Source organism: Pezoporus flaviventris, unplaced genomic scaffold (genome assembly GCF_033815535.1).
Source record: "Pezoporus flaviventris isolate CSIRO_AGI_PZ_B2104156 unplaced genomic scaffold, CSIRO_AGI_Pfla_v1 ptg000002l, whole genome shotgun sequence".
NCBI lineage: Eukaryota > Metazoa > Chordata > Aves > Psittaciformes > Psittacidae > Pezoporus > Pezoporus flaviventris.
This window is the reverse complement of record NW_026892550.1, coordinates 3,656,212-3,728,300: the sequence shown is the minus strand read 5'-3', so window position 1 is coordinate 3,728,300 and position 72,089 is coordinate 3,656,212. Positions and strand designations below refer to the sequence as shown.

General features: G+C 36.3%; 3 protein-coding genes and 1 long non-coding RNA gene across 7 annotated transcripts; 3 read left to right on the top strand and 1 right to left on the bottom strand.

The window, feature by feature from the left end:
• Window positions 1–11,769: 11,769 nt before the first annotated feature.
• LOC133276107 (uncharacterized) lies at window positions 11,770–43,818 on the bottom strand. 4 transcript variants are annotated; one of them, XR_009745789.1, is made up of 3 exons: window positions 43,710–43,818; window positions 28,295–28,491; window positions 11,770–12,439 (listed from the first exon to the last, which is right to left on the bottom strand). It is a non-coding gene; the product is annotated as an uncharacterized LOC133276107 (long non-coding RNA). The 4 variants fall into 4 exon arrangements; XR_009745791.1 differs by lacking the exon at window positions 11,770–12,439 and adding an exon at window positions 15,293–15,506; XR_009745790.1 differs by lacking the exon at window positions 11,770–12,439 and adding an exon at window positions 22,496–22,631.
• SPON2 (spondin 2) lies at window positions 22,254–29,345 on the top strand. Its single transcript, XM_061466609.1, has 6 exons — window positions 22,254–22,818; window positions 23,614–23,839; window positions 24,200–24,423; window positions 24,708–24,899; window positions 25,949–26,123; window positions 28,317–29,345. Exons 1-6 carry the CDS (start codon window positions 22,651–22,653, stop codon window positions 28,493–28,495), a joined length of 1,164 nt encoding a protein of 387 aa, XP_061322593.1. The 5' UTR covers window positions 22,254–22,650; the 3' UTR covers window positions 28,496–29,345.
• Window positions 34,034–40,824, top strand: LOC133275022 (transmembrane emp24 domain-containing protein 11-like). The gene is made up of 5 exons (XM_061464724.1): window positions 34,034–34,277; window positions 35,094–35,194; window positions 35,981–36,106; window positions 37,887–38,033; window positions 40,595–40,824. Exons 1-5 carry the CDS (start codon window positions 34,148–34,150, stop codon window positions 40,742–40,744), a joined length of 654 nt encoding a protein of 217 aa, XP_061320708.1. The 5' UTR covers window positions 34,034–34,147; the 3' UTR covers window positions 40,745–40,824.
• On the top strand, window positions 43,775–62,543 carry RNF212 (ring finger protein 212). Its single transcript, XM_061466621.1, has 12 exons — window positions 43,775–44,115; window positions 45,835–45,896; window positions 49,912–49,986; window positions 52,721–52,777; window positions 54,731–54,789; window positions 55,903–55,967; window positions 56,060–56,129; window positions 56,925–56,970; window positions 58,142–58,205; window positions 59,963–60,035; window positions 60,796–60,992; window positions 62,399–62,543. Exons 1-12 carry the CDS (start codon window positions 44,004–44,006, stop codon window positions 62,413–62,415), a joined length of 897 nt encoding a protein of 298 aa, XP_061322605.1. The 5' UTR covers window positions 43,775–44,003; the 3' UTR covers window positions 62,416–62,543.
• The last annotated feature ends 9,546 nt before the right edge of the window (window positions 62,544–72,089 follow it).

The window sequence follows — 72,089 nt, the reverse complement described above, 5'->3', positions numbered from 1 at the left end:
TGTTTAAGTTTCAGCTGGTTACCTTCAGCTACCATTGTAGTCAAGAGGGGAGACTCAGGACTGTGACAGAGGCTTGCTTTCATATGACCAACTTAGAATAAACTGAAGAAAATCTGTTTCTATAAAAAAATCAGGGTAGAAGGGATGCTTTAGGAGACCAGCTGGGGGTTATGATCTAATTCTAAAAAGATTGCGCTAAGATACATGACTACAGTTTTGGCTGTTTTGCCTTTTATACACTTTCAAGAATTAGTTCTTGTCATTATCTTATTAAAATAGTTTATGCATACATAAGAAGTGACTTGAAATTTTATTCATAACCATTGTAAACTGCTTTTTTTTTTTCTTTCAGTACATCAAGTTCTGATGTTTGGGCTTTCTTTGTGTTTATTTGTGCATTTCTACTTGAAGTTGATACTACACAGAAAATTTTGCAAATGGTTTCTCTTACTGTAACACCAGATGTCATCAGCCATGCCTTACACTTCGGTAATTGGTTGGATATTTGACAAAAAGATAAAATATATCTGCTGATATTTATAAAATATATTTTATAAATTAGATTAAAGCTATGGGAACACTTATTCATGGTTTTGGAACAGGCTTGAGAAGATACATATTTGGCAAGCTTCAGGGTAATATGAGAAGAGGAAATCATATACTGTTATCTTGTTCTTTCCCTTTCCTAGTTCTGTGTTATCCAGGAGATGAGGTTCTTGTTACCAACTGAAACTACTATTATGTGAAATTTAGTTACTGTTTTGTTTTAAAACCAAGCTGTAGTTATGTAAGATGGATTTTTATTTCTTTTTTTCTTTTTCCATTTCATGCTAATAATATTTGTGTGTGAGGTTCTAAACTGAGCAAAGCTTTAATTTATGCACTCATTTTGGAAAACAGAGTACTTTGTTTACATCAAATAAAACACTTGCATGTAAGACTGGAAAATTAGATATTGCACAGCGGGTCTTCATCACTAATCTAACTTTAAAATATCTCAATCAGAAATTGTCTTTGGATATGTGGATATTTCTCAGCCATTATACAGCCATGGAAAAAATACTTAACTGGTACTGGGAGCAAAGCAGAGTTAGGGCTCTTCTGTCCTAGACTTCTGTTTCCTCCTTGCTCCAGGCACCTACGCCGAAGAAAATTGTTAATGCTTGATACATCAAAGTTGCATGACACATCACATTTATATGTCACATTAAAATAATTCTCAAACCACTAGCTAGAGAACCATAGCTGTTTTAGTCACAGCAAATTTTGCATTGCTTGTTTATCTTTCAACAAGCAAGATGGAGAATGCTAAACTAGCCAGGTGCTTGTGATCACAGCACTCATTTAGGAGGTGGGATGTGTGGACTGCTTTTCCTCAGGGTTGTGGGAGGTTGGTTTATAAGCTCAACATAAGGTTGCAATATGTGCTTGTAGCTGAGAAAGCCATGTCTTGGATTGCATGAGAAAGAGTATGACCAGGAGGTTGAGGGAGGTGATTCTTCCTCTACTCTGTTCTCATGAGATCCCACCTGGAGTACTGCGTTCACCTCTGGAGCCCCCAGCATAAGAAGAATATGGACCTCTTGGAGGGAGTACAAGGGAGGCCATGAAGCTGGAGTACCTCTCCTATGAAGACAGGCCAAGAGAGTGTGGCTTCAGCCTGGAGAAGCAAAGGCTCTGGTAGACCTTAGAGCAGCTTCTAGTACCTAAGGGGGCTACAAGAAAGCTGGAGATGGACTTTCTAACAAGGACTTGTAGTGATAGGGTAATGGCTTTGAACTGAAAGAGGGTCAATTTAGATTAGATATTAGGAAGAAATTTTGCACTACAAGAGTGGGGAGACACTGGAATAGGACTCCCAGAGTAACTGTGGCTGCCCTATTCCTGGAAACATTGAAGACCAGGTTAGATGGGGTTTTAAGCAGCCTGGTTAGTGAAAGATGTCTCTGCTTTGGCAGGGGGTTGGAACTAGATGATCTCTAAAGTTCCTTCCCTTTCAACCCAAACACTTCTACAATTCTATGATGTGAACTTGTTGATCCAGCACCATCCCTAAATAATTATTCTAACATTTTGTCACAATTAAATACTTATAGGATTTCCATGATACTGCAGGTTTTACGTATGTTTAATCATTGTCAGTGTTTTCTTATTGATGCTAATCCAGAACTAAACATGAACATATGAGAAGTTACATGCATACATACAGATATATATTTAAATGAATGTGTGTGCATGTGTGTACAGTTATGTGTTAAAAGTTTCATAATAGATTTAGTATTATTTTCTGCATCATTTTGTTTGTAGCTATGCAATTACTCACAATTTTTCGAACAACCATTAAGCATTAATCAAAAGTTTTTGGTGCTCCCATTACAACAGATGGATCTTCTTGGAATAAAAATAACTTAGACATGTGGAAGGTATGTGAATGCCCCAAAGATTTATTTCACTGAATTTTGGTTTTACTATATAAGCAGTGAATTTTCTCAGAAAGAAACTTACACTTTCTATATTCTATGTTCCTTTAAAGTCCCCAAAATTACCCTTAGCTTTAATTAACCCAAGTGTGGTTATTGCCTCCTTGTCTCTCATTCCTTTTCCCCTAAGATATATAATGAACCTAAAATTAATTCTAATACAAAGAACATTAACAGCCTTATTGAGCTTTTGTATTAAAAAGAAAAAAATAATCATTAAAATAGATTTTTAACACCAAGAACAATGCAATAATGAATTCTAAAATGTATTATTTGCTCATTTAAAATACTTCTAAGGAATTACTCATAAAAATGTCTTTATTGTTGCTATGTGAAGCATTGATAAGCAGTTCAAAATCAGTGCTAAGAAATCCGTGAATAAAATTATATAAAGATGGTCCTTTTGTTTGTAGATGTGAATCTCCTTAATGTCTAGAAACGCTGGAAAGTCTGAAAGGACCATAAATCTTAATTCAGGTTTTTCTTGGTGTTCCCATTTTTTCTTCAAAAAATCTTGTATTGAAATGCTCATCTGTGTTCCCTTCTCCTAGTGAATCATCTGAGACTGTAAACTTTTCCTAAAGGTCCAATACCTTTCCATCTACCCCATAAATTACAACTCTCTTGTAACGAGCTAGTGTTATAATGGAGACTCACTGGCAATGCAGTGTATTTTAATAGACAAATTACTCTAAATTAAGCTCTAACCATCTGTTCCATTCTCATTTATGACCCTAAAATGAATATATTTTAAAATGATATCATTTAAAAATAATGTAAATGATTGAAGTCTGCAGTAAGGCTTCTGCATATTTGTTCATTCAGTGTAGCAAACTTATGGTAATAGTGATGTTTCTTCCTTGCTCCAGGCATGTATGAAAGAGAAAGTGGTTAATGCTTGATACAATAAATTTGCAGTTATTATGACGCATTAAGTATGTCAAAAAAGATATTTTACTCCTAGAGAGTTACACTAAATGTAAATCTCTGTATTGGAGCATCCTGATGGGATACCTGGAGGCAAAGCTTTAGCTAATTCTACAGCTTGTAGGGGGTTAAGGATATCAGAGACATTAAATGCTGACAACTGTAGTTTTAATATGCTGGGGAAATGGAGCTGTTCCATATCACTTTCTGTATTTGTTAACAGTTATGCCACCACCAGGGATCTCACCAGGATTTATAGAGAAAGAACATGCTGATAGCTATTTAGAGGCAAAACAGTAATATTAATTTTTTTTCCTCCTGCAGACTCATACAGTAGTAAATTGTGCTACAGATTGATGGAGAAAAGAACAGAAAAGACATAGTATTTATAAAGGATGTGGCTAAAAGTCCACGTAAATCCCTTTTCCTTCCATTGCTTCTCTGCTCTTTACGTTCCCTCCATGTTTAAAAATATTGCATTAAGTACTTACATTGATCTCATAAATGAGGTAACCTTATTAATGTTGATTTTTGACTTCAAAATTAGCATCAGCAGTCTAAGAATATTTATCTCTGACTCGATATGACTGTGTCATTTGACTGGGAGGCCACCTGTAGAAGGGGCTCAGACAAGTATTAATGACCACACAGAATCACCTCTCCTGCAAGATTGGGCAGGTTTCTGATCTCACTAAAACATAAAACAAGATCATCTGAAGCCAAGAACTAAATCTGACCTGCAGATTTTCATCACATTCAGCTAACAGCATCAATCTCACCAGTTTGCAATTTAAAATGTAGCAATTTTGCTTGGGCTAAATAATCAGGCTGCCTCTAAAGACAGTGAAGAGTGTAATGGGATTGTTTCTTCTTTGTGTTTTTAAATAGGATGAATTTCCTTTTGGAAGTGTCACTGTATATGGAGACAGCCCATTTGACTGAGGCCAGATGCTATGCTGTTAGATATCTAAAGTTCGACAAGAAGAACGCCAAAGTTAGCATTTACTCATAGCATTCCATTTAACGTCTCCTTTTCAATCATTTATAGAATGACATGAGTGACTATAAAGGGAACATCTGCTGATGGCTTTAAGAGGTATTAAGTTTGGAATGACTAATTTAGTCATATAATTAACAGAAATACGGTTTGTTTGGCAGAATAGGAAAAACACACTATAGAGAAACTGATGATAATTGTGAAGGCCAGTAATAGAAATCAAAATGTATCACTTTAGTACATTGCTTGTCTGAGTCTGTCATTCTAAAGTAAGTGCCTCTTAAAACCAGATGCTCCCTCTGCAATATTTGATGTGTGTTTATAATGAACGGACAAAGGAGATATTACATCTTTTGCTATCGCTAAGCACCAAGGTCAAATTTAGTAAGTAAGCAATGGGTTCAGAGTTTAAATTATATACAAAATAATTCTGTTTAATTCCTGAAAAAATGTGTCTGCCTTTTGGGGATTTTCTAGACGATGGCATTTTAAAATTTTTCATCTTTTTTTTATTTGTTAGGAAATATAAATTTTAAAGCATGCTTGCTTTTTTAACCTTGTAAATATTCAGAGCATAATTCAGACCTCTGTTTTGGCTGAGGGTGTCCTGGAAGGATAATAATAGGATGCATGTGGCTGGTTTTCACACTGTAGCATAATGAAACTAACAAAGATGTTCCTTCTCTAGAATATTAATCACTGGAGTTAGAAGATACATTAATACAGGACAAGAATTTATTTATTCTATCTAAATAAAACTTATTGACGTTTCATTATTCAAACTATTAAAATTTTTGTTTCCAGTGTTTAAGGAATTTATTATTTTCCAGTTGCTTTTTTATTGTTTAATACACTATTGAATTCCATTCTATTCAAATTTATAAACTACCATTGTAACACTGAGCACTTTCCAGTACACAGTTAAGAGCTGTGGTTATCTCTGTTTATCTGTGGCTCATTCTTTTCCATTTTCCACCCCAGTGTTTGTAGTGCTTTATTTTGTCATGCCTTTAAGAGTTAGTTTATTGCATGTTTTAATTAGGAAAATATGTCAAGAAGTTTATCTTGTATTTAGAAAAAGAAAGGCAGAAAACCCTCCCTCCCCTCAATTTTCACAACTCCCCTATAGATTTTTTTTCTCCTTCGTTATTTTCGCTTCACAAATCAACTTTTTGTTCAGTCTCGCAGAACTCCCACTTTTGGCGGATTTCTGACTGTCTGATACTGTTCCACTCATCCCAGGAGGAATGAATTCATGAGCAGAGCAAAGGTGAGGAGTTGAGAGTTCATGATTCCAAGTTTTCTTATATTATTCCATAATCTATACTGTGGATATTACTGCTATCTAGATGGACTTTTTTTTTGTATACATGTGTATATATCCTAAAGAATTACATGGCAGAATTCTTCCTTTGTGGGAGCTGAACTTCTGCTTACATAGTTCTTTATCACAGAGGCTTTCCTGGTGAAAAGAAGACTGATCAGAAAAGCTCATTGAAAATGGAGAAAATGGAAATTGGATATTTTCAGAATTACTGAAAAGTCATTATTTTCTTTTCTAGAATTTGGTTCACTAACTATATAATCATATATATATATATATATATATAAAATTTGGCTTAACTGTATAACTGAATGTGTATTTTTTCTTTAGTGAAAATTTTTTACTAAAAACCAAGTCTTATTTTCTTCCTGTCTAAATTTTCCATTCATATTTAGGAGGTGATAAGTTTGGGGCCATAGTGCCTATTAGTGTTCTTTTCTATGCCCTCTGAGAGCTCAAGCTAAGAAAAGAAGCCAAAGCTGCAGCTGCAGCAGCAATCATGCACTTTTTTTAATGAGAAACATCTTGCTGTTTTCCCCTTGCCCACAATAAAATTTTGCATAAGATGAAAATACCACGTCATGTTGCAATTAGGCCACAATCTTGTAACATTTAATTTTGTGGAGATAAAATTAAATACAGGTATAGCAGATTTTCCCTAGATTTTGGTTTTTGCACATATTACTGCACATGTATGTAGTACTATGCATTCAGAAGAAAAAAATATCATCTTTCTTTTCTGTTAGTTCGGGTTTTGTTCTTCAGTTTTATGTTAATATTTTTAATTGATAGCAATTATATGCACAGACATCATCGTGATATGCATTTCATGTCATACTTTTATAAAAACAAAGCTTAGATTCAGTGTAGTGGCATGTCAGCTTCATGCATTTCAGTTTTATTAATTCTAACATTTGTCCATTGAAGGGGTAATGATTTATTGTGTGTGGAAATTCCACAATACCCTTTTTTGCTTTGACAGCTGTATTTATTTCAGTGAGTTAATTAATGGGAATCACAGTTCTTAATATTATTTTCTGATATGTTGACAAAATCCAAAGAAACAGCTGAGAACCATGCACTTTCGTTTCAAGAGGAAATATGGTTTCTTTCCTTTCTTTCCCTCCTGTTCAGGTATAAAATACAGGGATTGTCCATTGGAAAGAAGAATCAACCCATGCAAATCTTTCAATTTCACTTTAAAAATCCATCTTTGCAGTAGTTCCTTTTTAGGATTTGTCTGTAATATTACAAAATTAAAAAGAAAACTAAAACACTGGAAGGAAAAATAATTCTATTATTTTCTTAGTTATCCGAACTACTTCTCACAATAAGTTAAGCAATGCGATTAAAGCAGTTAATTTTCTTACATAAATTCCTTTATACAGCAATCTATGGTCTGAGGTATAGGAATATTTAATCTAGCAGCTAAAGGCATAACAAGATATTATTGTGGCTGAAAGCAGAAGTCAGAAGCATTTAAACTGGTAATTAAATGCAACTTTCAAAACCAGGATGAATATGACCTTATTTTTGAGCATTTCCCTATGTTGAGGACAGCTCATAACTGACATTTCTTTTCATGGAAAGTGACAATTTCATTGTCATTTGGAATCTTGAAATCAAAATTAGATGTCTTTGAGGGTAATGTTCTGTAGCCCAGTCAAAAGTTAAGCCTGATAATGTTTATTTATGGCAAAAGGAAAAAATAATAGTTTCCCAATATGAAATAACAGGAAATTCTTTAGTTCTTGTTATTTAGAAGTTGGATAATATGATTGTAGTGGTTTCTTTTCATCTTAACAGTCTGTCGATCTACACTATGAGTATAAGCAGGAGATAGAACATTTTGAAATGAAAGATGACATTAGTGAGGCAGTCTGATTTAGCAATTAGCGCATGGATTCACAAGTCAGAAATTCTACATTCTATTCCCATATCTGACATTGATTAGCAAGTCACATTAGGACTTATTATCAAAAGTCAGATATGCAGCTGATCATCTAATTAAGATCATCATGGTATTAGCATAACTGCATTTGCAAATCATGCATGCAGAGCTTTAGCCTTTGTTTAACCTTGATCTGTGATATGAAAGCAATCTATGTTACAGATTGATTCAACCCTCTTATTCCATGATTTGAAAAGCGCACAATTTTTAATGTTTATCCTCATCAGATGCTGTCAAACTATTATTATTTATCTTAATTTTAAGAAAGTGGAACTGCAATGCAGAAATATAAGTATCTGATTTCCAAAGATACTTGGGTATTTAAAGATGCAGATAACCATTTAATGAAATTTTCATAAGTCAAAAAGAAGATCTCATCCTTCAGTGTTATATACATTTTAATAACATTCTAAATCACTTTTGAATTTGTTTCTGCATCTTATGAGGGTCTATGAGGTCAAATGCCAGTCGAAAACTGGGTCCACAGTAGCAAGTAGCACAAAACAATGTAAGCAGATTAATAAAATAAACAGTCTTTACTAAAGATCTGTCTTCCACACATTTCAGGAGGCTTTAATGCTGGCCTAGTCATGCTGTGGACTGAATGATCGTCAAAGCTCACCCTCTACTCACTTTCATTCCCAAATCCAGTTTTTCTCAGGATCCAAGACCAGTCCATAATATGTATGAAAGCATTACGAAATGGGACTGATGAGGCAATTTGCTTCAAAAGGTGACACCTGCACTGAAATGTTGATGTAGGCTCATTTAGTGATTCTTTGAAAAAAACCCTAGCTAAAAAGTGTATAAGTAATTACATTTCTCTCTGTAGAGGTTGAGAGTATTGATAGTCTTGCTTGAAAAGTTAGTATTAGTAAGCAGATTTGGTCATCTGAAAAGTATGGTTAAATTGTTTTGAAGTAGCCCACCGAAAAGCTGGACAGAAACAGTTAAAACTAACTTGAGATGGGGTATATTTCATTCAAGTGGAAGGTGAGCCAACTCACCAAAACAAAATACTTAGTACCTGTCCAACTTTGAAAATATTGCTGTATTCTGGGATTATTTTAATAAACATTCTGACTCTTGGACATATTTATGAGAGAAAGCAATAATTTTCCATCCACTGGAAATAATTTTCCATCCACTGCACTGCTTTCACATTTTCATGAATTTTCCATGTGGTAAAAAATTGAAAGAAATGTCTCATTTCTGTGTTATTAAGTACATGAGTAAAATGAAAAACATTTATGAAATTAAATACACTTTCATGTGATAAGGTGAAAGAGAGATTAAAATTTTGAAGAACAAATATAATTGAGAGTTTCAGCCAGGTAAATCTTTTAAAGTTCTGGAATTGCTAAATCTTCTAACTGCTGTGTCATTCCTTTGAATGAGTTTATTTTGTCACTCTTACATTTTCCAGAGAAATATTATGGACATATGAGAGGTTCTCTGGGAACTGATATTTTTAACCTAAATAATTTATTTTTTTCCAAAAGATCTTTCACCTTTATACATATGAAAATAAAATCCCGAAGTGAAAGAGCCCATGTGGTAGCTACAGAGGTACAAGATTTTCTAAGCTGTCTAGATTTCTTCCCTTTTTCTTGTGCTTTGGTAATGCTGACCCTTAAGTAATAAATACACATGAGCATTACTCAAGAGAGGTCAGCAGAAGAATGCTGGAAAAGAAAAAGAAGGTTCATTGTTGCCCTAATAGCCTTTTCATGGCCTTAAATATTACATCAGAGTTAAAAATACAGGGTACAAACAACAGATACTGAAAACACCCAGCTGAATTGAGTAGGGTCAGAGTTTAGTAACACAACATGAAAAATCTCTACAGACCAAAAAATTACTTCTTTGTATCTTTATGTATTTATGTATGCGTTTATTTTCTAAGACCTCAGGTATAAGGTGACTACAGTAAGTTTCTAGTATTTTCTTGGCATGTTCCCCAGTAAAAATTCCTAATCCACATCCTTTCTCAATCTTAGTGTCTGAGGGAAAGTTAAAGCCTTGATGATTTGTACCAAATACTATGGATTGCTCAAGAGAGTCTTCTGTCATTCTAGAAAATTAAGCTTCTTCTAGAGATTTTCCTGATGTTACTGCCAAAAGGACTTGTGATATCCTAAAATGTCCCTTCAGAGTCTGCTAGTCTGATGGATAAATTAAAGCAGGTAGACTTATGAAAGTATATTACTCCTCTTTTCTTCCCAGTGTTGTATATGTAGAGCAGTTCCTCTGTCTTTTTAGTGTAATTACTACTGTGCTTATATCATCCATTTACACTACTAGTACAGCTTGTCAGGTAATTTATAAGGTCCAAATCTAACGCTCCACATTGCCCTGTCTAAGAAAATATATTTGATTAATACATATAGTTTTATTTTTTTAATTGGTGAGAGTACTCATTATAAAATTAACAAAAGTAAACAATATTTCCCAGAAATTATTGTCACAGTGTCTCTTCCCCTCCAGTTTTAAATCTGTGAAAGCTTCCAGATTTGGGAGCAAGATTCAGTTTTTTAAGATCATGGTCTTCCAATTTGTTAGCCAAATTGCCTCTTCTGCTATGCAGAAAAGAGGATCTCTAAACATGCTGAGATGGAAGGCTATTTATAAACAACAAGGCTTCCTAGTCTGCTTATCTACATACCTGTAATCATGGATGCAATTTTAAAATTAGAATTTGTAACATATATTTTTTGTTCTATAAAGATACCTTTAATAATAATATATAATAATGCAATATATTTTGCAATAACTAATAATACATTAAATTTTATTTATTCTCATTTAATTTTGATTTATTATTTTATTCATTATAATATTTTAATAATAATATGTTTAATAATGGGGGGTTTGCACATATAATTTTTGTGTTCTACCACAGACTTCTTTCTTAGTTTATTTAAAGAAACGCTGTGTCCCTTTTCTGAATACAAACACGTGGGTATAAAAGGTGGGACGCAGTCTGTGTTCTCGAGTCTGGTCTCTGAAACATCTATCTTGGATTCTCCTTGTGAAATGAGAATACTGGGAAGTGAAATGAAGATGTCTACAGGTCTTAAAAACATCTATATTGTTATTACTACTTTTCTATGCAGCTTATGAATAGCTGTTATAATGCAAAAGTTAGAGTTGGGAATCTGTTTCATTAAAGGCTGGTACAACCTGACATATATCCTAAACGCTATCAGTGGTTTCATAATGTAAGTACCATACTGGGGTTTAGTGAAAAATGGCATATGCAAAGTCTCTATAGAAAAATACATTGATCCTTGACGTTTTGGGCATAAACTACTTGGTGCCTGCCAAGATATTTGCTACCACGGGTAAAAAACAATGGAGTGGAATGGATTTACAAGGTAGCTTCAGAAAGAATTTGCAATATATCTAAAGGAAACAGCAAGGAAAGAGATTTTCTATGAGAGAATGCCATGAATACTAGATGAATCTAATTTGTCTGTTGAGCTTACAGACATACACACATAGTGTATGTCTGCAGTGGTAATGTCTTTCATGTTTAAGCAAAATTGAAGCCACTAAATGGCAGAAACCAGGGCTTGGAATTCCTCAGTTTTGTGTAGTTTATTCTAACTGATGGAGTTTATGAAATCTGACTGTCAATTAATGCTGTTGAAGAGAAAAGCTTACAGAAAAGGTCAGGTACAGTTATGGGAAAGCCATTGTGTTACCAAAAGGGTTCACTGCCTATTTCTTGTTTATTTTCTTCCCTAGCATCCAACAGTGGCACATCCCAGAAACTATTCCCTGTTCAGGTGAGGACTTCAACTCATAGTAATGTCTTGTGCCTGCAGAAGCCTACATTCAGTAATAATGAACTCTTTCCCTGAGTTTTGCTGAAGTGGAAGCTTTCTAATGTTAATCTTTGGTTTTTGTCTGCACAGATAGGAATCAATCTTGTATTTTATTATTTTAGGAGGCAGTCAGAGGCCATGCCAGCAGGTATCAGTGTTAGACTCTGGACAGATAATTATTTGACAACATCTTTGAGAAGCGACTAGCAAGGTCAGACAAAGAGGTAGACACATTTTAATTATTTGGTAAGATCTATCCATCTGCTCTTTCCTCTATTGCATAATACAAGTAAATTCATATCATCTGCATTCTGGACTGTGCGGGTGTAATTCAGCCTCTGAAAGAGAAGCAGTAAGCCTGAACCATTCTGGCTCATACAACTGCATCTTCTCTTCCCAGAAACCGGAGCCTCAGGAGAGTTGATGCATCTAGGTCTTACCTGACATAGGAAAATGAACAGGGTGCACATATGAGCCTGAAAACTGGGAAAGCCTTTGCAGTTTAGATGGAGGCACTACAGAGTGCCTCCAATTCCTGCTGCTTTTTGCCCTCATGCCAGCTGAAAAAACTGAGTTTTTGTTCATGGTTTGGTCTCTATTTTATTGTGGTTGGGGTTTTTTTTCTTCTCATTTGGTTTGAAAGGGTCTGACAGAATAGGCTGCCTCTGATTTTCCTGGCTGCAACAGTCTGTGTCAGGTGGAGAGAGGGGAGGAAAAGGAGGAGATTACAAGTCTAAATGCAGACTGAAAGACTCCTGACAAAGCACATGGCTTGCTTGCTGCAAAGGAGCAGATCTACAGCCAAGCCTCAGAGGTCAAGAAGAGGATACATTCCTAGAGACCCAGAGGGAGACTATGTGAAGGTTGCTGCAACCCAGGAAGGCAGTGCAAATTGCTGGACTCCAGAGCATCTGGAAGGAGAGGCTTATTCTGAAAGGAAATAGAAAACAGGGGGAAGATTTGTTTTAAAACATGTTATTTGTCTGCATTATCCGGAAGATCTGCATTTGCTCTACTTTAAGAGGTTGTCTGTGCTCAAAGAAAACAAATATTAGAATTACTTTAGTGTTTTGCGTTATGCTCATTCTACAGATAAGATTAGTTAGTACTACCCCAAGGCTAAGACCTCCTCAGAGTCACATCAAAAACTCATAAAGGCAAATGTTTATATATGTGCTTTCTGGGATGGAGGGCCCCTCTTCCTTACTTGGAAATGACTACAGAAATGTTAGTCAGTTATCCTTACTGCAATTTGTTTGGCCAGTCCTGCTGGTAGAAGGAGACAAGTAGCTACTACAATGGACTGGAAACCATATCAAAATAAGCTTGCTGTTTAGACTCTTGAAGTTGGTGGCAAAAAGTAGTCTCTAGTTAGTACAAGACATTTAACAGCATACTCTCTGCTCATTTTTTGCTTGCTTTTCTATGTCTAGATGCTAAAATAAAGCAGTTCAGTTTTCAAAGAAAGCACTTATCATAAAATACACACTACAAACAAATATTTCTATCCCTTTTAAGAACTTACATATTTATAAAATCTCCAGTTCAACATTACAAATTCATAGACATGTGGGCCCCCATACAGTCAGCCAAGTTCTCTGCTGTCCTATACCCTCAAGCAATCCTAGTGCAATCCAGGAAAACAAATGCCTAAGCTATAGGACCAGACTATCAACAAAAGACATTGGTCGCTCTGTAAATGCATTATGCAATTTTCTTTTTTTTAACCCTCTTCCTTTCCTGTTCTGGGACAATTGGCAGTGTTACTGAACATGAACTGAAATTCAAATGTCCCATGCTTTGTAGAAGCATTGTAATCTAAATCCTATCTGCATCATATTCATTGAGCAAATCTGCCCATATTTTGCTTTGTTAATATCACCTACATTACACTAGCTAGCTGAAATATTAATGGATTGGTGTAAGAGACTAGTGGTTGGCAATAAGTATAATTTTTCATTGTGTGAATTGCCATATTTAATGGTACTTTGTGGAGGTATCCAGCAAAGAAAGTATGTAAGTAATTTGATACTGTGAAATGGTGGCATCCCTGTGATAGGGGCTTGAGGTTTGTGGTATAACATGTGCAGATTTACCTTCCGGAATTACTGTGCAGTTCACAGTAGATTTTACAAACTGTTGCTTTCAGAAATATGTTATTATTGTGAGGAAGAGGGCAGGGCAAGCACCATTGTCATTGTTGTCAGTATTTGTAAAGGCAACTTCTCATGCTAAGAATGAGGAAAGTTCTACTTACCTGCAGATGCAATGACATGACTGTATTTATATCAGTTTTTGTAACACTGGGTTAATTATTAAAGGACAAATATTGGTATTGTTGCTGGGGATAATCCAAAGTTTGGCAGATTGATGCTTCTGAGAATTCTTTCACTGTCAAGTAGTAAGCTGCTTACACAATCTAATTTGCCAGAAGTTACTTAGCCAAGAGAAGTGTCAAAATCACTATTAAGATAAAGACATCTGCTTCTGCATCAGAACAGCAGGGAAAGCAAATGCTGATGAAGTTTTAAAAACAGTGAGCATGAAAAGTAGGGGATGCAACAGAAATGTGTTAAAGCAGAGTATTGGTGCTATCAAGGGCTTGTTAAAAGAAGTCCCAGAGAAAGACTTCAGGGCTTCCAGAAAAGGCAGAGAATCCATGCGTGAAAAAAGGCAAAAGCCGTTTCTTTATATCATACTACACTGTGCTACATAAATGTGTGTATATATATATATACATATAGCACTTGATAAAATAGAGTACTATTGGCAAATTTGACGGCAATACTGCATCAGGTGTTGCAAGGCCAGCAGACTGAGGGAAGTTCTTACACCCTATACTCACCACTTGTGAGGCCACACTGAATACTGTATTCTGAGATTCCCAACTCAAGAGGGATATTGAAATACTTTAGAGCATCCAGTGGAGGGCTATCAAGACAAGCTAGACTAAAGTACACTGTATGAGGAGAGGCTGAGGGATCTGAGTTCACTCTGTCTAGTGAAGAGGAAGTCCAGGGAAATATAATAGAGGCTTGCAATCACTTGAAGCACTGGAATGAGTTCCCCAAGGAGGTTGTGAATGCTCCATCTCTGTCAGTGTTCAAGGCCAGGTTGGATGGAGTCTTGGGTGACTCGGTTTAGTGCAAGGTGTCCCTGCCCATGGCAGGAGGGTTGGAACTGAATGATCTTAAGGTCCTTTCCAACCCTAATTATCCTATGGTTCCTCTCAAAGACAGCATAGCCGAAATTTTGCTCACTAATGGCAGATGAAATATTAAGGGACAATAGCCACAGATTGCAGTTCAAATTGCTGAGGAGGAAAGACTTTTCCACAAGGAGTGTGGTGCAGCACTGGAACTGGTTACCCATGGAGGTGGTGGAAATCTCCACCCTTGGTGCTTTTTGTGACTCAGCCAGACAAAGGCAGAGCTGGCCTGACCTAGTTAGGTGACAGGCGTGCTTTGAAGGAGAGGTTGAACAAGACATCTCCAGAACTCCCTTCTAACTGGTGTTTCTATGATTTGATAAAATAAATAGAATAAAGATTGTTTACAAAATATTTAGGAATAGATCTAATCATCACAGAATATTTGGCCCATTATATAGATGAGTAAATCGATACTTTTAAATTTCTGGTTTTGTTTGTTCTGGCGTTTTCTGTTATAGCAACTCTAGAGACAATTAGAAATGTGACATATTGTAGTTATAGGGCTATTACTGCTCATATGGCAAGCTAAATGTGGGTCTGGGAAAGAGAAGAATGTAAATGATCACAGAAGTCTTTCCCAGGTTCTGTGCTTATTTACTCTGAGTTTTAGTGGAAACTTTTTCATCTAATAATGTATTTTGTTCCTGATGACAAAATGTTGTCCAAACATCAGCTAGAACAGTTTCTCAGAACCCGTAAGTGATAATATATTCAGTAAGCTGCATTGAAACTTTGAAGAACAGGTTAGAACAAGAAGTGAAGAACAATATCTCTTCTTAATTGAATCTGCAAACAGAATTCAAGGGGGTTAATTAAAATGTGGTCTGGGCAATGGCTTTTCTATTGACAAAAGAAATTAAAATATAGGCTTTACATCTTTATAAAGAATAGGTCAGAATCTGATTGCATTCACATTGACATAACTGTGGAGTGTTTCTGTTGATGCTAAATCATATTTATATCGGAGCTTCAGAATTAAAAATCCATTCAAGCATTTCTAGCAATACAGTGCCTCCTAGCATGATACTTGACATTGATTTAGTTTTAGAAGTAAAAGGAGTAAACGAGCAGTACAGCTTCCTGAAATTAAAACTGATACCAATTTATCCTTAATTTGCAGTTAACGCAGAACTTAATGGAGAAAACTTAAATTTGTCATCTCTTTGAGTTCACTTTTTCACTGTAATAATTGATAAATAAAATTCATACTCAGGCACTTATTAATAATGCAGGGATTTGAAACAACAGTAACAATTACAAGAAACTGTATAAACCATTATTTAAACAGCAGCTTTCTTCAGTTTCAAACAGCTAATTTTTTTCTTTATATAATGTCACTTTTAGCAATACTGGCAAGAACACTCATTTAGAAGAAATTTGTTCTTACAGTTCACATTCCCCTGAGTTTTGCTGAGAAGCAGAGGGTGAATTTAACATTTTTTTCAATTGTTACTTCTGGAGAAGAGCAACTGTTTTGTTGTAGACAAGAGATACCAGCCTGTAGTCGAAAAACAATAATGTCTTATATTTAATAGTCTTGTTTCCTCTGCTCTATATTACTTTTAAGACCTTTTGTGCTCTTGGGTATGTATGTCATGAAAGCTACTGATTCTTTTTCTGCTGTAAGGGTTGGTAATTTTGTCTAAAGTTTCTTCCTGTGCATTGGGGCATGTTTACAGCCAAGTTACAAAACAATTACTTCCATATGCAGCACAATGTCTCTATGATAACTTCCCAGTTCCAAATGTTTTAGATCATAGAATCATAGAATGGTTTGGGTTGGAAAGGGCCTTAACATTCCAACCCCTCTGCCATGGGCAGGGACTTCTCACACTAGACCATGTCACCCAAAGCTCTGTCCAACTTTGGGCATTAAGTGAGAAAGGCTATTTGATTCCTTCAGCATAATGATAGGAATATTCTTTACTAAGAATATCCATTTTCTAAGGGTTTACTTCACAACTGTTATAAAAGACTGTAAAAAAAGTCTGGTAGTATTACTTGTTCTGAGGAGGGTCACAGAAGACTTGAAGAAGTTTCCCATAATAAACTTTGTAGGCATGCATTTATTTCTGTACAGAATTAGTAGTGTTTCATCCAGAGATCCTCCACAAGCACACAAACACCTCTGTGGAAGCTGCTGTCGCTGATCAGTGTGCAGGGATGGCTGCACGGAGCTTTCCTCAAAACTCAAAAGAAGCAGCTGTGTTTACATTACCCTGTTTCTGAATTTATATATCCCATTTCTCTGTCTGTTAATTAACTCCAGGTTCACCATGTTAATTTAACTTTAGTGGCTTGATTTTGGAGAGGTATTCCTTGGTGCTAACTCAGGGAATTCTACACTGAATTCCACTGTGCGGCATATTCATATCATCCACAGATATCAGTCCTACATCCCCCTCCTTTATAAACCTTAATTTTGCAATTACATTCCTGGTATTACTTATGAAAGAGAAATCCCCTATGTGGAGAGAACCTGTGAGGTTATTAGGCAAGTGAATTTTCTTTTTAATGATACATGAAGCATTGGAATGAGGTCAGAAACAAATTTTCTTCATAATATAAGATCATGGGATACTTCAGGTTACAAGGGACCTCAGGAGGTCTCTAGTCCAATCTCCTACTCAAAGCAGAGTCAGTTTTGAGATTAGATCAGGTTGCTCACGGCTTTATCCAGTCTTTTAAAGCTTCCAAGGAGGAGACTGCACTGCATCTTTGGGCCAACTGCTCCACCACTTGACTGTTGTGGTGGAAAAGTTTTTTCCTTATATTCAGTTTGAACCTCTCTTGCTTCAAGTTGTGCTCACTGCACTTAGTACTCCAGTGTTACCCTTAAATCTTCATTGATTCCTTACCTGTACCGGGGCAGGGAGAAGATACTGTGCTATGGTGTCAAAAGATGGATCTTTTACAGAATTAGAGCAATGTGCAGACTGTGATATATAAAATCATACAATCTTAGAATGGTTAGGGTTGGAAAAGACCTTAAAATTATCCAGCTCCAACTCTCCTCACAGGGGCAGGGACACCTCACACTAGACCATGTCACCCAAGGTCCTATGGATGACTTCCCCGAAAAGATCAACTAATATTTTTACAGTACCTCGTTATTCACATGAATTAAAGCTGTAACTCTAATAACTCCAAAGCTATTGTTTAATATATTTAAGACCTTTGAAAAAAATAGGAGAGAAATAGACAAAACTGACTGAAAGAGGAATTAATATAAGTGAAGAGTGGCCTTGAGAGTGACTACTTTAGAAATATAATTGGGTGGTCTCCTACAGCGTTGCTACAGAGATAAAAAACTGACATTTATACAAGGCAAAGAAAGCATCAAATTGGTCTTAGAAAGTAAAAAAAACACCAAACCAAGAACCTTCCCCCCCTTCAGCCCCAGGTGCCTGAATCAATGACGTGATTATGCTTACCTGAGAGCTAGGTGTCTGATCAATGGAGAACTTATCAATACAGTTAGTGGAGACAGAGTATACTTCTTGCTCTCATAATAACTGATAAGTTATTCACTTGGTCAAATATAGGTATGGATTAAAGGGTGAGCTGAGCAGTTTTCTAGATTCTATTGATGGTTTATTAGACTTCCATTATATATAGTGGTAGTTTACATATCTAGTTCATATGTGTACACTTATTTTAGGTACCTTAATCTACAAACTAAATTTTTATCCCAAAATATAAACAGAGATTAAAGTTGCCTTCACTTCTGTTGTACCATCCAATATTGGGAATGTTTTATTTGATTATGTAAATGCTTTATTTTATAGAAGCTTCCAAGACAACACCACAATTTCTCCATTCTAAAGCATTCTGCTGCTTGCCACTCTGGTACTGAGATTTTACAACTTAGAGCTCAGAGGGCTTTGACTTGAATATAAACCTTTTGGCATTGCTGAGTGTCCATAATTGTATGTGTATCCATGGTAACTTCAGGAGAGAAACTATGGGTATATAATCCTTCTTAAGTAATACAATGTTATGTTTTTCTTGATAGACAAAAGATGCTAGCTAGTCATAAGCATATTAAACAGCCTGTGAATATCAAAGTTCCATATATACTCTTTAACAGCAAACTGGAAATTGGTTTAATAAAATTGTAATGCTTGGTAATACTTCAGGAATACACATACAAAATTTCTGAAGCTCCTGTTTTGAACAAAGGTGGGCAAACTAACTTCAGAGCAATCATTCTGGTTAAACCTCCTTTCTCTCAAACCTACACTTGAATGGAAAAGTCATAACTAATCATGCCAATCTTGCTGCTTACCAGAAAAAGGGCTAAATTATTCTCTGACTAATCAAAATGGAATTTACACCCTTTTAGCATTAATATATTCCTGTATGATATAAATGTTTTGGTACATTGTAAAAGATTCAAAAATCAACATACTGAATATTTTGCTATATTTTTAAGTAGAGTTTTTCCTTGTTTGTTTATTAATTATTTTTGCTTCGCAAAAATACAGAATATTTTAGACACAGTTATGACTGTTATTTAACCCCCAAAGTATATGGATACCACTTTTGTTTTGTATGTTCTAGGTTTCATCCTGTGAGTCTTGCTAAAGCCTGGAGGTAAAGCCTGTAAGACTTACTGACAAGAAATTGCATGTTCCTGCAAGTAAAACTAAACACAAGGCACACTTTGGCACTGATGCTTAAGTGAAGCAAGCTTTCTATGCCTAGTCCCTCAGCATTCAAGGTCTACAGTGGTATGCATGTGGATAGAAAGTAGGTGTACCTGAAGAGACACAAACATGAAAAACAAAAGCTATTTTGCTGTAAAAGAGAAAGAAAAAAGTCTGATTTTATATGTAGGTAAACTGTTTTTTAAAATGAAGTTTTTTTTCCAGTTTTCCATGAGTTTTCAGCTGCTTTTTAATGGGACATCATAACTGAAGGAGGAATGTAAGCATAGATTCTGATCCCACAGCAATTTTTTTCTCCAGCTGCTGGCCCACAGAAATTTGGCATCTGTGGCTTCCCAGCCATGAAAGTAGTCCATTGAGTGGAAATCTGGGTGGTTTTTTCTGTTTTCTCTTTTTCTTCTTTCTCACCTATGAGATATGTTTGGTGTTTTGATGTCCTTCACTCTGTCAGAGACTGGTTATGTTTAGCACAGTTCTATGTAAAGAAATAAGGCTGGGAGTCCTCAAGTTAGTATTTTCTGACACCATTACTCGGTATTACTTTATTTTTCTCTGTATTCTCTTCATTCAGCCATGGGGGTGGAGAGAGGCCAGAAGATAATTAAATAAATTTACAACCACTGTATTTTGTTCAACAGTTTCATTATGAATCCAACAAACATAAGAATGAGGCTGCAGCTTCTGAAGATATTAATCCTGAGAAACCTGCCATGGTAGAGCTGTCATTGTAAACAGGGAAAGGTCCAGTGTAGGAATGGCAAGGAAGAAAATCTCCATTTTGGACATCATTGGAGAACAATAAGGACTAGAATACAGTTTCCCTGCAAGTATCTGCAGTCTTTGAGGAAAGAATCCCTCTTTAGTTTTCAGATTAAAAAACTTCAAAGTACCTCATCCCCACATCAGTAAGGTAGGAAAAGAAATTATCTAGACTCAGTAGATCTGTATTCAGACTGTGTATTCCATTAACAGCATATCTGATGTTGTAGACTATGCTAACCTCAAGAAATTGGACTAATGGAGCTCTAGAAGAAGGATAAAGTGATTACAAAGAATTGTAGGACTGGAAAACCTCTTGGATGGTCATACATCATGCATTCTTATTCCAAAGGAAGAATCAACTATAACTTTAGTGATTTTTGATATTTGTTTGTCTACTCTGTACTTAGAAACCTCAAATGACTTCCCAAGTTAATGACTTCCAGTGATTCAGTTTCTTTCATCATTTAGTAAGTTTTTCTTATAATATCTGTGCCAAATTATGCAGCCTGCATGTATTGTCCTGTGCCTGGACACATTCATAGCATGTAGTCATGGAACCAGAATGATCTAGTCTGGTGATGTGCCTTTTGCCAGTAATTATTCTTCGAAAGGAAAAGGCTAGACTGATATACTAAATAGCTCTGTGCTATATCCAGAGTTAATTGCTTTTTTCTTGTTTTAAGTGTTGTCCTGGAAATGTCACAGTATGTTTCAATATGTGAAGTTAGCTCGTTCAGTAATTAAGATGGTAAACGTCAAAGCCTACTGAAGTTTAAAGCTACTTAGTAATAAATAAGTAAGCCTAAAGTAATTTTAACACTGCTCTGAGCAACATACATTAAAACTTGTGGGACCTTTGTATAGTTCCTCTAGGTAGCTGCATGGGTGGGAAAGATCACCCACTTGTGTAAATAACACTCAGTTCTCTAAGGAACCCATGGATCTGGAATTCTGTGCATAAGAGGAAGTAAGCTGGATGTAGTTCAAATATCATCCTTCAACAAACACTCAAAGAACTGGACAAAAGTATCCATGAATTCTTTTTGCTCTTTTTCTTAGTGGAGTCTGTCTCCTGGAACAGAAATAAATTATGGAAAACATTGCATTAGCACAGGATGGAGGAAGAGGTCTTGGAAATAAAGGGCATGTCCATGTCTAGGTGGCTTAACCTGCCACAGAATTCCCATAATCTATCCAGATACACAGGAATTGTGGTTACGGGTGCTGAATCCATTTGTGTTGAAACTTGTTATAAATTCCATTTGCCAGGAGAATAATCAATGGAAATTCCACTCACACATCCTAGTTTATTCATCTTTTGGCTTGTCTTGATTTACCATGGGGTGAGGGGCAGAAGGGAAGGATGAGTTTCCAGTTAAAGTGCTGCAACAAAGTGCCTCTAAAGTTATCTGGTTGTTTGGTAACACCCTCCTGGTGGACCACAGCATGTCACTTAAGATATATATATATATATATATATATATAAGTGTGATGGCCTAGTTTCATCTGAAAAAAATTACTGTGTTGCTTGTCTTGGTCATTTTCCATATGCTCTACCATCCTATTGGAGATCTGTGGAAGTACTTAAGTGACGTTCCTCACAGTTTCAAAAGAAAATCCTATGGAAGACTTTCTTCACGATTCACTCTAAACTTTTGAACTTAACTTCTTTTGCTGACCAGCCCCAGTAGCATTTATTAACCTTATAGGCATGGCACAACCCTCTCTTTCCCCTTATTTGGAATGTGGTGGGGAAAAGAATTTAAAATCAATATTAAACATTATTTGTTAAGAGGGTCATTATATTATGCATAATTTTTCATAGAAAATTTAATTTTGGTGATATATGTGCTGTGCTACAGAGGATGTATGATTTCACTGCAAGAATAAGATTCTTATTTGGGGTTTTTACTCTGAAGACAGCTAAGAAAAATCTCAGAGCTTCCCAAAACCACTCTTTCCAAAGAAACCACAGTGTTACAGAGCCCTTTCATCAGCCAGCATACAGTACTGTAGGACACAAAAATATGCACTGTACTACTTCAGATTAATTCATATTTGCAGCAGAGACAGTCTCTGTGAGTCTGTGCAATTAGGAAATGTAACTTTTTTTTCCTCTTGACTTTTTTAGCTGCCTCACCCGTTTTATTTGAACACATACATATGGTGTGTGAGGGTGAGCAAGCTCTCTGTAAATGTTTGGAAGGAGCATCTGTCAGACAATAAAACTTACAAGCAAACATGCTTCTCATTTAAAGTGTATTCACTAGAACTATTCCAGCGTTGGAATCAGTTCATTTGTATAGCTTGGAGGCATTAATCAGAGCAGAGAACTGTAAAGGCACCAGAAAACTCAAACTGTTGCTAAGAATCCAAGGTATTTTTTTTAAGGCATTTCGTCTATTCGGCATTACAGTCTTCTGATAGGAACCTGGACCAGTTGACAGGCAGGAAACCTCTGATAGTGCACCCGAAAAGCCTGCAAACAAGAAGATGGCATGCCTTTTGCAAACCTGGAAAGTGTAAAGATTACAATAATTGTTGGACCAAAGGGACCCTCTTCAGGCATAAATAGCAAGACTCCTACTGTCTTCTCTTGCAGAGCAACTCAGCTGCCAGCAAAAGCAGGTGCTCTCCCCCTACCAGTGCTCCAGAGGAAACATTTAGTGAGTATTCACAGCTCTTTTTACAAATTAATATGTTCTTAGTGTTTTACTTATATTTGTATAGTTTTCTCAAAGGACAAAAGCATTTAAAAGTAAGTTTTAAAGGCTGCTATTTTAAACAATTGCTGGATTTCAACAGTCTGATGCAATTGCCATACTAATTTAAAAGCAAAATTTGCACAACCTATGACAGCAACTTTTTAAAAATACTGGGTTTTAACAACTGTGTAGCTTAAACAATCTGAAGGAATTACAATGTATTTTAAAATGCACAAGCTATGACAGCACCGTAATTTATATAAATATGAAATGCATTTGATTTTAAATGTTATGCCATAAAACAGCCCTTGTAGAACACAAATTTAAAATAAATCATTTCTTTTGGCAAGGGAACCTGCAATTTAATCTTTAGAAGAATAAATATACCACTAATGTTTTCCACAGAAACAGTTGCTACTCTAATTAATTCAAGATGTGACTCTAATAAGATTTCAAAAGAAAATCAGAAACAGATTTTTCTCAGTGGTAGGACTATTGGCAAGGTTAAGATATTTTTATTTTCATTAGAAACTCTTGTCTCAGGTAGAGTTAGAGATTTGTAGTATAAGCATGAAAAGATCAAATCTGAAAGCATTATAATAATATTTTTAGAAGCACAACAGTTTTTAGTGTTTCAGATGCTTTCTTTTTGGTTATAACTTACAGTACATTACATTTTATTAGGTAACTGTTACTCAATTTTGAGTTTAGAGTGACTAATGTTGCTAACGTATTTTTTTCTTCTTTGTGTGGAAGGGAATGGAAAACCTGACGTTTGTCTACCGCTCCTGTAAAGTTATCTGGACGTTACTTGTAACAATACTAGGTTATGCCAGCAGCTTGCCTGTGGGTGATGATTCTATTTGCACAACGGAGGAACTTGCTAAATACAGCATAATCTTCACAGGGAAATGGAGTCAGACTGCTTTCCCTAAGCAGTACCCACTTTATAGGCCCCCAGCACAGTGGTCATCAATGCTAGGTAAGTGAAGTATGCCCAGTTTTTAGAACAAATGAATCTGTTGACCACTGTGATCTTCTTATTTCTTAACAGTCAATTTTAAGGCAACAAATGAAAAAGGAGAAAAAAAAGCCAAGTTATTAAGAATGAAATGCAGACATGTGAAGTATCCACAGTGCTTTCAAAAATCCACAACTGTTTTCAATTGACTTCTGTATTCAATTGACTGCAGCTGAAATAAACAGAGATAAGCCAAATGTTTTAGTGTTCACTCATTTTTATACACTTTTTTTTTAACCTCAGAAATAAAACAGAGAAATTGAATAAATAGGGACAATCTAAACCAGACTTTAATGTCATGCCGTGTATTCACTCAAATAGGTGTTACTCACAGCTCTGACTACAGCATGTGGAAAAAAAATGAATATGCCAGCAATGGTGTCCGTGATTTTGCTGAAAAAGGTGAAGCATGGGTATTAATGAAAGAAATAGAAGAAGCTGGAGAGAAAATTCAGAGTGTACATGGAATCTTCTCTGCTCCTGCCATTCCCAGTGGTACAGGACAAACATCTACTGAATTAGAAGTGCATCCAAGACATCCCTTAGTAAGTAAATATACATATTAATTTTAAAAGTTTATTTTATGTCACTAGCACCCAAAATTAAAGTGAATTCTCACTTATAGGAATAATGTAATGCAAGGAGCTACTAAAAACTATGTGACATTGAAGGGAGCACTGTACAGGTTCTATAAAGTAGAAGATTACAATGACAGTTCTTACAAAATTTTTAAATTATTTTATATATATATACTATAAGCAGGACTGGAGCATTTAAAAAAAAAAAAAAAAAAGTGATGCAATCCTGATGGATCATTTTGTTTCATTAGGTTTCATTTGTGGTACGAATTGTTCCAAGCCCTGACTGGTTTGTGGGTATTGACAGCCTAAATCTCTGTGAAGGAAACCGCTGGATGGAAGAAGTATCAGTAGACCTATTTCCATATGATGCTGGAACTGACAGTGGTTTTACATTCTCCTCCCCAAACTTTGCCACTATTCCACAGGACACAGTTACAGAGGTAGGTGTATATACATAGGTTAGCACTTAATACCTGTATGTTTTGAGTCCTCCCTTTAAAAGATAAATATCCTATGAGTACACAATAGGCCCTTGCGAATCTGATTCCAGTATTGAAGAGTGCTGACGCTCTCTTTATATAGATTTATTACACAGCTGATAATCCTACTGCTTTTGTTTATTTTCTGTATCATTCAAATTTATTAGGCAAATGAAGCTGGTTCACAAAAATTTGGCTCTACATTTAAAGTTTTTCTGTAAAATCTGACTATTTTTATATCATTTTTAGCAATTCATAAGCCACCAGGAAAATAAAAGTATTCACAAAAGTCCTGGCATTCATAAATATGTATCTAAACATGAAAATTTTTAGTAGTGAATACTGATTTGGGGAGGAGTCTTCAGTTAAAAGCATTGCTGAAACCTGAAACTTACAATTGAGGGAAAGGAGCTAAGGAAAGCAGAGGAGAACTTCATCACTACTGAGGTGACCCCACTTTCAGTCTCTTTTGTTGCTTGATATTCTATATGCCTCATACTTTGCTTTTGTTATTTAAGGGTGGTGGAGAGCAAAGGATTTTGATTCAAATGTTTTAAATACTATAAACATTCAGTTAATCCTTTCTTTAAGGTTTTCTGTAGCCAAATGCTGTGCTAATAAGAGGATCGAGAAGCTGGAAAACAATACAATTGACCTTCTAGAACCATATGATAACAGCTATAGCATAATTAGTACAATATGATACTCTTGTATTCTTCCTTGTAATAACATCTACTTCTTTCCATCAAACCATTCCATACATTACTGTGGTTTTGGTACTTCCCACTGCAGTCCTCTCTAAAAGGTTGGCACAATTCATTGTCTCAGAGGATTATGCACAAAAAGTCTAGGATTACCAGCAGTAGTTACGTGGACTGAGGTTCATATAACCTGGTTATATGCATTTTACTTGCCAAAAAAATATTAGTATGATGTATAAACATGATTTTACAGTTACCTTCTTACTAGTAGGATATAGCTTCTTTAAGGTTCTCCTTTTTATTTGACAGATCACTTGTTCCTCTCCAAGCCACCCAGCAAACTCATTTTATTATCCCAAACTCAAAATTTTGCCACCTATTGCTCAAGTAATGATGGTAAAACTGAAGAAAACCCAGCTGGGTCTTTCTGCACCTTTTATTAATCCTCCAGCTAAAAGCAACGAAGTAATAGACTCTGTCTTAGGTAAGTGATTAGTTCTTCAATATGCTCAATTCTGTTATTCCCATTCATTCAGAAAATATATGGAAATCTGGTAAGTGATATGGATGAAACAGGTGATTAGGCAGAATGTTCTCCTATTTGCATAGGAATGGTTTTCAGACTCACCCATGGGAAATAAAACAAGCCAGTTGACAAAAGAGAATTCCTGAAAAAATGAGGAATAAGGATTGCATGTTTGAGCTATGGTTCAGTGGTTTGGGTTCTATTCACAATAAGAGCTTCTCAAGCCTTAGTATTGCATAGATCAGGAAATTTTATGAGAAACACTAATCAGAATCAGAGCTTCAAAATTCTTTGCAACTTTAAAGTAAATATTCATCCTGAAGTTTCTACATGTTGACCAAGCAAAGTAACTATTGTCTTTTTCCAGGTCAGAGGGTTTGATGGTTATATGCAATAAGAATTAATATAATTCAATTGGTCTGGTCATATTTGTGATAGAAACATACACCCACAGCAAAAGTAATGTTCTCTCTCATTTTTCTCAAAAATACTGGCTAATCATCTTGTTTAGGTAGGAACATACTCAAACTATGGACTCAAATCAGTTTTACGGGTAATTTTCAAATCTCCAAATTAATAAATACATATTTAACATAATAGTTGCTTGAAGGGAAAGGTAGCAGTTGGACAGTGTCCACTGAGATTTTCTCATTACAGTTTTCTAGCTGATTTTTACAAAGTGTAAGAAGAAGGGTTAATAATAAGACTGACATCCAAAATACTACTTGTGAGACAACCAAAGGCTAAATCCCCAGTGTTTTTCTAGAAGAGCTGCCATGTCCAAAAGCTTCTCCAGGATGCCTGTAGGTTGCATGCCTCTAGCTCTGTTCTGAAGTTACCTCACAGTCAGCAAAATTAAACTCATTCTCTACACAGTTAAAAGTGCATGATTTATACCTTAATAAATGTATTTCTCTACCAATATATAGCATTTAAATGTATTTCTATTACTAAACACACTATATTCAAAATGAGTGCTACATATCTCATTTTTAGTCATATGCCTTTCCTGCTACATTTGAAAGGAGCATCTGGCCCTTTTTAGGATAGAAATTTAAAAGAATGCATTTAAAGTATGATATCTCAAAAGTTATTTTTAATCATAGATCCCCATTTTACTCTATATAACCAGCAAATCAGTCTATTTAAAAACATATTGCAGAATCAAAAAGACCGGTTTAATTACCAAAGATCAAACTGTCCCCCTCATTCCCTATGGAAACATGGGAATGAGTGGTCACCGAAGAGATAGTGAGTTCCACTGTAATACTAGAAATCTGTGTCAGAGGTCACATATAGTACCACATTTAAAGCTGGGTTTGTGAGCACCTATTTTACCCACAGACGCTGTAATACCATTTTGATGTGATTTCCTATGAGAAGCAAAGTTTTCATTTAACCTGCTAAGGAATAGTCACCTATATTTTTATGAGAGATATTTTCAATGGAAGTATAGATTATTAAAAGCACTTTAGTTTCTGACTTCTATTTTTGCAGTAAATTCAAACTGTATTGAAATCCCTTTTAGTATTAAAAAGCTTCTAGTGACAGAATATCTTTATTGGCAAAGGGAACTGCAGTGTACATACACAATAAGAAGATGACTTAATGATAAAAAAATGTGACTTTTCTCTAATCCTGAAGCAAATAGGAAAAGAAAGTTAAATGGAATTCTACATGAACAACTGTAAGAACAGTATCTATCTGCAAAGAAATGTAAATATAGCTAAATAAACCAGAGAAAACCTTTAATCCCAGCGTTTTCAGTAAGACATGAGAAGGCAAATGCATAACAAAATCAATAGTAAATGCTTTTTTTAAAGCAATCTTTTGAATACAATTACTTAAAGCATAGTTTTCTTTGATAGGAATTCTATGTTTTCAATTCGGTAGATAATATGCTGCACTACTTATGTGTTACCTCAGACAGTCTGTAGACTGCAATAATAATAATAATAATAACAGTGTTGATGAGCTTAGGAGCTGAAAACAGACATTTTTGTCTGTGGGATATGGATTTTGCTAATGTCACGTGCGTTTTTGTACAAGAAAGAACATTATTTGATCATAGTTCCTTAATGCTCTGCCAATTATGTATTTGACATAAGCACACGTTTATGTAATGTCACCTTTTTATTGTGTGTATTGCAGAAACACCACTGGACTGTGAGGTTTCACAGTGGTCTTCCTGGGGTCTCTGTAGAGGTATTTGCAGAAAGACAGGGACCAAGATCAGAACTCGTTTTGTACTTCTTCAACCTGCCAACAATGGAATGCCTTGTCCAAATCTGGATGAAGAAATAGGATGTGAACCAGAGAATTGTATCTGAAATAAAGAAAAGATAATAATTTAGTTAATTTAAAAGTAGAATAAGTTTAACTAAATCTCAATTACATGTCAGTCAATGTTCTTTATAATTTGGGTACGCTGCACTATTTTGCTGAAAAGGTATATTAGATTGATTTTGAAAGCTGTTGTTTAATATCAAGATTTTGAAGGGTTAAATTCCTAAGGTTTAGTGTGACAAAAGTACTTGATCATTTGCAGACCAAAAACCCCAAATAAATCCTTGCTATAAATATACTGTAAGTTCTTGGAGTACCCTCTAGTGGCAGAAAAGAAGACATTTGGAAAGATTATACTTCACACATGGAAAAATCTTTCAGTCACAAAATATAAACTATAACGTTCTTAAATACTGTAATTTGTTGATCTACAGCTATTTATACCTAGACATTAATTTTGTCTCTAAATTATGTTTTTTTATAATTTATTGGCATTGTTGTAGTCTTTCTATATGATGTGTTTAACATGTATTTCTTCAGAAACTACCTACATAAATCAGAATGATCAGATGTTTGCAGTGTGGTTAAGACAGTATTATAACTGAGTAAACTTGTCTTGAGACTTAGGAATATATGAAAATGTCTTTTTCTCTCAAGAATGAGAAGAATATCTGTTATGAGGACATCGGCCAACAAAATTGCTAGAAAAATCAGAAGTGTGGATACTAGTAGATAACCTCTGAACTTAATTAAAAGTGTTATCTGAGATTTAAAACCTAACTGACTGTTGGTGTGTGTCCCTTATAAGACAACTCTCTCAAAGTTAACACCCTTGACCATACCATAAATTACATCATCTTTATATATGCAGTAAATGTGTCCTTGTTTCTTTAAGTGTTTGCTGCTATTTGTGTCATTCTAATCTTACCAGTGTTATAATAGTATCTAAAATTAAGGTATACACAGATATAACAAACACAGTATGTCTGAAAATGTTCCCGACTGCAAATTTTAATGCTCAAATAACTGTTACACAATGAATGTAACATATGGCTTATAAAGGGTTGTGGTTAACAATGAGGAAAAGAATTTTGGAATAGCTGTTCAATAGAATATGTTTACAGTCAGGCCACAAAACTTTTACAGCACACTGCAATTTTATATACATATATACATATACAGCACAGATATTGAACAGGAGAGTTGATTTGAGTTGGTTCTTTTTGGAATATGCCAATATTAGAAAATGTATTATGTATTTAAAGGAGCACATTGGATCCTCTGCAGGGCTGAAACCTGTAAAAGGTTCTCTCTATGTCTTTTTTTTTTTCAGGAGATAAGTCTTGCAAAGACCTGAAGAAATCTGAAACTTTATCAGACTAGACTAAGTTGGTCCTGCACATGCTGATAAACACACAGTTGTTAGAGCTAAGTATAGGAACTTACGCATCATGCATTCTTCAGATTCCCACTGTTGCCTGGTTTTCAAAATGGTTTCACTTACTCTTTTTATTATACCTTTTTTTTTTTTTCAGGTTCCTCTGTTTCCATTCTATAATGGAAATAGTTTTACTGCACTATCATTTTCATATTTTGTGTTTAGTTAATTTCTCCACCTTTTCAATTTTTTTCTTTTTATATTAATTTTACTCATTCTATGTTTTCTTTGCTGTTAGATTTGTTTACTATATAGTTAAATAGTTATCACCATCTCAGAAAACATAAGCATTGCCATGTTTTTACTGTATACATGACCAGAATTTAGGATCTTAGTTCTGCAAAACATGATTTAATAGTGGATCAGTCCCAGTGGTTACTTTACCCCTGAAGCCACATGTTTCCCAAAGGACAGTGAAAGAGAAGGAATGAGAAGGGGGGGTGGAGTAGAAAGGGAATTGAATATGTAAAAAAACAACATACTTCAGGAAAGTCCAGTTAGTGATATATAACTTTTCTGGTTTAGAGTTTTTACATACATGAATAATCCTTCAAGCAGAAGTTTCCTGTCCAGTCAGTTACCTGATATGGGATTTTTGTAAGCAGTGACTATGGGAGACCTTGGTAAATATGGCATTAAGGATGCCTTTGTGGCTGTATAATGTTTGGCCATAAATACAGTTCCAGGTGTTGCCTTTGCAAACATTAGAGATAGAGACATTTTTTGGTAAGAATGTGGATGCAGTGAGTTCTACTGAAACACATTCTAATGATGGAGACATTTCTTATAACACTTCTAAACTGATTGATGAGATACGTGATCCCTGTGTGAATATGGATAGACCTTTGTAGCTTTTGCTTTCAGCATAGTTTTGGATTTGTCTTAGAATATTTGGGACAGTGAAAAAACACTGAGAAGCTCTTCCTTTCCTTTCCATTCAGTGTTACAGATGGCTGGCAGCCAAGACACTGTGGTCCTAAATACATGAGATTTAGGGAAGGAAATAGGTAAATTAATTCCTGGGTTAAACTAATCTCAGAAAACACTTTGGGAGGAAATTTGAAATAGCTTTGTAAAGACAATTTTATTAGCAAGAATGTTTTGTAGGAAGAATCAGATTTGATGCCTTGGCAGATATTCTTGCAGAATGGAAGAGATGTTAAAGGTAAGTGTAGCAGCAACAAAAGTCACCATAGACTTGAACTGTGGTCCTACCATAAACTACAAATTGAGTGTGTGTAGTGGAATAGGGTACTTCATTACTGAGAACAACTTGTCCAGTACCTTAAGGAGTTTAAGGTCAGCTAGCTGTGAACACATGAAAGATCTTCCTATTATCTTGTGGTTGCTAGGAATGCCAGATGAAGCTGCATATATATTTGTGTTTTTTACGGGCTGGGGCTTCTCTGTGAACATCTAATACAGCAGCTTGGTGGTTAATGCTGAGAAAAATACAGGACAATATTGTAGATAAGTCACAGTACAGGGAGGACTGATGTGATCTATGAATGGAACTGAACTGAATAGAAAAGCTGGTATCATGCAATAAAAGTCACCTGCTTGAGCCTTAGGTAATCTAAAGGAGAGGTCAGACATATTGTTCTACCAGCTTCTTTAAAATGATTGGGATGGATGCCCAGTATGTGTGTGTGTGTGAAACAAGCTTACTAACTGCTGCTTGAGGCCCTGTTCCATTTCCCTAGGTAAATTTGTGTTCCCACAACTGAGAAGCTCTATCAGAGGGCCACCTCTGTACTATATAAGTGTACAGTATAAATGGGCCAGCTCTATCCAATCAATCTTGTCCACCAAGTTGCAGTTTGGGGAGGGAGAGTCTTGGGTTCATTGAAAAACAGTTCTAATACCCTAATACTCTAAGTTTAGCATGGTCACAGAAACTAATGTGTGTCTATCTAGAAAGGAAGAGAAAGTGTATGGCAGCCTTTCTGATCATTGAGCAGAATGAACACTGTCCCCAGTAGGACATAACTGGAGTGTGAAGAAAAGATCTGAGAGTAATATATGGTATTGAAGGCAAATAGTCCCATTTCATAGTATTCCAAGTCCCAGGTAATTAAGTACATTGGGAATATCTGCTCTGTCACGAATGATCCAACATAAAAAAGTAACTTAGACTATCCGTGACAATATTTAGCGTGCTCAGAAAATAAACCTAGCACTTGATACAGCAATTCTGAAGTCAGCTGAATCCTGTTTAATGGGATGTTGCATGCAGAAGTTGTGCCTGTCTAGCAAAAGTACATAAGTAATGTGTCTATCCCAAGTGATCTGGTCAGAGTAAAGGGTAAAGGGTTGTCCCCTTGTATGTCTTGTGTTCTGCCATTGGAAAATGGAATTTTGGTAACTTCAAGTAGTCAATGAAGAGCTAAAAGGATGATTGCTTAAGTAGCTCACAAACTGCAGATAAATATTTACTTCTTTCAGGTGTAGCAGGGGATGAGAATATATGCAGGTGCATGCCAGGTAAGATCTTCCATGATGGAGGCGTGAGAGTCCAATTATATGACAAGAATCTATATAATCTAAAATGATTTCTGATGGTTAAATGCTAAAGCAGTAACAGAGTCCTAATATCACCCCTTAGACTCCTGAAGATTCAATGGCCATAAGATACAATTTGTATCCCCTATCCTTAACCATATGGAGTCAAAGAGAAGAAATGCTTAAGGAATCACTTCTCCTTGTCTCATAATCCCTTTATCAGTACAGGGATGTTGTATTTTTCTGGAGGTGAACTAATTCTTGTGCTAGAACTTCTGTGAAGTTACTTCAAGATGTGAAATGAGCTGAACTAATGATGGTTGTAAGCCTGTGCTTACAGAATTGGATAGGAAGCCCAACATAGTTTTATTTATAGGTGTAACCAAATAACACTAAATGCAAATGGGACATTTTAAAAGGCAATTGAAAGAAGGTGTTAGATAATATGAGAAAAGGACTACTCATGATCCTTTGGTATACGTATTGTATTAAGCGTGCAACTTCTGCAGCTGAGCATTTGACAGCTATATAAAAAGAAAACATAAAATCCAAATTCTACCTTTTCAAGCAAAATAAATGCTGATAAACTTCCAGAAATGAAAGGTGTTTTCCTTAGCTACATGCATATATAGCATGTGTGTGTGCAGTAGAGGAAGCTTATGCACCATAATCTGAAGTCAGGATGACAGAACTCTGAAGTAAACTGAGAGGTTCTTGAAGATACATTCAAGGACATCATCGAACAATTTCATTATCAAATCTCAGATGCTGTTGAGGAACATGGCAGGGCTGGAAAGAGTCGGTGCATTCAGCAGGAGTGTAGCAAGATTCTGAAGGGGAAAAATGAGCTTGAAAATGAATTCTTCTTACTGGGAATGATCCCATAGGTGGATCCTTCCTTGCTGGTAAACGACCGCATATCCTCTCACATTGAAACCACTCTTTCAGACACGTTTATCTCAGTTTATAGGACAAGGAACACCTGAATTGTAAGTTACGTCACCATCTGACATATAGATTGGTCTATATTAGTACAGAGATTAAAAAGAAAGGCCTCAATCATCAATTTACACTATAATTTTCTTTGGAGAATTTATTAAGCAGTATCTACAGAAAAGATATTCTTATGTAGGAAAATCTTATTCAGAAAGCGTTAATTTTATTGTTTTCTTCCGCTGTATCCTATTCATTAGTGTTTCAGATTCTTTCATTGCTTGAGTTTGTTTGACTTTCTTCTTCATATTTCTTTCAGCCCTTTTATGTATTCCCTGGTGGTTTTGTACAGATGTACATGTATGCTCAATGGTTTAGGCTGCAAATTACAAGACTTAATAAAAGAAGAGTGAAGCCCTGGAATAGTCATCCTGAATAAACAGGAAAGATAAATTAACAAGTTCATTTTAGTTGAAAATTGAGTAGTTTATGGGAAGAGATAGTCAATGTGGTTGCTTACAATAACCAAGGGAACTGATCTCAAGTACCTGAAAGGTTCTTTCCACTTTCATGTTCTTCTATGTGTATAATATAAAGTTTTAATCTAGATGCTGGGAAAGGAGAGAGTTATCTTTTTCATGTTATCTCATTCTGCAGAACATGCTGTAGTTATTTATAAATGTGTAACCACCAGCTGCCTTTTCTCACAGGTTTTTTTTTCCTCTCAAAAATACACTGATAAGCAGCAAACAGAGGACAACCACAAGACTGCATTTGTAAATAGTTGCTTTCAAAAGCAGTACAACTGGGATACATAAAAAACATGAAAAGCCACTTAATAGGATTTCTTATGAACTCCTGGATTTCATTTTCACTTGCTTTGTATTTTCACAGTGGAGAAAGAGAAGAGAAATGTATAATTGAAGATATTCCCAGGGACACATTGGTAATTGGTAGGTATCTGTCAATGCTATATGATGTTCTAATCTATGCAATAATAAAGATAGCTTGTAATTTAACAGGAAATTCTGTGATTGATGAATATGATAAAGCTATGGGGATAAAAAAAAGGCACACTGAAAATAATTCCCCACAGCAGACGCTGGTCATAATATCTTCACATATCTTGTGTGTCTATCACACAAACAGATGCAGGTTTCTAGAGTGCTTAACTGACTAGACAAAGAAAAAGAATGTCTTCTAACTCTACAGCAGTGGAATTGATGCTTCAGTGTGTGCTTTTAAACAGTCTGACTGATTTCCTCGTTTACACTAGAATTTCTGTATGTTTTTACACATATGAGTGGGAGAGCTACTTTTTTGATTAATGCTGGTGTGGAAAAAAGCAGTTCAAGATGTACAAAAGTTCCATTTCATATGGGATAGAACAAGCGCATTAAATTACTGATAAATATGTAAGACCATCTTAAAAATGGAATTTGAATACAGCATACTTATGCTTTTAGAGGTCTTACAGTGCCTTCTGTATACTCTCTTGCCAGAGCATCAGTAGAAGTAATCAGAAAGTATTACTTGTTAATCGACCATTTTTGTAATATTGTAGAACATTTCCTTGTGTAGTAAAAATTTATTGCCTTTCACACGGCTGCAAAGTGCCCCCTGAGTGATTTTAATCAAAAGCATATGATATATATCTACTACTTTATTGTTAATCATTTATCTTTATATTTTTGCTGAAAAAGCAATAAAGATATTTAATATTAAACTCTGTTTTTGTTTAACAGACTTTTGCCTCTGTTTTTATTCAGGGAATTACAAAGTGCAACGTTGGGATGTACAGATCCAAGATTTTCTTGAATCTGCTCCTGGTTTAGGAATGATTGTGACTGTTAAATCTCCTTCTGCTGAGGTAAATATGCTTTATGAATGTTTCTGTATGATTTATGAGTTCACTTTTGGTACTAGCAGGCAACACTATATAAAAATAATAGACAATAGACACTTTTGAGGGAATAGTAGATCTTCAGTCTACCAGCTATTTCAGTATTTTGATGCTGAAAGTTATAAACACCTCTTGATTTCTATCAAGGTAAATAGAAGTAGAAATGTTTGATAATGATGTGGGTGGACAATTTTTGCATTAAGGCTGGCTTTGGGAAACCGTCATTAAATATGTGACAACTGAGAAAACAGGGTAAATTACAAAACCCTGAAAATTCATTAATGAAGTAAGGTGGTACAGAATGTACTTAAACAGCAGAAAGGAAAGCTGATAATAAACCAAACTGCAAAACTCAAGATTAACATGAGGCTGCATGTAGTTATCCTGCATAGCAACTGCCTGCATTGCTATGAGTTCCCAAGCTTTTTCAACAATGGACAACTTAAATCTGTGTCTAGAGTAAGTCTTAGTTTTCAAATGTTAAGTGCTTTAGGGAGTCTTGGCTTTTGTACCTTGTAGAAATCTATAACGTATCAATGTTCATTGTGAGCTGAAATTGTTGATTTTTCTCTAAATCTATTCTGAAATTCATTCTAAATTCTATTCTAAATTTATTCTGAAATTGAAATAAATTTAATGATGTCAGGAGGTTTAATTGAACACATTTTGCATCCAATTCACAGTACTGGCTTTTGATTGTTTTATTGACATTTATTACGTACATACCCAACATATATAACATCTAAATTACAGGTCCAATTGTCAAAACTGTATGGGCCTCAAGGAACATTTTCTTTTACATCCTACCTTTCTGGGGAGCATTTTATCTGTTTACAGTCTAACTCCACAAGATTTGTGGCACTCGCAGGAAGTAAACTGGTAGGTGATTCCTAAGATATTTGTTGTTGGAATAGTATCCATTGTTTACAAACTACAGAGATTAGAAACTAAATTAGAAGTTGGTCTAACTTCTAGCAGATAATTTAACATTTCCTAGTAATTAAAAGACAAACCTAGAATCATGAAGATGTAGAGATAAAAAGACTCTGTTCTGCTATTTAAGAAGTGAAGATGAATGAGGAAAGGCTAATAACTGTAAAGTGGTTTAATGTTTGTACAGTACTTTGAATGTGAAAGATTCTGATTAATAAGAACTATTTGGTTCAAAATATAAGTATGTAAGATTGAGGCAGGCCAAATTTCATCCTAGATGCATGCTTTAGGAATGTGTAGATGACACAAAACCAAGAAGAGTTAACAGCACTGAAGTGGGACTATTACACTGGAATTAGCAGGTGTTCTTATAGGCTGATTTACAGAAATGAATGGAAATTTAATCCTACGCATTGAAAAAGTATTTAGGTTCTAATAATAAAAGAATTTGCAAAGCTCATCAACTAGAGAGACTAAGGGGGATGAAGCATTGGTTGGTCATAGTTAACTACAAGCCATGCATGTTAGTCTGAGGATACACAAGAAGATTTTTATCTTGTATAGGTGGAGCTGTATTAAAATAATTGTACATGATTCATGCCTCATGTACAGTTCTGGTCATTTATTTAAAAGAAGTGAACAGATGCAAGGGAGGAGAACATTAACAGCACAGATATCAAATAGGGTGGTTTGTTCAGTGTAAGGGCACAGAAGTAAAAAAGAAGAACCAGATGCAGTGGTGCTTATCTGAACTGCTTCAAGGTTAAACAAAGGCTACCATGAGGTTGTGAGATGGATTTCTGGATATTATCATAGAATAGTTAGGGTTGGATAGGACCTTAAGATCATCAAGTTCCAACCCATATCGAGCTGGCTAACTCTATGAGAGCTGAGTTCTTCATTTGCAGTTGATTTGTGAGTAGATCAAAATTCTATCGTGGCAATACCAGGCTCTAAGATTTCTGCAGATCATCTGTTTTGCTAAAATGTTTTTATTTTGTCTTAGGTACAAATTGGCTTCTAGGTGAAATTTCTCCTATTTTAGTAAAATTTTCATTCATGCCAAGCTAAATTGCATAATATTGTGAGCTCCATTCTCCTCTTTTCTTTCTGTGGGTCTGTTGCTTGGCAGGTTTGGGGCATTTTTCTATAAATTGTAAAATAGTTAACAGGTTATTGGAAGGTTTTTCATACCAGATAAACTGTGTGTGAGAAAGGAAAAAAAACCCAAAACTTTATGGATGACTCTGCTTTAACACCAATGCTGCATGCAAATAATGATTCGGCTGGTCTCCAGTCTTATATTCCTGTTAGTGCAGAAAACCTAGAATTGCATCTATAAAAAGCTTCCTGCACTACTCCTGAAGAATGTAATTTCTGTATTAGGATGGAATGTGAAACACAACGAGCACTCCTAATGCTGCTTATTTATTTAACTAGATTGACAAAGAAGAGAAAACATTTTCTTGGTTGTTGAATCAATACTAGCATAAAATAATACCTTAAAATTAGTGATGACTGTAAATTTATATAATTAATTGAAAAATAAAATTAAGAAACACTTTAAATACCACACCTGATTCTAATTTTAGGAAGGATTTCTGTAAGCAGTTAAAACTGGTTTCCTGTCATGAGGTTAAAGGGAAATTATCCATTGTTTCTTTTTTTCTAAGGAATTTTGAAAGTACACAAGACACAGTAATGAGAACATCTTTTCTGTTCACAGCGTATCCATTTGGACATTAGAGTTGGAGAACATTTTTTGGATGAATCTGTTGTTCAAGCAAAAGACAAAGTGAATGAACTTAACATTAAACTAGAACATCTAATTGAGGAAATTAATCACATATCCAAAGAGCAAAACTATGAAAGAGTATGTATGTTCCCTATTGGAAATGTTAAAAATATTGTACATAGTCTAATTGATTTATAAAGTATTATGAAGTTTATTATTTAATTACAGTGTTATTTTTAACTAACTCATAAAAATCTAGAGGTGTTTAACCAAAATAGCCTACATCGCCTTGCAAAGTATTTCTAAGCTGTAACATAAAAACTAGTCACTGTGAACTCATGCTTATAGCAGCAGGTGTTATTTTCAAGCAGGAATTGCCAAATATGTTTTTCTTAGTCAGAGTCAGTAACAGGATCTGAACAGGTGGCAGGTATTGTCGCTGGTGATGTTGCCAGCTGTTGTTTCCATGCTGGTCTATGTGCATAAGCTTTATTGGAGTGGGCACGAATGACTGAGTGTATACATTTATACATCTCCATGCAGTTAGAAATAAAGCTTTACTTGAAACAAGTGTACATTTATTAGAATCATAGAATCATAGAATAGTTAGGGTTGGAAAGGACCTTAAGATCATCCAGTTCCAACCCCCTGCCATGGGCAGGGACACCTCACACTAAACCATCTCACCCAAGGCTTCCTCCAACCTGGCCTTGAACACTGCCAGGGATGGAGCATTCACAACCTCCCTGGGCAACCCATTCCAGTGTGTCGCCACCCTAACAGGAAAGAATTTTCTCCTTAGATCCAATCTAAACTTCCCCTGTTTAAGTTTTAACCCGTTACCCCTTGTCCTATCACTACAGTCCTAATGAAGAGTCCCTCCCCAGCATCCCTATAGGCCCCCTTCAGATACTGGAAGGCTGCTATGAGGTCTCCACGCAGCCTTCTCTTCTCCAGCTGAACAGCCCCAACTTCCCCAGCCTGTCTTCATATGGGAGGCGCTCCAGTCCCCTGATCATCCTGGTGGCATTCTCTGGACTTGTTCCAACAGTTCCATGTCCTTTTTTATGCTGAGGACACCAGAACTGCACACAATGCTCCAGGTGAGGTCTCACAAGAGCAGAGTAGAGGGACAGGATCACATCCTTCGACCTGCTGGTCACAATCCTTTTGATGCAGCCCAGGATATGGTTGGCTTTCTGGGCTGCAAGCGCACACTGCTGGCTCATGCTCATTTTCACTTTCCTATAGGTATGCAGGCTGTCAGACTGTGTTTGAAGTACATCAACTAATTACCTAAAGAAAGAAATTTGGCTGCAAAAAGGTTCTTGACTGCAGTATGGAAGTGTCAGTAAATCTAAAAAGGCTTAAGCTGCGCTAACGGAACACATTTAGCACAGTGTGTCTTCTGTGAAGAAGGGAAAGCTCTGTTTGCCTTTCTGCTTCAGGATACAATGTCTGCTTCTCATTTTTTTTTATTTCAAACATATGGCCGCATGCAAAGAGTTGTGGTCAATGGCTCAATGTCCGGCTGGAGACCAGTAACGAGTGGCGTCCCTCAGGGATCGGGGTTGGGACCGGTCTTGTTCAACATCTTTGTCGCTGACATGGACAGTGGGATTGAGTGCACCCTCAGCAAGTTTGCCGATGACACCAAGCTGTGTGGTTTGGTTGATACCCTGGAGGGAAGGAATGCCATCCAGAGGGACCTTGACACACTTCTGAGGTGGGCTGATGCCAACCTCATGAAGTTTAACCGTGCCAAGTGCAAGGTCCTACACCTGAGTCGGAGCAATCCCAGGCACAGCTACAGGTTGGGCAGAGAAGAGATTCAGAGCAGCCCTGCGGAGAAGGACTTGGGGGTGTTGGTTGATGAGAAAATGAACACGAGCCGGCTTCAGTGTGCGCTTGCAGACCAGAAAGCCAACCGTATCCTGGGCTGCATCAAAAGGAGTGTGACCAGCAGGTTGAAGAAGGTGATCCTGCCCTCTACTCTGCTTTCGTGAGACCTCACCTGGAGTATTGTGTGCAGTTCTGGTGTCCTCAACATGAAAAGGACATGGAACTGTTGGAACAAGTCCAGAGGAGGCCACAAGGATAATCAGGGGCCTGGAGCACCTCCCATATGAAGACAGGCTGGGGAAGTTGGGACTGTTCAGCCTGGAGAAAAGAAGGCTGCTTAGAGACCTCATAGCAGCCTTCCGGTATCTGAAGGGGGCCTATAGAGATTCTGGGGAGGGACTCTTCATTAGAGACTGTAGTGACAGGACAAGGGGTAACAGGTTAAACCTTAAACAGGGGAAGTTTAGGTTGGATATAAGAAGGAAATTCTTTCCTGTTAGGGTGGTGAGGCACTGGAATAGGTTGTCCAGGGAGGTTGTGAATGCTCCATCCCTGGCAGTGTTCAAGGCCAGGTTGGACAGGGCCCTGGGTGATATGATTTAGCATAAGGTGTCCCTGCCCACAGCAGGGGGGTTGGAACTGGATGATCTTAAGGTCCTTTCCAACCCTAACGATTCTATGATTCTATGATTCTATACCCACCCTCTGGATAAGAACAAACTTTCATTTTTATCAACATGAAAAAAGTGTTTGTTCACTACTGTGCAGAAGAGGGTTGCCTGTCTAGTTACCTGCACAGCAGCATGAAACATACAGATGCCAAAAGGTAACAATTATGCTTTTCTTTTTTTCTTTAGGAGCGTGAAGAAAAATTTCGGAAGACAAGTGAAGGAACCAACAGTAATATTGTTTGGTGGGCTATTGTACAAACACTGATCCTCATCTCCATTGGAATCTGGCAAATCAAATCACTCAGAGATTTCTTTATCTCTAAGAAGCTTGTTTAAGTCTTATAAAGTAAATGCCCAGGTTCAAAAACTGCACACCATGTAACACTTAATGTATAAAAAAACCTCCTATGAGAAAATTGGTTTCTCCATTTATATTACAACCACTGACATCCCCTTACATTTTATTCCTTGAATCCCCTGCTTTATCACTTCCCCCCCCCCCCCCCGCAGAGGTAAAGTTAAATGTAAAAGAACTCAGTGACTAAGGCAGTGACTTAAGTTCAAAGCAGGATTGTTATATCTAAAATAAAAATAAATAAAAGAAACCCAAACTTAATATTTTGAGTTTTTCTACTTGCTAAGTAATCTTATGCGATACTACCATAAAAAGTTCAGCATTTCAGACTGACTGAGGTTCAGATAGTAGGCAGAGAAACAACTGTGTTCCCTGCTGTGCTTAATTTGCTGTCAGTGTCTTGAAGTCCACCTAGCTGTAACACCTACCTTTTCCTCAAATATAATTGTGAATGTTTTCTTCTAAAATATTCAAAGTTTTCAGTGACAGGGGAGCCCACCCTTAAGATTATGACCAGCAGCTGCAGCAATTACCACGGAAGAGAGAGACCCACACAAACACTTTGGAATTTCATTTCCTTTTTACTTTCAGATAAACCCTAAACATTAGGCTAGAGTTGAGACCAGACCTTGCCCACAGTTGTTTATGTAAGTTATGGTATTTATGAAGTAAAGTCAAATCATAGATTTCTTAATAAACACTGAATTTGTGACTATATTTTTTATTTTATTACTATACTGAATTCTTCAGTCTGTTTCTGTGTTGGAGAATTATTTCTATTTTAATTATTCAGCAATCATATGATGACTGTCTAAGGAGCTTTCCAGTTTTTGACGTAATCGTGTATTTACATTTCACTTACTGCAACTTTGTTGACTATTTCTTTAGGCCTTAATTTAGGTAGTTTATGTACAACTAGCAGAACAAGCTACAGTATCATGTAATTAAAAGTCAAAAGCTATGGTTAATAACTCAGATAAAACACCAGAAGTGTAAGAAGGAGCTGGAGGTGGTTATAACATCACCCACCTCAGCACTTGATTAAAATATAATTAACTTGAAAAAGTTTCTTGATAGCGCTGTGATAGTAGAATATTGTGGTTTGGCATCCTACTTCTCTTTCCAGACCCTTCACTAATTTAAAAGGTAGTAAAAGCTGAGATATCTCTAGACCAATTATTGTTTCAAAGGCACTGCTTTTTTTTTCTGTTTTCTATCTTCTCACCTTTTGTTTTCATTAGCAAGGAAATGACATTGCCCTTTAAGTTCACTTACATTTCCAGCATGAGAATTAAAGTGCATCTGTGTGTATGTGAGAATCCATAAAGCTGATAAAAAGTAGAGACAAAAGACAATGCTCTATGGACCGCATCAATCAAAATTAAATCTCATAAAGCTACTCACTGAGGTGTGTCCTAGATTTAAAAATTCTGAGACTTTAGAGTTGTCACTTGAAATGCCCTTGAAATAAGTGTTATTAAATTGAAATAAGTGTTATTAAATTCACTTTTGTAGAGCACTCACACACAATATGTCTTGTAATAACATCTTTGCTGCTGGGAAAGATGGAAAGATGTGTTAAAACTATATGGTATATGAAGACAATGAAGAAAGCTTAATAAAGGTTTGCTACAAGGTTGTGGTTCAGAATTTAGTTGATATTTAGTGTAACTACATAGAATCATAGTATAGTTAGGGTTGGAAAGGACCTTAAGATCATCCAGTTCCAACCCCCTGCCATGGGCAGGGACACCTCACACTAAACCATGTCACCCAGGGCTCTGCCCAACCTGGCCTTGAACACCGCCAGGGATGAAACATTCACAACTTCCCTGGGCAGCCCATTCCAGTGCCTCACCACCCTTACAGTAAAGAACATCTAACTACATCCCAGTGACAAACTTTTCTCACTTAAAATGCACTTAAGCTTTAAATCAAAAGGACAGGCACCATGTCAGAATCTATAAAGGAGCTGATTATGTTCCTCTATATTAATTAAGTCTATACTCAAACAAGCACTGAGACTTGGAGCCTCGACTATAGCTTGAAAGCACTGCATTTTTTATCTACAATAATAATTAAATATCTTTGCTTTGATGAAATGCTTTCAGCCTCCTTCAAGATTTTTAATTAACTCTATAAAGTAGAAGCTGATTCACAGCTGTTTTGGGAAGCACTTTGGGGTCAGTATTCTTTATGCACTTAAAAGCCAAAGGTTGCTCCTGTGCAGTCTGTGTCTGTTGTACCCAGAGCTACAGCCTGCACTGCAAGTAGATCTGTAAGGGAATTTTCCCATAAAATTTTCATCAAGGGAAATTAGCAAGCCCTGGGGTTTTTTACAGTCTAAGAAATTAAACTCAAACCTCCTTGTTTTGCTCTTTTTCCTCACTCAAAGAAGCAACAAGAAACCTGTGACAGTAGATTAATAATAGTCACAGAGCCTGGAGAAGGCTGCGTGGAGACCCCAGAGCAGCTTCCAGTATCTGAAGGGGGCCTACAAAGGATGCTGAAGAGGGACTCTTCATCAGGGACTGTAGTGATAGGACAAGAGGTGATGGGTTCAAGCTTAAAACAGATTTAGGTTACATAAAAGAAAGAAGTTCTTTACTGTGAGGGTGCTGAGGTGCTGGCACAGGGTGCCCAGAGAAGCTGTGGCTGCCCCATCCCTGGCAGTGTTCAAGGCCAGGTTGGACACAGGGGCTTGGAGCAAGCTGCTCTAATGGAAGGTGTCCCTGCCCGTGGCAGGGGGGTGGAACTGGATGAGTTTAAGGTTGTTTCCAACCCCAACCTGTGCTCCTATGATTCCTGTGTTTAAAAGAGTGAAAAAGCACTGCTGTTTTCCACACACCTGCTGTCCTGTCAGCAGTCCCTGCTGCATAGGTGCCCCTGTGATGAGGACAGAGCTCATGGGGAAGCCCCTACCCAGAGCCCTGAATGCTGGTTGACCCCAGCTGCTCACGTTTGGGGAAGAGAAGGGGAAATCTCTCAGAGAGGATTCCCTGCATGGGCACTCTCTCTGGTTTGGTAGTGAAGGGCCAGAGAGCCTCATTTATGGGGGTGTGAGGGTCAAACCCTGCTGACAGCAGGCACCTGTGCAGTGGGAGGGGCACCGCCACCCCTCACTTCAGTGCCTGGAGGAGCCTCGGGAGGAGGAACATGGCGGCAGGAGGCCTGTAGGCCTCACCCTAGCACCTGCCTCAGCTGTCGGCTCCCTGCCGTGCCCTCCTGCCCCTGCACCCCATGTCTGTCGCCGTGTTCTGCAATGTCTGCTTCTGTGAGCCCCGCAAGCCCACCCCACAGTTCAGCCTCACGAGCTGTGGGCATGTTGTCTGTGAGATCTGCCTCCAGAAAGGTAATGGCTACTGCAGGCAGGGCGGCTTGGCCCTCTGCTTCAGCTGCTGGTGTGTACATGTTTACTTTGACCATTAGCATTCCTGAATCACTGTGGAAAACAGACAGGCCTGAGCATTTCTCTTTGTCAATTGAATGTTACTGATAAACATTTGCAGTTCTTGTCACTGATTTTCTTTCAAAGGTAAAAACCAGCTGTCTGCCTCCAGAGGGATTTGACTGGAGCGATGAAGCTTTTAGACACAGAAAACTGGAGGCTTTAATAAAAGTTGAGTCTGGGTGCTAATGATGCATGATTGTACTGTAAAAAAATACAAAATATGGCATTCTGTTCAGTCTCATTTTGGAAAGAAAATGATTTTTCATTACTGAAAGAGCAATTTGCAAAACAGGATTTGTTTAGGGCAGGTTTTGTTAAGTCTCAAGTCATTGTGTATCTCAGCATTGTCACTGACACAGTTTCAGTGTTTCAGTGACACAAACAGAACATTTTCAGCAGTGTTAAGAGGATTGGAAATGATGTTTTGAAACTCTTGTGTGCTGTACGCAATTCCTGGGCCATATTCTGGGACTCCTGTGATGTGCTTAGATGAAGAGCTATGGAAAAGATAGCAGAATAAAGGAGTTGCTTTTCAAAACAAAAAAGTAGCAGACAAATAGCAATATTCTTCCCTTGTGGCCATGCTAAACACTCTGGGGTTTATTTTTAATAGCACACAGGATAAAATCACTCTGTATTTCAGAAAACTTTCAGACTGAAAATTTTCATAGGGTTACTGTTAAGGAGAGAAAATCATAGAATCATAGAATAGTTAGGGTTGGAAAGTACCTTAAGATCGTTTAGTTCCAATCCCCCTGCCATGGGCATGGACACCTCATACTAAAATGCATATCATAAAATATGCATATCATAAAATGCACTCTCTAAATGCAACTTTCAGGATCCTAGAACATGAACACCAGCTTTTCTTTCTGCTTTTTATATTGTTTAACAGGAAAAGATCCCTGAGATATATTTTCTTTTGCTCTGAATTCAATAATATTGATAATATCACATTTTAAATGTATTTACTCTTTAAAGATGCTTATAAACATTGATCCTTAGAATTCTTAGAAAAGAAGCAGCTGGTATAATTATCAATTATAATTATTGTAGTAATATGCATTTGCTAGGAATATCTCTTAATATGTTTGCAAATAATCAAAGAGGCATTTTAAAAAATTATAAAGTTTTAAAAAGTTATTTGATGATTTTTTTGCTGGAAAATTTCACCATGTAAAATTATTAATTCTTAGAAATTAAGTTTTCATGTAGTTTGTTGAGAGAGCCAGACTGGGTCCCAGTCTAAAGCCACATACCTGGTTGCATTATTAGTGCATTTAAGCATGCATTTAATTAGGAGACAAGTAGTCCTTTTTAAATCAACAAAACTGAAAGTCACCTGCATTCACTGATACTAATTATATTCATAAAAGCATTTACATGAATGCTTCTTTGCAAGAGTAAGACCTGATGACATTCACGCATACTGTTCACATGCAACAGTGTGTAGTGGTTATGGAGGTAAATTCTTTATTCAGGCTTATTTTGTATTTTTTGTATAACTTCCAGATTCCTTCCACAGTCTCCAAAGAAAAGTTTAGGCATCACATTCTATTAAAAATGTATTCAATATCAATTCAGTTTGATGTATATTTTAAATTTGTCTTTACCTTGCAGGCAAAAAAGATGAATGTTTGATCTGTAGAACTCCTTGTCGTACATTAGTCCTTTCAAAACAGGTAAATGAAGCTTTAGTATTCTGTTACATTAATGTGTAGTTTGTTTAACAGCTAAATTATTTGCATTACAAAATACTTCCCTTTTTTTTGCCCACTGTGACACAAATGTTTACTGATAATAGATTGGTAGAGTTAAGATACTTATGCACTATAAAGCTTTTAGTTTTATGGATTTCTTCAAATAAAAGCCTACAGAGACTTTTCGTGTTTTCAGATTTTGCTGCATAGTAAATCACTCCAACCTTTTCCAGAAATATGACTAGCTACAGTGTAACAATGGTGACTACTTTAAAAATTAGGAAAAATATTTATTGACCTTGGCATTTGTGCATCAGAGGAAGTGGACTGTAATGAATTATTTCTAGTAATAGACTGAATTGAAAATCTGTATGGTAGTGCTTCAATGTTCTCAAGTGTATTGGGATTTTTTTCTTGTTTTCTCTTAAGCTTAACTTTTTTCCTCATGGCCATGTGATTAAGAGAGGATCTGAAATATTGTTGGGAATTCTTGTTATTCACTAGAGAATGAATATCTTTTAATTCCTTTTCGTGAGTATCATCAGAAAGATTGAATTTTCCTATTTCTCTCAGGAACTATCTTCTCTTTGCCAATTTCATAAATGGATTGGGAAAAAAAAAATCTATTTTCCTAGACTAATGCCTACCTAAGAGACAAGCTTGCCTTACAGTGATAGAAGAAAAATACCAAGAGTATTCAATATAGCGAGCACCTAATGTTCTACAAGGCAGTCGTATACAAAATTGAGGAAACTTTGGGCATGATTTCTCTAGATATGCTTAAAACTGAGCTGTTGTATATCTAAACATTGAAATCTTTAACTCCACATACTATAATTTAACTGTACAAAGTGTATATACAAAGTAAAAAGCTGTACACTGTATTTCATTGTTATAGACACAGAATCTTGCAGAACTGAAACAGGATGAAGACAGTGCTAACAAACATAAAAAATTACAGCAAACCAGCAGAATGCAAACATAATACAAAGGAACAATACACATTAATCAAATTAAAAAAAAGAAGCCCCTCATAAAACTCCTAAAGGAGGTATTTTATTAAGCTTTCAAAATCAGCCTAATTTGGCTGCAAGTTTTGTTATTAATTTCAGTCACAGAATAATTTAGGTTGTCAGGGACGTTGTCCAACACCTTGCTCAAAACAAAGCTAATTTTCAAGTTAGATCAGGCTTAAGTTGCAGCATTTTAACAGACCTTGATAATTTACTTCAAAATTACTGAAGAAATTAAAAAATGTAATGATTGGGAAACTCACAAAAATATTAGATGTTTCATTAGAACCTGCTACTGCTCTGGAGGACTGGAAGGAAGCAAATTACCATATTCTTTAAAAAAGACATTAATGATGATTGCTTAGCCTTGATTAAGAACAGATAAAATGATTGGAATGATAATTAAAGGTGCATATAAAAAAGTCATGACTCTATAATTCGTCAGCCCAAGTGGAAATATACCTGGTAAGCTTTATGAGCTTGATGCAATGGAAGAATTCCTAATGAGTAGGAGGTCCTATAAATGTATTAAAACTCCTCATTAAATTGTATATTGGGCCAATCAACATCTACACATTAAATATTCTCATCTTTATCGTAATGCATGCTTGTCACCTTTACATCTTCCTTCTATGTCTCATGATCCACACTTGCTTTTTCCCAGAGGATGGTTAAGTGTTGTGATAAATCAGAATCTCACTGTTCATTACTTCAGAATATCATATTAACATCTGCTACTCCTCTGTGCAACAGATAAAATATAAATAACGTTCAACAAACCTTTATCTTAAAGATCTTTTTTTACATCAGCAATGAAGCTCCTTAGCTTTTATAATTTTTTTAAGACAGGAAAGGTACTTAAACTAAGGTCATCGCTTTGTTAGGACCCTAAATAGGTTTCTAGAGTTTGCCTCCTCATGAAGGTATCTTAAAGGTGCCAAATGTATTTTTATGAATATGATGAACTTGTATTGTCTTGTTGGTATTTTCTTCACTGAAATACTGTAGATAAGTTAGACTCTACTGTGGGTCTATCTGCTTTTCTCTTTCTCTGTCTGCCAATACACCCTGTGGAAATTTTTGAATGTTTTGGGTAATGTCAACCAAATTCAAAAGGGCAGAGGAAGTCTCAAATGCAATTAATTTCCTCCTGTGAGTTCTATAAAAATTAGTAGCTGGGGAAAGCAAGGAAAAACAGTTTAATTCCCCCAGTGAGAGCAATGCAAGTACAGCTCATCAATAACCAGAACTGCATTTGACAGCCACATGCACAGTTCTACATTAACCAAAGTGCATGCCATCTTTACTGAGATGAATTGTTATACAGGACATCAAGGTGGCTGATGTCAGAATATAAAGAACAAATGATATAAATCTGTTGCCAATGCAGCTTATTAATGTAGTTCCTCACACAATTATTTTTCATACATATGAGAAACAGTTTCTTCTTATCATTATAAACATGTAAGTATAAAATTTAGGCACTCATTAAAAATCGGTGTGGGAAATGCAGCTGTTATTTAGTCTTTCATGCTTGACTTTTTTCTATACTATTTTTGGAGTAGGTAAAAATACTGCCTCTCTATATGTTTGTGTATTTCCAAGTGGAGCAAAGCCTAATTCTTTTTTATTTCAATGGGATATTTTTAATTTGATTGCACTGCTCTTTCTATTTTCTTAGTACCACAGGAAACTGTTGCTTCATTCACAGGCGGCCCACTTCTTATTTCTTTCAAAAATTGACCTTTCTTTAAATTTTTTCAGTTTTCAAAAGTTTTGGAGATTCTTTAGTACTTCTGGGATTAATTTACATTTTGCCTGCAAAGATTTCAGGTTTTTATTACTGGATTTTGAAAGGTAGTTTCTTACATGAAGGATGTCTTTTTTTTCTGGGAAAATCTTCTTTTATCATCTAAGTATGCTGGGACTTTTTCTTTTTTGCTTTTTATTCAAATAGATTAGTTGTAAACCTACCTTCTATCATACAGTCACAATATGTCAAAAAGGACCTTTAGATGTAGGGATTTTTTTGTTGTTGTTTTTTTTTTTGCTAGATTCCTTGTTTTTAAAAGCTGTTCACTGTTACTGTAGAAGATAATTGAAATGGGAGCACTGTTAGTTCTTACTAATGTACTATTTTAATTTAGTACTATAGTGTAAACATTTTGAGATTGTATTTTGTTTATTTTTCTTATGAGTAAATTAAGAATACATGTATTCTGGACTAAAGTAACACTTCACTAGGTTACCTATGTTGGTTTGTAGATTTGGATAGCTGTCCAAATGTCACTATCATTCTGAAATTTACTTAATATTTTGTAGCATTTATTTCTCACCATGAATAATGAATATATCGCTATTACAAAGATAGCTTATGTACAGAGCACTTACTCTGCATTTTCTAAAAACACAAATGGCCATTTGTGAGGCCCCATCATGAACTCTGATTGAAAGGCTCAGTCATAAAATACTTGGAAAATTCATCTGTCGTTTTAGGGCTTTTCTCTTATATTAGGATGGACAGGCAGGAGAGAGAAAGAGCCTCCAGTCAGTATGGGAACTATTCTGAACAAGGACTTTGAAACAAAACTGATTGTAAAGTACATCCATGTGGCTGGGGATGGTGAGAGCCAAAAAGCCCAGAAAGGGACTCGCAGAAACCTGTCTGTCTGAAGGCAATGTGTCTTCCAGGGGACCACAACATCTGGCCTGAATGTCCTCTGGAAATTGTTATTGTCATAGTTACAATAAATACATATGCGTGTAATATATTCAAACAAAGGCAGAAAACCTTCCAGATGGTTAGTAAGAGCATTAAATAAAACCTGGCTTTTTTTTCAGTTTCTGTATCAGCTTAGTCTTGATCTGTCTTTTTTTTTTATTTATATACATCTATCAATTTAAGGAACACTTCTCAAAATGATTTATTTAATATAACTTGCAAATATAGGTGCTAACCTTAATATACTTTCTTTTCTTGATAGACAAGTCCTGATATTCAATCACTGTTCATGGGAATAGATACGTTATGCAAGAAATACTCAAAAGAAATAACACAGGTGAATATGCTTTAAAACTTTTTAACTCTATAAAATAATGAGCAACCTCTAATGATTTTTATATCAATGGGAAAAAGATACAAGTGAATGCTTGAAAGTGAATGTATGTCCATTATTATCTTTATTTTCTTAATTCCACAGCTTCAAAGCTCTTAAGAAATCATAAATTATTCATCATGGTTACTGCTTATGTTTTCAAGCTCTCTCTGAGGACCACTAGTCTGGTTATTTTAATGGTGTAAAATCACTTTCAATGCCATGCAATGACAAATTAGATCTGCCAGAACCTTAAACATGCCTGGATAGTGTGTCCTAATTGTAGCAATAAAAAGTTACACAGAAAAAACCTGAGCTAGCTAAAGTCCTGAGCTGAATGCTCCCTCTCTCATCAAACCAGGTCTGCTTTTTCAAACAGAAGCAATAAATGATTCCAAGGTAACTTTCCTTCCTTCTTTTCGTGAACTCCAGGCAAGATCCCTTCCTTCAAGCTGAGTATCCAATGCAGAACTTTAGTAGCTGTCTGGGTTAAACGAATACATATAAACTCCCATTGACTACTTGTTTTCTTCATCTCTTCATCTTGGCTTTTGGGCTTGCCCTTGTCCCTCATTACTGAGCATTTCAGTGTCAGTTTCAAGTACTCCAGGTTGAATTGCAGGACATTCCCCGTGAACTCCCCTGCAACCTTCATTGTGTATTCTTATCTCCCTTGGGCTGGTACTTGTTTGATCTTGTGGCGAGCTTCCTGATCCAGCAGAAAAGTAACCCAGGGAATGTCACCTGCTTTCTTTGGTGGTGATTATGGGTTCACGTTTGCTCTGCTCCGTGCTTCAGAAACTTCTCCAAAGCTGAGCATGGTTCCTTTCCTCAGCACTCCTCCTCCTAAGATGCATAGGTGAATAAGGAAAAGAGGAAGCCTTTCTCTGTCCTTCCATATACACTTTTTAACAGCATATATGATGATCAGCAGTTATTCTGAACAAATCCAGACAGCTATACCACCAATCCGTCACAGGTGAATGCAAACTTCTGTAATGTGTCAAAGACAGAAAAAGAGGACACAATCACAAAAGACTAAGGTGGGTTTTCTGTAGCCTGAGATAACGTGTGGGAAACATACTGAAGCATAATTACGCCTTAAGGTATGTTTAGAACTTCTACCAGCATAAAAAAGACATGAGAGCAGTTTATAGTCTGTGAGGGCAAAGGTTTATCTAATCTAATATCTAATTTCATATGTAGTCAGAGCAGCAGGTGCTTAGGAAAGCATGTGAGAGCAAGACTGGCGTGTATGTCTTCAGAACAGCCTCCTAGATTTCAGTGGTTTGTGGCACAGGGATTTCTCAAGGTGGGCTTAGTGCCTTTGCATTCAAAAGCTTTTGATGAATAATTTTCCTCATTTTATTGTCAGGTTGTTTATCTGAATATTTAGCATCTATCACATACTGTCGAATGGAAGTCCACAGTTTATACACTGTGTGGTGAAGATTTCTTTTTTTCAGGTTTTAACCTGCTACATGGTAGTTTAATTTGATACTCTGAAATCCCATTTTAGAAGAAAAAGTAGCTGTTTCCCTGCACTTCATCTGTGCTAGTCATTGGTTTTGATCTGCTAATGCAGCCCTTCTTTGACTTTTTACAGCCATGAAGACTTTTATTCTATGTGGTCATTCTTTTAATGCAGATCTTACATACCTTTGGCTAATCTGAACTGTTTCTAGACCTACTATATCCTTCCTGGTGTTAAGAAGACTCAGGACAGAATAACAAACATTTTTCTTTTTTAAGGGGAATAATGATGCTCCCTATTCTATTCCTTTTGTAACCACTTCTAATTTGCTTTTTTGATAGATACTGAGCACCAAATTGAAGTTTTCACAGATTTCTCCTTTGTAGACCCAAGACTTCATTTCTGAGTGGTGGGAGGCAGCTCAGGGCTATTACTTTTTGAGTAGCCATTTCTTCCATCAGTTCTTCTGAAGAAATTTCTGGTCCTTTGTTGAGTATCCAGTTGGAACCTCTCGGGCTTTTCTGCAGTGAAATAAAAATAATTAGATACCATTTCAATTAGGTACTCCACTATGGGTTTATCTTCTCAGAGTGTGTCTTCTTGGTTGTCTCTATCCTACACATTTTCTGTCAGATTTCTTACACGTGAGAAGATTTACTAGTAAGTTACTACCTATTGTAATTTATTCCTCAAGCTCTTGTCTTGCCTACCTTGTATTTTTTCACTTTTAATCTGTTGTGGTTTATGATCCTCATTTGGACCCAAGAAGTGCTTACACACCACCAGACAGTGTGCCTAACAATTATTTTTTAATTAACAAGGTACTTCTACAAGGCAAGTTATAATTGTCAGTAAGACACATTACTTTTTATGTTGCCATTAATTTTATGTGTTTGCTTAACACTAATGAATAAGAAACACCACAGCTTAACTGGCTTTCCGATGTCTTTACCTTGTTATTGAACATAGTGCTAAAATATTAAAGTCAGTGAAATAAATCTACCAACTCTGGGGTAGGTCATACTAGTTTAAATAAACTTTATGAGACTTTTGTGGTGATAACAACTTAGAATGTTTTGTTGGAGAGGATTTAAATATATGTTAAATACTTATTCAAATATAGAAATCTGTGAATACCGTGAAATAGTTCTTCTCCATAACTTTTTTGCTGAGTCTGCATGAATGTCATTAGGTGAAGCTTGATATAACTGTATTTATATTTAGATTTCAGAGTTTCAAGAGAAACATCGTAAACATTTATTAGCATACCACAGACAAAAGGTAACTGTTAACTGCTATTTTTTGTTTGTTTGTTTGTTTGTTTCTTGTGTTTGCCTTGTTGTTATGGTTTATTTTTAGAAAATAAATTCAACTTTTATTGGAATGCTTAGAATAATTTATGATTTGTAAGTGTTTTAAAACTGCGTTGTGTCAGGGTCAGAAGAGGCTGGTTGTCTTAAACACCCTATGTGAGCTATGGCTTGTACCAGTGAGGTTGTTTTGGTGGAGAAATATTTTGACAGTGGAGCTGAGGTGAACGAGGAAAAGAAGAGTTCCCCTGTGCAATGATATACCTGCCTGTGGGTTTCAGCTAGCAATGCTACCTCTTTCAGGGCTACTGGGAGGGAATCTGAAGGAGCTGGGGAAGGCTAGATCACAGCTGGCAGAGTCACACAGGATGAGAGAGTGGGAGTAGATGCTCACACTCAGGGCTATAATCTCCTTCTGAGTCTTCCTGCCACTGTTTTTGAGATGAAGGTGGGAAGAGGATGGAACAAGAATGATTTACAATATAAATAGTTTGGTGAATGGCAATGACCCCTGGAGAGCTGAAGATGCACAAATCTACCCTTTGACACAGGTGCTTCATCCTGTCAGTCTCCACTCTGCAGGTCTTTGCCTTTGAGAGAGATGGAGTACTGTGTAAAGAAATTCACAACTGGGTTCTCATGCTAGGCTAACTTCTTTCTGGTCCCCTTTTTTATTTCTAGTATGCCATTGTTGTCACTGTCAACCATCAGCTCTCATGACCTTGATAAAAACTTCCTTGTTGCTGTTTCTGTGAGTTGTACAGATACTGGGGTGCAGAGGATGGTGTGTGATGTGGGTGTTGATGCCCATACTCCTGGCAAGTCTAGGCTGTAGGTTATGATAGGACTCAAAGATACTGGTAACCAAGTAGTTATTCACCTTCTTTAAAGCATTTTGGCCTTAAAATGATCCAGTAACAGGGTAACAGGGTAAAGTACATTCTTCTTGACATCCATACTGGACACTTTCTTAATCAAACCTAGCTTTCATTAGGAAACAGAAGAAAGAATACCAAAGATGAGATCTTACATAAATTAGATTTTGTCTTTAATCTGTTCTGCAGAGTTTCACATCTACAAAAAGAAATGCGTAATATCTCCCACCAAAAATATTATTTTATAAAGGTATAGCAGGTGATGTTATTAAAGAATTCTAATAATACTGAAAGGAGAAGCCTGAAAAGTTAACAAGAAAATTCATAATTTGTCTTCAAATCAAAATATGAGACGTGTGAAGCAATGAAGGAGTAAGGTCACACAGTGGCAATTAATGATAAAATACGGATGCAGTATTGAGGCTATTGAGTAAAGTTTTACATCCTTCATAAAACATAATCTATGATCATGTAATGAAAGACTGTAAAAAATACACATACTAGGGAGATGACCTAATGTTCTTGACCTTAATATTCTTCAATTTTGTAAGCTCATAACAGTCTTTAATAGAGATATTTTTGGTTGTGTCTGTAACGTAATAGGAAATACTCTTCTCCTAAGCTTATTTCAAAGAGATATTGAAAAGAACTGAATAAGTTTTGAGTATGAAATGAGAATTACAGGAACATGGTATTTAGTACTTTGTACAGTTATTGGTATCTTTTATATCAGGTATGAAAAAGAAAAAAAAAGCAAACTATTTTTAAGCACTTTTCCTAGTATTTATTTACCCAATATTACCAGCACATTTAACAAAAGGTAATCAAACTAAGTCAGTAACTGCCCCAAAGAAACATATATTTTTCACACTGTTTAATGGATCATTATAACAGCTGTAGTCTTGCCCTCAATAAATCTGCAATAGCAATGGAGTCTAAGATTAAAACCAATAGAAAACAGCCTTTCAACACTTTCGAATACTAATTGTATAAAAATGAAGTTTGTATCACATAAACAGATTTTGTTTAAATCTATGATTATCTCACAGACAGTAAAGTTGGAAGAATCTCTACAGAAAGTAACACAACAAATTCAGCAGCTACAACGGTAAGGGGTTTAATGCAGCAAAAGTAAATGAAGAACAGTCTTTGTAATCAGAAATCAGGAAGTTTAATTGATAAAGCCATATAAAAGTTAAGCTTGCTTTGACTTTCTCATATATTCTGTTGTATAAATAGAAGGTGCATATTTTGACAGAAATAAATGGATACTAATTTCTGTCATCACCTCCATTTCCTTCTCAGTAATCCATCCTGTCAGGAAAGAATCCCTTTATTTTAAAACTTAGGAGTTACTCTAAAGGTGAAATTTTAGCAAGAGACAGCCAAGAGGTAGTACATCCTTATCCCGCTCTTCACTGATTGATACAACCTAATCTTTTTATCATATTTATTTCCAACTTACAGATCTTGTTGATCCCTAAATACACTCTACGCTATTGCTTTTCAATTAATTACATCTTATTTCAATTATTGTTGGGAAAAGTCACTTTTTTAAACACATTCTGAGTTCTCAATATTGATGTAACTTTCTATCTTCAGAACTTTCATGTTCAGATTTCACAGCTTGCAGGCTGTTCCTGACCCATCATGGAGTATTTCAAACAGGATCAGCTGCAAAACTAAACTGAAGGGGTTTTTGCACTCTCATTTCTGCACTCTCTTAACCCCTTTTTGTCGTTGTTTCCCTTTTAACATTATTTATGTTATACTTACCTGAATATACCGCTCTTACCAGTTTTACATAGCTGTTAGTAAGTAGCATAAGTATGCCAACATTTCTTTTGATAACTGTATTTTTTAAAGTTTGGGAAACGTATATATTGAAAAGAAGATTTTTGGCTCAACTGCAGTTAATAGCTGTATTTTAACATCTATTATTCCATAAAGTATTTTGCCATAATTTTATCCTAAATTGATCTCATTGGGCAGGCAATGACTGATACAGACATTAAAATATGAAGAAGTTAATAGCTTTATTATGTTTTTTACATTATATATAATACATTATTATTTTGTTTCATGGCAAATGTTATAGTGTTAAAACCAGCTATTGATGGATAAAATGCATTGATTTTATACCTTATTGACCAGCTGGACAAGTGAACTAACCAAACTAGCTCTTAATTCATATCTGTTGTTTCTTCTTTCTCCCCCTTAGTATGAAAACTCCTGAGCAACCTGCACAGCTACCATTTTCCAGTACAAGTAGAAATCCATTTTCCAGTAAGAAGTGTTGGCTTAAGATACTAAATATGGAATACATATCACTGGATATATCTATGTTCTAATTTAAAATGTATCATCAATGGCTTTAGATCCTTCAAGAAAACAGAATGGATATCCTTCATGTTCTCTTCATTCTAGTCATGCCTCCACCTCTGACATGTAGGTATAAATTGTTGACTTTCAGTATAAAGCGTAACAGTGACTATATACTGATACTTTATACACAAAGCCATTTTTAAAGTGAGTTTAAAATGAGTATATTTTCTGATTTTGTGTTTTGCTTCTGCAAATTTGGTAAGTATGAAAGAACTGGGAAGGGTCTTACCTATCCAAGTTTACATAATAACTAATGGCATAGATAGCCTTTGTACTCACTGGAAAAATATCTAAGGCATGATGCACCTTAATCTAAAGACTTTTTGGATGGATAGGCTGATGAGTTAGTTAGGACCTCTTCCCACTGATTGTAGGGAAAACCTAAATGACTCGTACAGACATCTATATGTATATTGTAGTAGTCTAAGGTTATATGGAATGAACTCCAGTAAGGCTCATTAACTTTTAAAGAAATTGAACATACAGCTTGCTCAGGCTTAAAGATTTTTGTAACTGTGGCCGTGACTTTACTTTTAATAAAAGGAAAAATTACAGAATGCCCTTGTTGTGAAGACAAGTGACATATATATAAACATGCATACTTATTCTGACTTAAATACAAGAATAACAATGCTAATCATAAAAAGAATTTCTCTGTAAATGCCTAAACCAAAGCTCAGAGTCAATTAATAGATTTTTCTTAATACAAGTCCTAAATACTCTTTGCGTTATGCATTATATATTATGCTTTTCCATTAGCAGTCAAATTGAACATGAGAATGTCACATAATTTAAATCATTATAATGAATGTATTGGTTTTATTACAATGTCATACATTTTTTGACTTTTGCTGTAAGATTTGAGCCAATGGAGATTGATCCTATACCGTCACCAATGAGGAAAGTAAGTGGTTTTTTTTGTATATATGTTTATATATATATAATGCTTTTGATTTCTCTTACTGTTAATACTCTCCCCTTCCTTCAAAGCAATTCTTATGTACATGCTGATTTCAGCTATGCTCAATGCTTAATAGAAGTCAGATGCTCCCCCAAAAGGAACCAAAAAGAAATAAATCACAACATTGATTTCTAGAATTCTAGAATCTAAAATTCTCCATATGCCATATATGGGCTTTTAAACCTCCTATGTTGAGATCACAATATGCTTATGTTATAAAAATATTGTCACTGTTTCAAAAGTAAATGTTGCTAATGTATGAAACTGAGAGTTGCAGTTAAATTTAAGTTCTAATATATTAAGGAATGGAGATACATGTAAGATCTCCACCTTCACCAGACCTTGTGCAGATATCCGAAGTGCAGATTCAAGCTAATGTCTCAGGGTTTCCTTTATAACCTATGAATTGGTTATGTCCATTGATGAACCAATATGCATAGGTTATATCTATGGATTAGTATTTGCAATTAATCTCATTCTAAAGGAAACTTATTTGTCTCATCCCTGTTTCTCTTCCCTCGCCATAAAGGTAATTTCAGCGCATCAGTCTGTATGTAAATGATGTCATTGCAGATGTCTTGTTACAAGAGATGAATCACTTAGTGAACTTCACATCACACCAATTCTCAAAACATTCCTGAGATTTCATTTATCATGAATAGAAGTTCTTTTTTTTTAATGCACAAAACAAACAAGTCATTATCTTTCACCTTTCATAAACATTTTTGTTTGCTGCTTGCTTCTGTCTATGCTCCGTGACAAGAAGTGTATAGTATCTTCACATGTTTAGTAAAAATTAAGTGTGGAAGTCAGTGATCTGAAATCAGTGCTAGAAAATTATATTTGAGTGGCAAATTTCAAGCCTTGAATGACATTTTTAAGATGAAAATGAAGGAAGCAGCTTTTCACTTTGTTAGTATTCTGATGAGAATGTCTGAGAAGCAGTACCTTATTTCTAAGGTTTTGCATTTTTGTGCTGTGAACAAAACTCTCAGTGGCGAGCACCAGAAATTTGCAGGTTTTAAACACCTCAAGAATGTAACACTATTTCTTAAAATACCTTAATAATTAGCAAACTTATAACACTGTAATTAATAACTTTCCGTTCCTTTAGCCTGAGACACCAACTGGTCCAACAAGATTATCATTAATCACTCCACCACAAGATGGACGTATGGGTGAGTAAACTGGATAACGTTTGTATTATGTTTGGAGGATTAATAATATAAACCCCATATATTTGCAATTTACTGAGCAAACTTGAATTGTGTCAAAGTATAAGGAACTTATTATGTAGACATCATTCCAGCAGATGGGAAATGGTTGAAAATGTGGAATGAAATAAGTCTTTCTAGTACTGACCTACTCTATTCTGTAAATAATAACTTGAAACCAAAATAATTTTTGCTGAGCAATATTGTCAAAAATTACAAAGAAAATAGTGTAATGATGGTTGAAGAGAACAGGCATACTTGCAATTTATGTTGTTGACCTTCTATTAAACTTCATAATTATATTTGTTTATAGTTACCAGAGATTAACATTGTCCATAATGTCATACTAGAATCACATGAAGAAAGTGGGCAAACTAAATGGAAATTACCAAAGTATTTCATACTAAAAGTGAGGTAATTAAGTTGAGGTAAAAAATTTCTTAAGAAAAGTGTTTTTTTTTTCACCATCTTACTCTCATAGGGAATAAAACTTTTTCCCTGTACATCCTTTCATTCCTGGGCTGTTACAGAACTTGGATAACACTCTGATATAATTAAGACATGAATAACCTGTTGAAATTAGTGTAGTCTTCATGAGTACTGTTTCTTTGTGAGGAGTTTTGCAGGAATCCTAATGCTCTGCCTTCTATGTGTGTCCCCCATTCTTGGTATTCCAGTCAGCATGTTTCTGCAAAAGTCTGTTCTCAGGCAGTCTCTCACCTGGCTTCGGTAGTTAATAGAATCCATTTCCAGCCACATAAAGGAGCTTTTAACACTTGTGTTTTCACACAGTGCAAACATCCTGAAACAAAGACAAATGCAATTGCAATGCAATTTTAATGAAGGAGCAAAACCTGCTTTTTCAATGCTACGTCTGATTTATATATTCAGATCCTTCTGCATGCTTGTCTATGAATTTACAGATGAGATAGTAAGTGAGGTTATTGTATTTTTTTGTGTCTAAATATAAATAGATATTTAATTAGGTAGTAAAAGTATATGCAGAACGGTTGTGTGTTCAGCACATTTCAGAATCAACCCATAAATTTTTGCAGTGGATAAAGCTGAACAAAACAAAATATACTTGCAATAGGGCAAATAGAAACAATAGTTAATGGTGTTTCCTTCTCAGATATGGACAGGGTAAGAAATAATTGCTGAAGAACTGAAGGACCTCAGCAGAGCTATCTTGGTAATCTAATAATTGTTAATAAATGAGAGGAGGTTGAAGACAGTAACTTGTTTAACTAGAAAAAGATTTTCAGGAAAGACACAATGTAATGTCTTTTTGTGATGGCTAAGCTCTATGTAGGTATTAGCTATTTAGGCTGAAGACAATTTTTCGCCTCCATGCTCCACGTACTGTGGAGGACTTTTGATAGCTTTTACTTTTGCTGGATCTTCTTTCAGGAAGAGATACTACTGGAAGACAGCTCATGTTTCAGCAAATGCCTTGCTCTGTTAAATTGTAAAAATACATTTCTAATTTTTAGGGCTATCTTAATCCTTTCTTAAGTGACATGGTGACTTTATTTCATCAGGCAAGTCCTTATCTTTCATTGTCTATTGTAATTGTGCACCATTTTTAATTCTTGAATAAACTGATCACGAATTTGTCCCAAATGATGCAATTGAAATACTAATCTTTCTTTCCAAAGTTATGCCTTTAGTAAAATGAGTAATCCATGTTGGTCCTGTTTTCAAAAATTCAATTCTTACAGGTAGTGTATCCTACAGAAGTTCTCAGTCATCTGGAATAACGTCAAGTCAATATAGTGGAGCAGGATCTACAAGGTAATTAAACAGCCTTTTAAGATGTTACAGTCTCCTACGAGAGACAGGATTTCCTTGTCTATCCTGTATTAATCTATATATTTAAAGGTTATATTCTATAACTGTAGAAATGTTATAGTGCAGACTAGCCATCATATATAGGAACGTGCTATTGTTGGAAGGTTTTATTTTGAAATCGCTTTCTTCAAAAGTCTGAGTTCCTGTAGCTGTGAAGATCTACAGTTACAGTAATTTTATAAAAAAGGGTAGTAATTTTATAATAAGAAGGTGCAACAATGTGTCTGCTTTATAATTCTTCTAAAAATCAGAGATGACAGACCAGTATCTGCACAAAAGCTATTTTCTGAATAACCTGAACAACTTCATGCAGCGTGCAGCAGGTGTTTCAGGTTTTTCATCTAAATATTGAAAATAAAGTGTGAAAATTATTAGCATCAAGAGCAAACTTATAAAGGTTACAGAAAAAATAAACTTTTATTCCCTATAATCATTAAGTAAATTACATCCTCCTAGCACACATTTAAAATATACGTAACAAAATGTTTTATTCTATCTCTGATTATCACATAATTTGTTTTGTCTTTCTGCTTTTGAAAATATGTAAGCGTTCTAAAGTAAAAATCCAATAAAGAATATGTAGAATACAGTAATTTGTAACATTTATTTTAAAATATTAACAGTATAAATTTAAGGTGGTTTGAAATCTCTTGTACTTTGAAAGTAGCCTGAAATCATACCCATGAATTATTTGCATTAACAGGTCCACACCTATAAGGCTACCACATAGTGGATTTTCACTTACATCATCATCTGGATCACAAAGTAGTAGAATGGGGACATGGGGTATTTCAGATCTCAGAACCCCTCAGCTGTATTCACTCACATCACCTTCCCCACAGCCATCTGCAACAAGACATCCAATCACCATCTCTGGACTTCTGCAAAGACAAAATTTAGGTAAGTGAATTTTATAAAGTAGTAACATTTAACAGTTACTGAAAAATATTCAGCATTACATATGCTTATGACTTATCTGCTGAAGAATTAAATCAAGAAACACAAAAATGATATTTCATAATTGGAAGTGGGCTATTGGCCAAATATGAAAAATGTTTATGATCAGTATTTTTCCTTAGTCTTATGGGTAATGGAATATCTGCTGTGAAAACATATTCTTGCTTCACATCAGGATGATATTTTACTAGAGATTTAAAGCTGATAATGCCCATAATTGTTTCCTACAAAAAAATACCATTTCTAAATACTGCAAAGCATATAATAATTTGGCAAAAAATAGTCTTTCAACAAATCTCAAGTAAGGAGTAGATAAAATAAAAACATGAGTGGAGGAAGTGCAATGAACTCTGTGGGATTTATAATAAGACTGAGATGGTCAATATGAGTCCTTTAATAAAGCAGAATACTTGAGATGCCACATGGAAAAGGACAAAAAAATGTCTGTAATGAAAAGAATGAATGGGAGACAGTTCCTGTATGACTGAATGATGTGCTGAGAAAGCAGGTGACAGGTGGCATCTCAGTATGTCCAGAAGAGAAAAAATGAACATAGAAGGGAACTGCAGTATTCTAAGATTAAGAAGTGAACTATTAGTCACTTGGTTATTAGGAACTAAGGAATATTAATGGATATGAAAGAATGAATTAAGTCATTCAGGAAATGAAAGGATAGAGTATGGGCATAGGATGAGGGAGAGAACAGGAAGGTAAATGTGTTAAGGAATATTAAAAAAAGATGAGGATACTAAAAGGGTTGTGATCAGAAAAGGAGCCCAGAACAATGCATGGGACAGAATAAACGCTATTAAGGAAACAGATTAAAGAGTTTATGAAGAAAGAAGATAAGAATGCAGAAAATCAATATAAAAGAGGAAGCAGGATGGACCAAAGGAAAAAAGATGGGAGGACAATAAAGGCTATTTTTCCTGCGAAGCAAGAAAAGCAGAAAAAAGATCTCTAGATAGTTAAAACAAGCAGACCAAACAAAAAGGCAAGGAATAAGAAAATGATAGGAAGAAAAAAATGTTTTGAGCTATATGTTTGCAACTTAATCGCAGTTCCTATGCAGAACAATGGTTTGGATATTCACCTGTGTAGCTGAAATTGGAATACGGCAAAAGTGCTTTTTTTATAGAAAGTGAAACATATTTCTTTTATAGAAACAAAAAGAGGCATGGTCAGATTCTTAAAAAGAGCTATGCAGTAGGTGTCATCAAAATGTATTTTTAATTTTTGATAGTTTAACTTTCTTCCTTGAAAAAGTTCCCAAAATAATTTACATGAATAAAGTTTTCCTTTAGTCTTATGAAGTTTTTTTTCCATTTGTACTCATATTCTTATTCTAGGATCAACTAATTTTTGAGGACATTCAACAGAAAGATGATAAGCAAACATCTGTGAATTGTTTTGGTCAAGAAGCATCTGGAGAAGCCCTAAACAGTCTCTGTGTATCAAAGTGGTTGCTATAAAATGTCAAATTGGCATAAACCAGCTGCCTATTCAGTATGCATAATATATTTAAAACATCACTGATCTTCCTGATTAACATCTACAGCAGTTTTAAACAGGAGTACAAAATCCTTTCACTGTTTTTTTTTTGTAGAAATTTTTGCTTAATATACGTTGTATAAATGATCAACCTTTATTAAATAAGTGTTAAGACAAAACAGTCAATGAGCATTTTTTGCTGTGAATGTATTGAGCCCTAGCAGAACTCTATTCTAAATGGTTGTGCCCGATTAGAGTATTAGAGGATAGGATTTTTAAGTTAAATTCCTTTCAAGCAAACTTCCATTTGAAACATTTAGTTTTACAATACCACAGATATCGACAAGGGAAGGACTGTGGTGTAACTTTTTAATACTCTCCTTTAGTACCATATGAGCTACAATAGCTTGAAAAATGAGGGTAGTAAAATATGATTGCCAGCTTCCACATTAATTGTGCCCCAGTGGTTGCCTGTTGGTTCAGGTCACAAAATGGTGTTCTTTCTAATTTCCATTTTATCATACTGCAGAATCATCATTGAAGTCTGTAATGTCATACCATAGGTTTATAATTGCTGAAAGTTGCATTCCACTATCACATGAAATATCTGGGGCTTATTAGCTTTGTTTCCCCCCCTCACCCTCATCAATTGCACGGTTGTAAAGGAAGACAAAATTTTAGGTTGATAAAGCTCCAAAGTTGTGTCTATAAATGGGACTTGTCTAAAGTTTCCCTGGTAGGAATCGTATGGGAAGGATTCACATATGGTAGTTCTGCAGAAATAATAATAATAAGGAATGCACCCTGTCATTCAAAGATATGGATAAGTAGACCCAGAGAGATGGATGATTTCTGCTTTGCTGCTCCCCATGGTGGTTTCCACACAAATTCAGTAACGATCTTCATGGCCCTGCTAATCTTTCCCAGTTAACCTTTTCTGTGGTAAATCCTTGCCACAGGCAGAATGTGTTTTGTGGCTGTAGACTGAGAAGAGAGCCTGGAAGAGCATGTCAATAAACAAAAGAAGTATAACATAAAAATGGTAGTTATAGAATTTACATCTGTTTTTAGTTAATTAGTACTATCTAGTAGTATCTTCTATTTAACAGGTAATCTGCTGATCTATTTGAGTCCACAGTCCAATCCTGAAGGGAAAACACCTGCTCATCCTCAGAGATGTTACAGCTTTGAAATGCATTTAAAGGAGAAAATAGAATGTAATTTGAGTAAAAAGAAAAGGCACAGGAACTATACATGCCAAATAGAAACATCCTTGAAGAGCATCATCTTCTTCCCAGTTCAGAACAAATGGAGAAATAGTTTCCTCTATCTGCCAATAAGCGCTAAAGTTTCCATATTCATTTCTCAGGCGCTCATCTTCACAGCATTTTTCTTGCTGTTATTAGGCATCAATCCTTTAATCTACGGAATTTTGCAGTACACTAATGATACACCAGAGGGTGCTAACTTACCTCTAAACAAATTTATTTAGTCATCGCACTCTTGGTTAAATAGAGTAAAATCTGTACTATTCTGGCCTTTTCAATTTGGAATTTGTATAGAAAAGGTACAAATAATAAAAAGAAGGGCAACAAAGTGATGCAGAGTCTGAAGATAAAACATCAGAAAAGCACCTGAAGATGAGCAACAAATGTGAGTGACTGAATGAACTAAACTGGATGTTAAAACAGTAATTCAGATAGAGGTGTCCACAAATATGTGAAGGGTAAAAATGGTAGCAGGGATTAGTCATGCTGGTGGGGTAAGCAGTAATGGTCTGAAGGAAGAAATTATTTGGCTTGATATTGGGAAACTTTATTAACAGAGTACTTCAGCAAGGTGCTGATCTCAGGGATAGGGTCAATGCACCATCACAGAGAGTGTTCAGGATTTCGGCATTAAGATGCCGGTGCTAAAGCCGTGGTGTATAGATTTATATACAGAGCCTGAACGGAAGTTCTTTCCAGTGTTTCTGTCTGCAGCTTTGTGGTTTGAAGTCATAAGAAGGCAGTAACTTATCTTTTGCAGTTTTCTGGGAGAGAACACGAGTATATATTTCACTACAAGGGTGTTTTATGCACATATAAACAACAGCATGAGATTTTATTACAAGTCAGAATCATGCTATTCATGCAATGGGTCACCACTAACACTGAAGGCATCCTCTTGTTTGCATTGTCGTTACCAGCTTCGGCTTCATTTCACAGTCATCACTTCTCTTTTTCACAAGGTGACACTTATACTATATAAGGTAACATTATGTCTATATATTGCTTTGTAGCACAAAGGAAGTCTATTGCAGACAAATGCTATATTATGTTGGACATAATACCTGATACTTGCCAAGTAGCATTTTCTACAATTGTGCCAATTAAAATGCGAAATTGCTACCACTTATTTTTGAGCTCTCATGTTCTGGCAGTCAGGAAAGAATGCCATAACTCATCAAGATGCAGCACTGCTGGCTTATCTAGGATAGTCTTATTTTTCCTCTCAAATTTAACCTGCTCATGACCTAAGAAAATGCAGTTTGATAATTCCATCTTCCTGTGGTCTCTGTGTCAAATGTGCCAACATGCTTCAGTCTGTACATCAGCTTTGTGTGCCTCTGGAGCTGTCTGATGGTCAGATGTGCTGTTGTGCTACACAGCCTACAAATCTCTTCTATGCAGATAGAACCATGTGTGAGGACAGGAGGACACTGCTCATGTCCGTGCTGTGAGCATCTGAGGATCTTTCATATTGCACCTTTAGTATCCCATCAGCTCCATCAAGCTTTACAGTCACTAAATCATCTGGTATCACTAAAACCCCTGACTGCTACAGCACTTTGCAGGGAAAACTGCCCAATTCGTGCCAATATGCACCAGTGTCCTTTGTAAAGAAAGGGCAAGCTTGTTGAATGTCTTCATGAAGAGGTTTAGTGACGTCCTGCAACAGGGATCCTTTGGCTGATGTGCCCCATGAGCTCTGGTTAGCTTTTCCCTCTACAGCTCTGATACTTTGTCCCTTGAAAAGACACTAAACATTTATCCTGGACTCATGAGACTGCAGTAGTACCAGGGACTGCAGTGCCAGCTGTCTGGAGGTGATAGGGAAAGAACTTTCTTGGGAGAAAGTGATAACTGTTTGGTGATGAGGTGGAGAAGGACATGACTGTGTGTGTTAAAAGCTTTTCAGTGTCAGGATTCAGTGGACAAGCTGTATTATCAAGTTACAATTTACCACCAGCAAAGGAAGAAATCTCTTTCTATTCTGCAGATGAAAAGAGTTGCTTTCCTTTTCAAAGCAGGACATGGGAAAGATCCCTCACAGCACTGACCATAGCAAGCAGCAGTCCCTGATATTGCTACCATAGAGCTATTCAGAAGCCACCAAAGCTTGAAAAGAGCTGTTCTATATCCTGGTCCACCTTGCAATACTCTGAAACCAGGCACTCACCCCAGCTGTGCTGCCAAGGCCCACATGCAAAGAAAAACCTCTGTAGAAGATCAGCAATGCTGAGAGAACCTGCTTTATTTCTGGTACTCTAGAGAATCACCCCATGCAGGCGGTATTTTGTCCTAACCAACACAGGGCCTCTCAAATAAAGACATATAACACATTTGCTCTCAGGGCAGCCTCCATAACAAGATCAAGGTCTGTCTATCCTTGTGTTAAGGCATCTGGAGGAAAAATACAAAAGAGAAGGGGAAATCAGTCCCACTAGACATTCCTAAAGGCTTTTTCTGGCCCCTGCCTTAACCAAGCACACATTTTAGCCATGCTCAACATCCTCACCCAGCTCAGTGTTGAGCCAAACAGAAGCTGACTTTGGAGATGGTCTAAATACATCTGTGTCTTTATGCATTTGGCTGTGCAGAGTATGGTGAAAAAAATCTTTCAGTCATCTCCAGCACCTTTGAACTCAGCTGATTTGAAACAGGTAGATCAGAGCTCTGAGTCACAGTGGGTGATGCCAGGCAAGGCTTCCCTTGATGGGATCAAGGATCAGATGGGCCATTTGGGACTACCCAGTCCAGCCTTCAGCTATGGTTTTGACCTATGTTTGCCAAGAGGACCAAGCCTGGGAGGGGTATAGTTCTCTGTTATGCTAGCAGTTTCTTGTAACATGGAAGCATTATAAACTGGGGACATTGCTAGGGAGGGGCAGAAAAGCCTAGTTGGGAGATAGGGGGAAGCATAAAGACAGGAAGAACAAAAGCAGTCAGGAGCATCAGAAATGCTTTCAGTGTTAACACTCATTCCAGTACTGCTCAGCTTTCTCCTTGTGTGTACTCATGTGTCCGTTCATGTTCTACTTTCTACTGCTGCTCATGCAACATTAGTAGTAGACTGATCCTGGATAGCCTTAAAAGCAAGGAGAGATTATAGAGACTGGAATACCTAAAGGAGAGCTGGTTAAATGCCCCTGATCAAGACTTCTGCTCTTTTGTGCTTCATTAACATTCTTCTTGGAATAGATATGCAGACCTAGATTGTCTTATTTATTTCTTTCATTGTAAGCTCTGAAACAGGCATTTACAGCTTTCTAAGTATTTCCCCTTCTATTAGAATCTCTGCAGTTCCTAGTAATGGCTAGCAAATTTACAACTTAGGCAGCTTTTCTCAGGAATAAATAGATGAAGGGATAAGAAGCAAGGCCATAACCTTCATAATATAGAGGAGTTGCACTTTTTCTTAAGAATAGTGCAGTTACTGTTATTTCTCACTGCCTTTCACAGCTTACCAGTAGAGTCTATGGGGTGTGTGGGTAAAAGTAACACAGCCTAGTAACATTACAGCACATACATTAAATCTGTGCTGAAACATATAAAGAGAGTTCTAGCCTGTGCGTATGTGAAATTACCGAGTTTGCAGATTATTAGCATGAATATAAAAAGCCTCTAGCACAGCATACGGTAAACACATTAGGGTTATATTCCAGAAAGCATCATTTTCAGGAGCTATAGGTCTTGCTGACATATGTGGTGGAAAGGCTAGCTCTGCCAATTGTCTGCTTCCTTCATATCCTCTGATTCTGGTGCTAGTTTAAAGCAATATGCTTAATAGCCCTAGTCTAGGACTTTGAAAAATTGCAATACTATCTGTCTGCATGGAAAGTCACATATCAGTGACATTTGGTTGGCACAGTGGGTTTTGAGAAAAAATGGCAAGGGAAATAGCTGGCACTGAGTTTCGGGAAAAAAATATATCAGAAAGTGTGAGTCTGGTTGCAGTAAACTCGCATTTTATTTGCTCATATATCATTTTGTCAGGGTTTTCAATAGTTCTTGTGGAAAATGTGCAAATGAAATATCAAGCAGCTTTCATATATAATAAGGGTTTTTCCTTCAACCTAACTGGTGTTCTCACAGCCCTTGCCATATGCAATATGCTGGGTAGTACAATCTTGCTCTCCTAAAAATAATTATACAAACCCCTGAAGTGACTTCTTTGTTAAAGAGCCCATCCAGTCACATTTTACAGGACACTTATGAGGCAGTGATGGGTGTGTGCATGCATGAGTTGCTACCCTGCCATGGATGCATGTGGACACGGAAGATCTGTATCTTCACTTGCTCATGTAAATATTGATATTGTGGTTGCAGATTTAGAGGAAAGCAGCTGTATATTTCCAGTTCAGCTCCAATTGGAAACTAGCAAACCACTTCCCAGCCACAGTCCCTCTCCTTCACACCATAAATCACAGCCAGCTAATAATAATAATGGTAAGGTGTCAGAGTGCTGAAGCCTTTTTGCACACTGGATGAAACAGCAGTCTTTTGGGGTTCAGGAATAAGGAGTTCAGAGTCTCACTGCTGAGCTGGAATTGGCAGCTTTTCACAGTCTTTGTAGGAACTGTGTGGATGGGGCAGAGTCATCTCTGTGCTGGTTATGGAAACCTCTTTGGAGTCCTTGCATGGTGGTGCCCCTGCACTTTTCCTCCCATAACTCTCAAGAGTGACTTTTCTACAGCCTATGATTAATTGTTGTAACACGTCGTCAATGAAATGTGCTCCACGCATTCTGGCTCTGTAACACAGACCAAGGGGTGACTTCATGGGTATTTTTCATATGTGCAAACATTTTAATGCATCGCAACTTGAGCCCTCTTTCTTTAGGACAATCTTAGTTTTGAGCTACTATTCCCTTAAAACTCTTACTCAGACTATTGATGATGGAGCTATAAATATTACCACTAAAGATGCAAGCTATGCGATGTCACATATACACTGTATATAAAATACATGCACCTTGAAAGCCTCCCCATTGTTTGCAATGGTTAATTCAGACACTGTTCCTTGAGAACCAGTTGAGATAGTTATAAATCACAAAAATCGGCTCAATACAATGTGCTGTTGAGGTAATTGCAAATTTTCTACAGTGATTGTTAATATGGCAACAGAGTGTTTGAGGGGACAAAAAAAATGGGTTGGAGAGAAGGGAATAGCTCTTGTAAAACTCAGCTGTGCCTGTCAGAGCAGTTAGAAGAGTAATAGTTTTTGTTAGGCAATAAACTGGAATCCCTGCCGTGCTTCGTTTAGTTTCCAAAATTCGTCAGTGCAGCCTGTTTCAAAAAAATAATTAATTAGTTCATGAGTAAAAAATCAAAGCACACAAGTTTATATAGAGTGGTTTAGAGCTTTCTTCTGATATGCTAATGGATGCTTTCTTTTATCTGAATTGCCATTCAACAGTATTGAACTTTTTGGATACACCATATGTAATGTCTAGATCACACTTAATGAGATACTGCTGTATTAGTTCTATATTTTCCCCAACTTTACATAGTGTTTAATCCACAATCGTTATGCCCCAAGACGGTGAAAACTGTGATTATTCAGGGAATACAACCCCTTATGTTTTTTTTTTAAGCAGTAATAAGCAGATCCTGAAAGAGTATATTAGCACAGCACGGCTAAAGCCAGGGCAGTGGGCACAGGCCAGACTTTGCCGTTGAAGAGCCCAGCAGAGACTGTCAGCAAACAGCTTGTGAGCCAGTGGTCTCCCACTCAGCCCGAAAATACAACCAAGCAGGGCAGAAGTGATACGTTAGCCTGACCATCTGAGCAAGAGGGAATTGTGTTCTTTGTGAAGCTTTTTGGGCAGAGGTGCCTGGAATATAACTATTTGCTGCCAACAATTACTTTTAAAATAGAGAAGCAATTTTATACTAAATCTCTTTTATACTAAAGGGAAAGAAACAATTTCCATAAAAGTCAAGCAAGGGTGAAACACCACCAGCCATGGTCATAGTTCCTACCCACATCCCGGGTTTGGTGCTTTAAAAAGGGATACATGAATGTGTTTTGCCACATGGTTTCTTAAATAACCAAACTTCTGGCAATCACGTTGTTATAATTGGGAAGGTAACAAGTTTGCTTCACAATTAGGGGGGGTTATGTTTGAATTCTTTCCTGTAAACCCGTATTATTGCTTTGGCAGTACCAAATATAGCTTTAACTTCTGATTATTTAGCCTAAAAATAAGTTTTTAAAAAAAGAACACAAATACCCACTCACTTTAAAATTTATTTAAAGAAGTCAGACAAAAAGTTCTACTCAAGGGTTGTAGCTACATACATCCTTTCTTGGGGTCCCAGCTATGCCCCGTTATGTTCTGTCATAAACAGTATGTGAACTAGATGGTCTTAAGGTCCTTTCCAACCCTAATTATTCTATGATTCTATGATTCTATGACATATAACTCTCATTTTTAACAGACTTCTCAGTGTTTTCCAATAACATTGCATGCAAACTGGGAGGGGACAGCACTTGTTAGCTCACCATTGAGGGAAAGCAACCAGCTGGATGCAACAGTGCACAGGCACCTGAGAAGCCCCATGGGCTGGTGACAGTAAAGCCTGGGTAGCTTCACCATTCAGATTGCTTCTGGGTGAGGAGCCTGGGATGTCTAATTAGCTGTGAACTCTGTCTGAACTTTTCCTTGAGCTTAGTGCTACATTGTGTAGCCTTCCTAGTGGCTAATAAGGGTGAAATCGCACTGCAGCACTAATCTAATTCAGGTAAAAACAAACAAAGCATGAGATACCAGTCTGTGGGAGGCCAGCCTTTTATTAGTTCCTGTACTCAAAGAGGTGCTTGCTCATTTAACCCAAAATAGCCCTTTTTGTCTAGCACTTAGTTTAAAAGAAAACAGCAAATCATTTGCGGTAGTGACCTGCAAAACAGCCTAGTGAAGTTAGGTGTGCAGGCCCTATACCTGGAACTAGCACTGGTCTTTCTGTGGTTTTCAGCAACAGAACTGTTTTTTAGGGGAAAAAAAGTGTGTTTTCCAAGATAGGTGATTTAAAAAAAAAATCATGTTCAGTGAAAAACAGGTAAGCTTTTCATATTCATAGAATCATAGACTGGTTTGGGTTGGAAAGGACCTTAAGATCATCCAGTTCCAACCCCCTGCCATGGGCAGGGACGCCCATGTCGCCCAAGGCTCTTTCCAACGTGGCCACTTGTCAATCCAAAAAAGATGATAAACCCAAAATGTTTTACCTGAAATAGTACATTGATATTCAGAGAACAGGTAAACAGGTATCCTAGCAGTGTCCTTTCCCTCTCCCATCTTTTTCTTCCCAGGAGAGCAAGTGGAGGTAAGAAAGCCAGGGTGTTATGTAGCAAAACTTGTCCAAAGAACTACTCATGTCACCTAAACAGGATCAATGCAAGAACAGTTACTTGTTACTTACTAGAGGCTGAGGTGACATCTTTTCACTCAGTAGCGCTGGATTTTCCTTCCAAGGATCTCCATATAGCATAAATAGTGAAATGAATTCAACCTTTTGTTTTCAGAAGCAAAGAAAAACTTTCTCTTGTTGTTTCTACATCCACGAAAACACAGTGGGATCAAACTAAAGAAACATATATGAAAAGCAAAAATACCTTTTGCTATTAACATAAATGGGATTTCTGGACTAATTTTCAGATCTAAACTTGTCCAGTCCGTGTTCCTATGCATCACAAAGTGAGATCTTACAATCTGAACAGGAATAACCAAGGAATTTACCTCATTTTCATTGCTGTGAGTTTCATTCCAAATGAAATTTAAAATACTCAGTTCCAGCAGAAATGAACTAACATGAAACCAGCTGAAACTTCCCCAAAACCCTTTACACAACACAAAATACAGATCTGCAGCCTGGTGCAAATCTGAATACAGCTTGCAACACCCTGCAGTAAGTAGCAACAGCATTTTCTTGTGGCAGTGGTGGAGATAACAGGGTTGAGCGGATGTTAAAGGCACTCGAAATAATGAACTGCTGAGTAAGAGCGAAGCCCGGATTACGGTACATACCTTATGGCTATCAGCAGGCAATACAGCGAATGGAAATGGTCCCTGAAAAATGCATTCAATCAGGGAAATTGCCCCACCTGTAGTTCATTAACAGGATTAAGTCCTGATACAAAGTGACAGTCAGTATTATTTGTTTAGGCAAAAAGCTCGCTCTCTTTGTAGTTTTTGGCATACCCAGCTGGCTTTAACAATACGGATCTGAGACAGCTAGTGTAGCTTTAATGTTAAATTAGCCAGGGTAAAAAGCTTGCCAAAGCC

Excerpts from the sequence above, each read along its gene's own strand:
- SPON2 (XM_061466609.1), top strand. The coding sequence starts at position 22,651 with ATGCCTTTTGCAAACCTGGAAAGTGTAAAGATTACAATAATTGTTGGA. Across the intron at positions 24,424-24,707 it reads TGCATCCAAGACATCCCTTA|GTTTCATTTGTGGTACGAAT; the intron begins GTAAGTAAATAT and ends TTGTTTCATTAG. Across the intron at positions 24,900-25,948 it reads CACAGGACACAGTTACAGAG|ATCACTTGTTCCTCTCCAAG; the intron begins GTAGGTGTATAT and ends TTTATTTGACAG.
- LOC133275022 (XM_061464724.1), top strand. The coding sequence starts at position 34,148 with ATGAAAAGCCACTTAATAGGATTTCTTATGAACTCCTGGATTTCATTT. Across the intron at positions 34,278-35,093 it reads CAGGGACACATTGGTAATTG|GGAATTACAAAGTGCAACGT; the intron begins GTAGGTATCTGT and ends GTTTTTATTCAG. Across the intron at positions 35,195-35,980 it reads TTAAATCTCCTTCTGCTGAG|GTCCAATTGTCAAAACTGTA; the intron begins GTAAATATGCTT and ends TCTAAATTACAG.
- RNF212 (XM_061466621.1), top strand. The coding sequence starts at position 44,004 with ATGTCTGTCGCCGTGTTCTGCAATGTCTGCTTCTGTGAGCCCCGCAAG. Across the intron at positions 44,116-45,834 it reads TGAGATCTGCCTCCAGAAAG|GCAAAAAAGATGAATGTTTG; the intron begins GTAATGGCTACT and ends TTTACCTTGCAG. Across the intron at positions 55,968-56,059 it reads AAGTAGAAATCCATTTTCCA|ATCCTTCAAGAAAACAGAAT; the intron begins GTAAGAAGTGTT and ends CAATGGCTTTAG.